Source organism: Prinia subflava, chromosome 8 (assembly GCF_021018805.1).
Source record: "Prinia subflava isolate CZ2003 ecotype Zambia chromosome 8, Cam_Psub_1.2, whole genome shotgun sequence".
Lineage (NCBI taxonomy): Eukaryota > Metazoa > Chordata > Aves > Passeriformes > Cisticolidae > Prinia > Prinia subflava.
In genome coordinates, this window is record NC_086254.1 from 23,925,474 (window position 1) to 23,996,732 (window position 71,259).

At 46.3% G+C, this 71,259-nt stretch overlaps 2 protein-coding genes across 9 annotated transcripts in view; one reads left to right on the forward strand and one right to left on the reverse strand.

Moving 5' to 3' along the window:
* Positions 1-10,845, forward strand: part of TSHZ2 (teashirt zinc finger homeobox 2) — a 214,502-nt gene extending 203,657 nt beyond the window's left edge. For 2 of the 6 annotated variants that reach the window (XM_063404190.1, XM_063404191.1), the window contains exon 3: positions 1,490-4,741. Coding sequence is in view for 1 of the 6 variants with exons in the window: in XM_063404191.1 (XP_063260261.1) it covers positions 1,490-1,491 (2 nt within the window). In the remaining 5 variants the exon portion in view is untranslated. Of the gene's footprint in view, positions 1-1,489; positions 4,742-10,016; positions 10,495-10,555 lie in introns of those variants that run through there. The other 4 variants (XR_010081182.1, XR_010081180.1, XR_010081181.1 and 1 more) reach the window with 4 other exon arrangements.
* Positions 10,846-19,119: 8,274 nt separating this feature from the next.
* ZNF217 (zinc finger protein 217) lies at positions 19,120-47,573 on the reverse strand. Of its 3 annotated transcripts, none has more exons than XM_063404194.1 (6): positions 47,479-47,573; positions 30,550-32,359; positions 28,072-28,197; positions 25,675-27,249; positions 22,317-22,440; positions 19,120-21,171 (listed from the first exon to the last, which is right to left on the reverse strand). In XM_063404194.1, exons 2-5 carry the CDS (start codon positions 31,946-31,948, stop codon positions 22,331-22,333), a joined length of 3,210 nt encoding a protein of 1,069 aa, XP_063260264.1. In that variant the 5' UTR covers positions 31,949-32,359; positions 47,479-47,573; the 3' UTR covers positions 19,120-21,171; positions 22,317-22,330. The 3 variants fall into 3 exon arrangements, with proteins under 3 accessions (XP_063260264.1, XP_063260263.1, XP_063260262.1); XM_063404193.1 differs by lacking the exon at positions 47,479-47,573 and adding an exon at positions 46,082-46,286; XM_063404192.1 differs by lacking the exon at positions 47,479-47,573 and adding an exon at positions 45,418-46,042.
* Between the last annotated feature and the right edge of the window lie 23,686 nt (positions 47,574-71,259).

Sequence of the window (71,259 nt, forward strand, 5' to 3'; positions counted from 1 at the left end):
GCGTTGCTGTGTGTCAGCTCCAGGCCCTACAACAGCAATGCTTCTGCATTTCTTTAAGATTTGAGCCGGGGATAAACTGGCACAGCTCTGCCCTTTTGCAGTGAAAAATAATAGCTTTGCAAAGTGAGAATTGCTCTGGAGTGTTACCTCTGAAACCTAAAGGCAACATCTTAAAGTGTCAACATGCATTGCTTTTAATATCTTTTAAGTGGGAATCACGATCCAAGGTATTCACCACAGTTTCAAACTGCCTTCCCTGCACCCTCAGTTGCCAAAAGCTGTTACGTTCCGCTGCCAAAACCTCCTCTCCCCTTCCAACAGTTTCTCCACAGCAGGTCTGGGTTGCCAATGCAAAACTCAGCATCACTGTGAAAACTGAAAAGGTGAAGATATTGTAAACCAAACCAAATTATAAACTGAGTAGCATGAAGTCAATGGACTTTTTTGTTTTCATATGGAATTTTTTGAAAAGCTGAGTTTATTTTACTTTAAATAAAGCTGCTACTGAATTTCCAGTTGATTTAGCCAGAACACAGAGAACACACTGCAGGATTTGAGTTGTGTTTGCTGAAATATCCATGGCCTTGAACAGATAATATATTTTTCGGTAACATATTTCTCTTTGCCCACTGCAGCTCTTTTTTTCCTCTGTGCTCTCTCCAGATTGACTTTCACTCTCCTTATTGCCTGCCTCATTTCTCACCCCATTTTTCCAGTTGTTTTTTTCCTACTGCTTTCCTCAGTATCTTTCTCCCTGGTTATAAGCAAAGCAGAACCCGACTTTGGGCTGAACTTTTAAACCCACATCTTGACATTAAATAAAACAAGCCCCTTCTGTCTCTGTGCAGCAGTAGCTTCACAACTTGAGTCACTTAGCACTTTTAGCAGCTGCAGGATGGAAAAAGTCCATTGGAAGATGGTTTTTAATGCTGGGGAGGTGCCAAGAGAAGCAGGAATAACACAGGAATAACACAGGAATAACACAGGAATAACACAGGAATAACACAGGAATAACACAGGAATAACACAGGAATAACACAGGAATAACACAGGAATAACACAGGAATAACACAGGAATAACACAGGAATAACACAGGAATAACACAGGAATAACACAGGAATAACACAGGAACTGTGGGGTAATTGGACATTGTGTAGGTACCGAGATGACCAACTCTCCGTGAGGATTTTAGAGCATGTTCTTGGCTGGCTGTAGGAAGGAATTCCACCTTTAATGAACATGGGGAGAAGACTGTAAGGGCTCAGTGACCAGGCAGAGCCTCAGCACCGGCTGGAGTTCACCCCCTGCTCCGTGCGTGGCTGTGGAACCAGGATTCCACCCACGCTTGTGTGTCCTTGCTGGCTGTGCGCCCGCGGCTGCAGGAGATAAAGCAGGGATCATTTTCAGGGGTCTCCACGGCTGGAGTTCCCGGTGAGGCCGTGCTCAGCCCGTGTAACCGTGGCTGTGTTGTTGTTGTTGTGCTTGCAGGACGAATGCCTTAGCGCAGCTCTCCAGCCCGGCCCCGCGCCCGGCCCCGCGCGCCACCGCCGCCCCGACATTGAACTCACTGCAACCCGGACCGAGGAGGCTGCCAAAAAACTCCTGCTATCCTTCTTCATCCTCACTAACAATTTGGTAATGAAGTATTGATTTCCGCTCCCCTGCTTATGGACGATATTAGATTTTCATTGATAAACTGCACTGGGGCTGTCTGGTCTCCACTGTCCCTTTTTGCTGTCACTAAAACAAAGTGCCACTGAAGTAAGATAATGACTGAGAACATTGATGTACTTATTTCGTCAATTTGTAACACTTGACAGGAAAAAAAAAAATTCTTCATAGTTTAATGTCCAAGTGTGCTACACAAGATGCAGTCACGTTGGAAGCTTTACTTTTCATGGTAATGTCCATTTCCTATTTATAACCCCTTTGGGATAGTTTGTCTAAAGGAAATGTTTCTATTCTGTGCAGCTATTACTGTTGCACCTGGGTTGCCCAATCCAGTCATTGCACTAGGGATCAATACATCACAGTAAGTACAAGAATTATTAAGTTAAAACAGATTCTGAGCCAAAAAACCTCTGAACAATGTTAATCTTCTGTGCAAGTTGTTCAAATAGTTATGCTTAACCATGTTGCTGCCAAAGATTTGTTTGAAATGGATTATTTTCAGTTTGTTTTATTCCTCAGATATATATATATATTTAAATCTCCATTATGGTTTATGACGAGACATATGGGATGGAGGGATTTTTAAACAAAAGTACTATTGTTAGATTATTGAACATTATATAAATATAGATATATCTATATATAAATATCACTATATAAATATCTATATATAGATATAAAAGAATAAAAGTAGAATTCCTTTCTCAGTTAGGTGAGTTCAAATCTGAAATTCTGTTGTGGTCAACAACAGGAGAACTTTGGATTTGTGCCACCAAAACTGGGATCAGAATCTGGAGTGTGAGCTGTGTCCGGCCCGGCGAGCGCCCACCCCGACCTGGGAGAAGGGGGCTACAAAAATGGCAACTTCAAATTTGTGCTTGTGACTTTTTTCATTAAAACTTCGAGGGCCCAGTTTTAATTTGTGGAATATTCACGTTAATAATGAGATCTAATTAAGACATCCATTAAAAGCCCGTTAAAGTTAATTTAACGTAAAAATTCCAATAGAACTGTATTAGATTTTCTCCATTAAATTAACGTTATGGATTTTTAACGGATGTCTTAATTATACATTATTATTAACGGGAATACTGTATTACACAGATTAAAATCGGGTCCCAAGTCAACTCCCAGAATCTTCCAGGCTATGGCAATGTCACGAGTCCCTCTGTTCCTAGTGCACTGCCTGGAAATCCAGGCGCAGCCCTGTTTGCTCTGGCTCAGAGAAAACAACCTCCAGCAGACAAATCCATCTCTGCATTTAACGATGAACTTCCCCTATTCTCCAAGGAAAAATAAGTCTGGATCCAGTTGTAAATCGCTATTCCGTGGCAAATGAAATATTCAAAGTATGCGAGGCACAAGTGGAGAAGAGGCTCTTTCTCAAATCTGAAAGGGCTTTGGAGTGTCTTTTCCTGTTGTTTTGTTTGCGATGCTCAAGGATGGAATTGAAGTGCTGCAGTCACAAAATCAGACTAAATGTGCGTTCCCTGTGGCCTGTGCAGGAGGGCTGGTTCTGGCACTGCTCGGGAAATTTTGACATGATCCCTAAACTCAACATGGAGGAGGAAAAAAAGGCCCTTCTTATTTACCTCCTAGGGAAAGTGTTGCCCTTATGCCACATATAATAGCAAATTGCTTTTTTTATGGCATGCATAACCTAGATGGGAAAAAATATGGCGCTTGAGGGAAGGAGGGAAAAAGTAAATGAAGTTCCAGGAATGTCATTCTGAAGTAATGAGGCATGGACAGAAAATATACCCCTCACATCATCGGATTGAGATGGCAGTCGAAATAGCTTCATTGAAGTGTCAGCACTCATCCATCAATCAATCATCCACAAGGAAAAATAGCGACAGTACAACGGGGCGGCTTTTATGGGATTTACTCATGGGCATAGGGAATAGCAGCTCAAATGTAGTTCTGACATGAAAAGCAAGGTGCTGATATTATTTTTTATGATGGGAGGATCATAAAGTGAATTGAGAACAGTGAGGTCTGTCTTTGCTTAACCTATTCAACTGGAAATGAACGGAGCTCAACTGGAAACGAGCAGAGCCTTCAGATGGGTTAAGATTGAAGCCTGCACCGTGCTGAGCACCGGCCATCGACAACAAAATTCTATTAAAGCAAAATCAATGCATTAGCATCGAGCCCCTCAGAAGCTGTTAAATTGCACAGCCCAGGCCGGAGTTATGAGGTGAAGCTGCACAAGGTGGGGCCTGTGGTGCCGACCCAAAGGCCACGAGCACCGAGAAAATCGCCCCCGGGAGAACCTGCACGTGTGGCTCCTGTCCCTGAGCTTTTGGGTGCAGGGACAGAATCCCGGGCTGCTCGCAGCACCTGGCAGGTGAAGCTCCCAGCCCTGATGCTGTCGTGGCCGGGAGTTTGGCTGTTCTTTAATAGGATTCTCCACGCGGGGGTTGCACCTGAGGCAAGGCAGAGCTGCAGGAATTCCCACACGGGGAGCACTCGGGAGCCTCTTCCCACAAAAAGGAGGCCTGGGGTCCCCATCCAGCCCACAGTATCCAGAGCTGGGGCTATCGGGGGCACCAGCTGCTCAATTTTGGCAGGAAAGAGGCTTTGCTGGTGCCCCGTGAGCTCAGGGTGACCATGGGACACACGGCCCCACCCCAGAGCTTTGGGGAGGTTTTGGAAAGGCCAAACCCCCTGAGGGAGGTCAGGTTTTGCTCAGGAGTCTTCACTGTGTGGCAGCAGCCACTCTGTTTTAAAAATCTGCCCACAAACCTTCATCACACGGTGCTAAAGCTCGATCATTTCGCCTGCATCGCTGTCCTCGGGGAACGTTTTAGGTACACATTTGAATTAAGTGATTTTTATTTTTTTTTTTACAATACGATATAAAAAAAGGAAAATGTATGTCTCTCCTCTCTTTTCTCTGTACGAAACTGGATGAGTTGATAGTTTTTCTGTCATATAAATCAGGTAACACAAAAAATCATTGCATCTTTTCTCTGTCGCCGCTACTCAGTATCTATCGTTCTGACTTTTATTCTTATTGGAGATCATCAAAACATTAATTAAAAGCCTGGTGATCAAACAGCCGAATATTTATGATTCACGTCCTTGCTTATTAACAAGTGGCATATTGATACACCACATATCCAAGCTGTTTATGCTCTTGTGCTGAAATAAAGCAGGGAGAATTGTTACCCTCACACGCTGCTTTGAAAGATGTATTCAGAAGGCAGAGCTCCCTTCCCGCCACCATCCATGTCAAAATAAGCCATATCACCTGAAAAAAACCCTGTTCTATTTTAAAACAGGGAGATGTAATTAGCATCCCTCTGGGGCCCAAGATATAAGAATTTCAGTGGATCAGTCTCAGGTGTTTTTTCCAGGTTTTTGTTACTTAAGCTGAGAGGAAGAAGGACATTTAACTTTAAAAATGGCTGTCATTAGTACAATAATAATTGTTGGGTTAAAAAAAAAATCTTTGAGAATCTGCTAACAAACCTGCCCAGTAATTACTTGTCAATGCAAGTTATCATGGGTTTTATTACCTACTTGTAAAAGTATTTACAAGACTGACCTCCCTAGCTTTTTTAGAGATCAGGGAGGATATAAAAAGTCATTTTAAAAATCAATAATTATATACTAGCACGATAGGGGGTGAAGCCTTCCAAGCCAGCTTTACAGGCTATTGAGTCAACTCCCATACATTCAAATGGCAGGGATTGTTTCCCTAATTTTTGGCCTCTTTTTCTTTCCTTAATCATGTTTTGACAAAGTGCCATATTAATTGATTACTTCATACCCACAGTGCAGCTTCTAAACCAGAGGGGGATATTCCCACTGGGAAGGCCCCGTGCAGGATTTGCAGCAAAAGGAGCTGCCCTTGGTGAGCAGGAAAAAGGGAAAAGGAATGTTGGGGTTTGGGGTGGGAATGCTGAGGGGACACTGGCTCTGTGCTGGTCCCCACTGCCTGATCCAGACACCCAGGGTCATGCTGTGGGTGCTATTTTGGGATGAAACCTGCTGAAAACACAAGGGAACGGGAAAGGCAGCCTGAATTTTGGCAGAGATTGAAGAGGTGGCTCTGGCTGGGCTGTCCCCTGTCCCCTCTCCGTATTCCATCATCGCTCCAGGGCTGGCAGAGGGGGATCTCCATCACACAGGGCTTTTGTCCTCACCAACAGATATACGACGCAATTTATATTTAAAATTCTCTCTATAAAGACAGTATTGATCACAGATTCCAGATCAATACATTGCAATTACAGCAGGCTTTAAAGGCCATCTGTCCCCGAGCAGGAGCACTGATAGAGCCACCTCCATAGATCGTGAGCAAGTGCTACTGGTACTGCCCATCTCCTCCCAGCACAGCCTGACATGTCACTGCTGCTCCCGGGAAGTTGGGTTTGGAATTATGGAGCTGGGATTCCCCCAGATTGACACCCAGAGCCCCCAGACCAGCTCCTCGTTGGGTTTCACAGCGGGGTCAGTGACACCGGGGTTTTCCTCACCTGGGTTTGCTGCTCCTCATCACAATTTGTCCCCCGGGTCACAGCTTCCCTTGTCCTCAGCTGGAAAAGGTCAGCGAGAAATTCTTGAATTTCACTAGAGCTAAGAACATTTCCATAACAGGGCTGAAGAGTTTGAGTTGAACATTGTGGGTGCAAACAGAGCCTTTTTCATGTCACAGGATCATTTAGATTGGGGAAAGATCTCCAGCATGGAGTCCAACATTTGATCTTTGTGTCAGGTTGGACCTCAGCAAGTGTAATACTTTTAACCATAACAAAAGAATAAAGGACATGCATCTAAAGGCAGATTTCAATCACATTTCATCAATGAGGTCTCGATTGTCAGCCCCTGAACTCCAGATCAGCCTGTTGGTTGATGGCCCTGGGTGAGGCACTGGGTTGTTATTCCAGAAATGCTTCCTGGGTTTTCTTTCTGTTCTTCATTATTTCCTGCAGTGGAAAGCACACAGAAATTAGCATTCTTGTTCTGCAGTTGTCTTCTGACAGAAAGTGAAAGAATAAAATAATAAAAATAATGGGTTTGCAGTGGGACTGGAAGCTGACTGACCCCACACGTGCTGTGCCACATCCCCTCCGGATCCTCCTTGCAAACACCTCCCTCCCATTCCAGTCCAATGTCTGAAAAACAGAAGGCAGATTCTGGATGCATTTATTCCTGAGTAAATCCAGAACCACCCTCTCAAACACAGCAGATTTTCCCTCTGTTTTCACCCAGCTCCAAACGCCATCCTCCTGGTCCCAGCCTCAGATTCTGAACGAATTTAGGCATTTTTGAAAACAAGTCCAGCAAACTTCAGTCTCTAGCTCCAGGCAAATTAAATCCCCTGCAATTCAGAAGGGTTTTAGTTATGGCAAGGAGGTGATTGCAGAACTTTGATATCAAAGTGACTATGCTTGTAAAAGTAACCCCAGTTGTATCACTATAAAGCACTTTCTACTGGTACAGCTCCTTTTGCTCTGCTGGACCAGTTTTACAGAAGTGCAAGCACTTTTATCCCAGTATCCTTCAGTCCAGTGCTGGTTTTTGCTTTGATTATGCCAGAAGAGATGTGAAGAGTAGATGAAGTTTCAGATGACGCTTATTTATTGTACCAAAATGTCTGCACGATTTTTTCTTGGAGAGTATTTTTAAAAGTGAACTTGCTGTACCACTGGACTTAACTGCAGAGTAATAAACTTCCAGTTCATCATCCCTCTCAGCTCATGAAATGTCTTTAGGCCTTTGTAGAAAGCCCTGTTTGAGACAACAGATTAAACACTAATCCTGGCGGATCGCACAGCTCCACTTCAGTTCACACCATCGAGCTGAGCAAACTTTTTTTTCCTTTCCTTTCCTTTTTTGATCTAAGTAAAGGCAACAAATTCTTTCATTAGACTCCTTAGATGAGATAGCAGGGGGAAAAAACGATCAGTATTTCATGAAGAAAATAACATCTTGCAAAAATGCAGCTACGTTAAAGGCAGGGAACGCTTTCCCCATCCCCACCCAGCATCCACATCCTCACAGCAAACTGAAATGTGGGAGATTTCTGTGGGCAGTATTTTCACTTAGAAATGGTGCAGGTAACATTTAAGAATGGGGTATCTGTGTGTATCCAGGAGCACCTGCAGGTGCACACAGACATTTCTTACAGCCCCCAGCAGACACAGCACACAGGGGGTGTGTGTGTGCATCCCTTCAGCAGCAGGGATGGCTCTGCTGGCAGCAGGAGCCTGCAGGATGCGCGGGGCAGGCCTGGCTTCACCCCGCAGCAGGCTGGAATGTGCAATACAGGCTGCACAAGCTGACAGCCCAACAGCTCTCATTTGGCTCAGGGTATCCTCTGTCCCATGTCTCCGGTACAATGCGCCCTTTTGTCTCGTGCTCAGCCACCTCTTTTAATCCTTTGTTGGTCTTTTACTCCGTGTGTTTGTTTTGGGTTTTGTTACCTGGAACGTGTCAGCACGAAGCAGGAGGGAGCCACCCCCGTGTCAGTCACGGAGCACCCTTGGCCACGCTGGTAAATTCGGATGGGTTTGCTCTGCCCCGGCTTTGGTTCCTCGCACGTTTGTTGTTGGCAGCATCCTCAGGTTCCACCTGTGACCCGCGGTGTGCGGATTCTGTTTCAAAAACAATAACGAAAATAAGAATCAAAATCTCATTTCTCTTTAAAAAACCCCAATGTATATACTCCAAACGGCAAAAAGGCAAGATTAAACCCATTTTTTATACGAACAACGCAAACGGGACTCCCTCGCGAGAGGCCTCGTGGTGACTTTCCCTGGCGAATGTCTCGGTGCTCTGCACTCATTTTGTAACCAGTGCATGCTGTACAGAACACATTGCCTGAAACTCAGAGAGGAGGGGGCCAGGCTGCTCCTCCTCGGGCACTGCAGCTTGTTTGGATGAAAAGTTGCGCCTTTGATGCATTTTTATACTGTACATATTTGTATATATTAACTATATTGCCATGTTCTGAACACAGATTTTGTTATATTTGCTTGTTTCGGTTTCCTACAAAAAAAAAAAAAAAAGGTCCATAACGGGGGATATTATTTTCTTTTTCCATGGAAAACACGCTTGTAATTTTTGTTTGTTTGTTTTCTTGCTCATCATCTTTGAATGGCTCATAAAGGAATTAGAGAGGAGTTTTTGGAGAAGCAAATCTGTGTTTGCATGAGACCTGCCCGATTGCTGGCTGGAAAGGGGGGCGGGGGGAAGAGGGGAAACCTAAGTCAAGTTTTGCTTTTAAAGCATGCTTAGTCCCATGGGAAACTCATACATGTACAATTATTCTCTTTGTATTTTATCTAATAGTGCCTGAATTTTTTTTTTTTAATGTCTTCTTGGAGGAACAATTCATATTTGTCAAAATTTGAAACATTAGCTTAATTTTGTTTTCATGACCTCTCATTTCTTCTCCTTATTTATTTTGTTGCTGTTTATAATGGGCCCCAAGGCCATCTCTGACATTGCAGTGTTCTTCTTCCACATTAAGGATGTTTTTAAAATTACCGAGATTATTGAGCCAACAGGCTGCTTTAATCAAAACCATGTTTCACTTGGTTTGGATGGTTATGAACGGTCCTGGCAGGGAAAAAGCCCTTTCTGCCGGGAGGACCCTACCATCTAGTGGCCCCAGAGCTTCATCACACACAGGCTCCTTCCCAATCCTCACTTTCTCCAAGCCTGCCTGGCAATTTGGCTTCCAATTATTTGCTTATTACAACTAACTTCAACTAAACAAATTGATAATGTTAATGGCTTTCTTCCCCCCCACCTCCCTTCGGTTGATTGCTAAATAAATTCGTATAATTTATACTAGAGGAGATTATTGCTTTTATTGTTTTGGGTTCCCCCAAACCAATTATTAACAATCAGGACTATGTATCTCATTAAATTTAAATCAGGTCAAACCTATTTATCTAAGGCCTTTTCTGATTTACAGGAAGATGACTGCATTCCAGAGCATTTAAGATGTATTTCTGTGTATGATTTTGTAGCATTGAAATCTATTAACGGTGATTTTTTTTGTTCTGTATTTTCACCAGGGTAAATACAATGTATTAAAAAAAATCCCTCAACTTTCCCACAGAAAACATTACTTTTTATGCCCAGGGATTTTTAATTTTTTTTTTATAAAATCACTGCAGTTTTAGAACTGTAATTAAAGCCCTGAATAATAGATCACACATCTTTATCTGTTATGTTTAAAAGGAAAAAAAATAGCCCAAACTGTTCACATAATCCTGAATGCCTCATTTCCATAAAAAAGGTTTCTATACATATATTATTTACATTTTTAAACATGGTAATTCTTCCCTTTGTGGCATAAAATGTCTCTTTTCCACTGCAGCTACTGGAAAGCGACTGCTCACATCTGAAATGTTATCGTAATTTGCATCAGGAAACCCAACTGCAGACATTAAGGACTTGGGTGTGTTCAATTATGATTTTGCTGGAGGCTGTCCCTCATTTTAATGCTGCACTCATTGAACCACCTTTCTGAAATCTGCTCACCACAGACACGCTTCACAACATCATTAGCTTTGCAAATGGCTTCATTTCAGTCAACGCAGACTTCGGGTTTTTTTGGCCAATTGTAAAATGGAAATTTGAAAAGGGAAAAAAAGAAGAAAAAAAAAAAAAACAAGAAAAAAAAACAGATGCACTTAAAACATGAAAAGAATTATTTATATGATAAAAATATATTTAGATTTTCAAAGCACAAGACTGAACAGAAGTGCTCTTTTTATGCTTTCTGAAGATGTTACTGTTAAAAGTCTTTCTACATCAGGCTTAATAAATCTGTAATGACATTTGATGGATTGATTTTTGTGTGGGTTTTTCTTTTCTTTAGTTCTTTTTCTTTTCTTTTCTTTTCTCTCTCTGCAGAGAAAGAAAAAGACTGACCTGGAGAGGCTGTGGGAGTAAAAAAACCACAGGAATGTGCCTGTTTCAGTAAAACTCACGCAGGATTTCTCGCAGGCTCCTTTCCCTTCAATAATAATCACTTAAAGTAAGAAAAAGAGGGGGGGAAAGCAACACCACCACCCTGTGCTGGTTTCTCTCAGTGTTTCCCTCTCCCTCCCCTGGCTCTGGGGTTATTTATGGGGTGGGGGGACACCCCCATCGATCTCCCCACAGTGCCTCCGGTCCTGCAACACCGACCTCTTCCCTTTTTTTTTTAAGTGATTAAAAAAAGAAAAAAAAAAAAAAAAAGGACTATATTACACACATTTCAAGAGACCCCTCTAGGGTAAAATAAAAAGTATATATAGATGGCTAAAATAACAAATGAATCATAAAGGCCCGAGATGGAGAAGGCCTATTAGATCATCCCCTCTGTCTCGCTGTCTGCTCCCCGCGGGCTCCCCGGGCCGGCCCCGCGGGGGGTTCGAGGGGACGGGGACAGACCCTGCCCGGGGAGGGGACGAGCCTGACCCCAAACCCTCCAGAGCCCCACGGGGCCGGGGTGAGCCGGGCTGGGAGGGGAATCACCCGCCTGGGGCTGGGACTGGGATCAGCAGGGATCTACAGGGACCCACTGGGATCAGCAGGGATCCACAGGGATCAGCAGGGACCCACTGGGATCAGCAGGGATCCACTGGGATCCTCAGGAGCCACTGAGATCAGCAGGGATTCACAAGGACCCAATGAGATCAGCAGGGATCCACAGGGATCCACAGAGGTCGGCAGGGATCCACTGGGATCAGCAGGGATCCTCGGGGATCCATAAGGATCTACTGAGATCAACGGGGATCCACAGAGACCCACTGAGAGCCACAAGGATCCACAGAGATCCACCAAGATCAGCAGGGATCCACCGATTTCCACAGGGATACACAGGAATCCACTGAGATCAGCAGGGACCCACAGGGATCCACAGGGATCTACCAGGGATCCCCAGAGATCCCCAGGGATCATCAGGAATTCTGAGACATCCCCAAAGATCCCCAGAGATCCCCAGAGATCCTCGTCCCCCCCGTGCCAGAGCCCTGGCGCCCCCAGCCCAGCATTCCCAGCCTCTGGACACCCCAGAGCAGCTCCCACAGCCTGAAGAGACGGCTCTGATTTATTCCAAGGGTTTGAACTCCCTGTCTCCATTTTTGTTGTTTTTTTAATTATTGGTGATGCACTCCAGCAGAAGAACAAACAAACAAACAAATAAAATCAACCCTTCAGCTTCTCAGATGGATGTTTTGGCTACAGGGCAACTTTGAAAGCTGGTTCAGTTGCTTTTTTGCTTTCATTTTTTTTTTTTCTTTTGCTCCTTAAAACTGTCTTGATTTAATAAAAGTTAAATGTTTTCATAGGAAAATCAGGCTGGGTGGTTTGTGATTCTTTTATGTACAACACGAATATTACATTATTCAACAATTCAGGAATAAATTTAATTCTGCCTACCTTTGCTGAGTGTGTTCCAACTGGAATGGGCTGACAGAGGGGCCGGGTCTGAGGAGGGACCTGTTGGCTCCAGGAGGGCGATGCCTGCAGTTTTCCCTTTTTCCAGCCCCTGCTCTGCCCAGGGTGAGCTCTGAGCTCACAGCCAGGGGCACTCAGCTCTGCACACAGCACGGACACAAAACAAATCCTTCTCCTGCTGCACACCAAGGACAACTTTCAGCCCCAAAGCACAAACAAGGGGGGCTGCAGGGAGGAATGAGAAGGATGGGACCTCACAGCCTGGAGCTGGAACTGGACAATTCAACCCCAATGTGAAAATGGACCAAAACTTAGAAAAATGTGAGACTACTTGACCAGTCAGCCATTTTGTGCCCATTTTGGGTCTATTTTGTGTCTATTTTGTGACCATTTTGGGTCCATTTTGTGCCCATTTTGGGTCTATTTTGGGTCCATTTTGTGATCATTTTATGACCATTTTGGGTCCACCTTGGGTGCAGCCCTGGCCAGGCTCTTGTCCTGCCCAAGGTGCACCCTAAAGGCCTTTCAATAAATCTCTGCTTTATTCTCCAGCTCTGCCCACTCTGTTCCAGCTCAGCCTTCCCAAGGTATCCAGGGCACCGGGGACACACCACGAGGGCTCAGAGGGGACAGCCCCGGGCACGGGGCAGGCAGGGAGCAGAGCCTGGCACAGGGCTGGCACAGGGGTGATGTGACACCCTCCTGAGGCCCCCAGAACGGGCAGAGAGGAGACCCCATCAACCACAGAAATATCTCCAAGGAGAGGCAGGAGGCGGTGCCAGGCTCTCCCAGGGCCAGGATGAGGAGCAATGAACACGAACTGAACACAAACTGAACACCAGCCCCACCCCAAACGGGACAGACTTTCCGTGGAGGGTGGCAGAGCTCGGGAACAGCCCCAGGGAGGGCGTGGGTCTCTCTCTCTGCCATCCCCAGCCCCCCTGGATGGCTCCTGTGTCACCTGCTGCAGGTGGCAGTGTGATCCCCTCCAGTCCGTCCTGGGTGACCCTGGGGGGCTCTGCAACCCCAGCACAGCAGTGCCACCCGAGCTGGTGGCCCTCACACACAGCCCCATCCCTGCCTGTCCCCTGCCTGTCCCCTCCCTGGTCCAGGACAGTGCCAGGCAGGGCTGTAGCTGCTGCCAGGACCTGGCTGAGCAGTCCTGGAAGCTGCAGCCCCACACTCCAGAGCCAGGCTGGGACACCACACCCGGCACAGGGGCTCTGGCACTCAGGGAAGGTTTCTAGGAAGATTTCTGCCTGGGAAGATGAATGTTTAGAGGAACAACCCCCTCAGCATCTGCTCCCTGCTCACAGAGACTCCTCAGCCTCCCTCAGAGGCAGTTCTGGAGCAAACCAAGCTGTTCACTGGGCTCCAGACCTCAGGCTGCCCTCAGGGAAAGAGCAGCAACAAACACCACAGAAAAACAATCCAGAGTTCAGCACTGAACATCAGGCTGCATCCAGCTTGTCCCTACTGCTGGGAAGATCTTAGTTCAGGGAAGGAGTCGAGTCCTGAGGATGGTGATGAGGGGGATTGTCCTGGGTACAGCACACGCAGAGGGCTGGGACTCGTCCCCCTCCGTCCACAGATCCAGGGGTCTGTCCCAGCAGGGACACACAGCCAAACAGGAACGTCCCAAATTCCCCTGCAGGCACACAGCAGGCCCTGTCTGCTCGTGTCCCCGGTCCTGGAGCACACCTGGCCCCACAGGTGGGTACAAACAGGGATGTGCTCCCATGGGATTCCACCCTTATGGGGATAAAAAGCTCTTGGGGGGTCCCCACCTCCCCTCAGCCCTGTGCCCCAGAGCAGCTTTAACCCAGCTGTGCTCGGGGCAAGCACCCCTCAAATCCTCCTTTATTTCCTCTCAGCACTTCAGACCACGCCGGGCTCATGGAGCAAGGTCCAGACCCTGTAATTTTGTAAAATTTAGGATTTTGGCAGAGCTTTCTGCAACCTGAGCAGTAACCTGGGCTCAGGCCTGTGCCACCTCCTCTGGCTGTCCTACAAAACACACCTGAAACCCTGAAATGTGAATTCTGCTGCCTGTCTGGAGGCCTTGGGCCCCTGGATGCTCTGCAGTGACCATTGGGGTTGGACATTTCAGGTGGCACTGCACCAAGGAAGCATTAAATTGCATAAAAGACAGATTTCCCAGAGAAATCCACCTTAAATACATTTCTTTTTTTAGAGATGGATGCCAGCTTTAGGTTAATACCCAGCTTTAGTTTATGATAATGCAGGTACAGCTATGGTTCCTGGTTACCAGTCATGGCCCTCCACCTAAAAGTGCATTTTACTGTCCCACTGTCACTTATTTCTACTTTTAAAGCATTCACAACTAAATTAACTCAATCTGGCTTTCTGAGTGCCCAGTGGTGTGGGGCAGCTCAGGTGGGGTTAAGGTGTCCTGAGTTCTATAAATCCAGTCCCAAAAATCATTAACAAATCTTTAAAAAAATAAAAATCCAGAACCACACCCAAATCCAAAGCATTTTGTGCATCAGTGTATTCAATATTCCCCTTTAACTGACAAAAGCATTAAAGAATTTTGTTTGCTTGTTTCTCCAAACTAATAAAACACCAATAGCTCTGGCTAAACTCATCCAGAACATATTGAGGTTAAATTAACAAAAGGAGAAGCCCCTGAGCTCAGGAAAACAGCAACAGTGCCTGGTTGGAGAAGGGGAAATCACATTTTTATATGAAAAGTCCATCTGTAAGCAATTGTGCTAATGCTTTAAAGATGATCAGCTCAGGCTTTTGGAGTCAAACAGGAAAACAACCCCAAATCTTATCAGAAAAGAGATTTTTCAACCCAAAAACAGATTCTGTCAAAATGTCAAAGGCCCAGATTTAGGTTCTGCCAAAAGAGGCTTTAACACGACCCAGTCTGGAGAGAAAGGCTGAGTTCAATTCCCTTTGAGCTGCCGTGACAGCTGCAGGGAGAGCAAAAATCCAACCCCAAACACAGCCCTGGGGGAACCCAAAGGAAACCGAGGTGAAACAATGCCAGGGGTCCCCTCAGCCCCTCTGTGAACCACGGAGTGAACCCAACACCGGCACGGGGCAGGTGAACCACCAAAGGTGGGAAAACCCAAACCTGAGCCTGCAAACGTTCCTGGACAATCCCGAGCCATCAGCTGAGAGCAGGAACCAGCCCAGAGGTGGGAATATCCTGGAAGGCTGGGAGGTTTCAGGAGGTTTCAGGAGGTTTTGGTGGGAGGGAGCGCTAAAGAAACAGAAGGAAAAAAAAAAAAAAAAAAAAAAAAAAGAAAAAAAAATCAAGTTTAGTGAAAATGTATTTCAGCATTAATTATCATTTCACTCAGTTCTGATCTCCTCTTTTCCCAAACTATTTATGCTCAACTTTGACATTAAAATTTCATTGGGTTTGCTCAGATCTACTTTATTTAACAATGTTTAATTAGACTTTTGAGAGCATACATATATATATTAAAAATTCAAAACTACCCTAAACTGAAATAATATTTAATGACAAAATGTGATTTTTTAAATTTATTTTTTTTACTTTAAGTGCAAGCTCTTCCCTGATTTTCCAGAATTATCAGTAAATCAAGAAGCCTGTGGTTTCCTTGGCTCACATGGATAACTCAGGCTCTGCCCCCTCGCTCTTTCCCACTTGTTCCACTGAAGGGATGAAATCACAGGAAAGTTCTTTGCAATTATTCAACAAGACAAAAAATCAGTAATTAGGTCATGCCTTTCAGAGAGGATTAATGAAAACATTTTACATGTGCAAAATGAGTTTTAAATGCCAGTGTGCTCCATAATTATTTATCCGACTGGACTTGCTCATGCCAAGGTTCTGTCCTGGCGATGTGTCCCAGGCCACAGCCACGTCCTTCACTCCCGCAGTCACAAATGATGTTTGCCAGCGCTGAATCCTCTCGGCGGGAACGCAATTGAGGAAATATCGATGGGGAGAGGAGGGAAAATCAGGGATAACCTTTGGGGATGGGGATTTGCTCCCGCTGCTCTCCCTGCCCGGGGATTCCCGGTTATTGTCGCGGTCAGCGCCGTTCCCGGGCGGGGCCGCCCCGGGTCCAGCGGCGGCTTTTGGGTTTTTTGGGATAATCGGGGAATTTTCACCGACCCGGGCCGGGGACGCGGCTGCGGCTCCGCTGCTGGGCCGACACCGCCACCTAACGCTGGGCTGCTCCTGCTGAATATCGGGAATGCCGAATATCGGGAATGCTGAATATCGGGAATGCTGAATGTCGGGAATGCTGAATGTCGGGAATGCTGAATATCGGGAATGCCGAATGTCGGGAATAGCGAATATCGGGAATGCCGAATGTTGGGAATGCCGAATGTCGGGAATGCTGAATATCGGGAATGCCGAGCGTCGGGAATGCTGAATGTCGGGAATGCCGAATGTCGGGAATGCCGAATGTCGGGAATGCCGAGCGTCGGGAATGCTGAATGTCGGCAATCCCGAATGTCGAGAATCCCGAATGTCGGGAATGCTGAATATCGGGAATGCTGTCCCCAGAGCCCTGGCACAGGAATGCTGTCCCCAGAGCCCTGCCCGCAGCATCCCCTGGCACCAGGAATGATGTTCCCAGAGCCTGGCATCGAGAATGCTGCTCCAGAGTCCCTCCCTGGCACAGGAATGGTGTCCCCAGAGCCCTGCCCTTGCATAGGGAATGGTGTCCCTGCCCTGGCACAGGGAATGTGTCCCCAGAGCCCTCCCCGGCCCTGGAGCACTCGGGGCCCCGGGAGCGATGGGATTCCCTCGGGATGCAGCACACACGGGAACCTGTCCCCCTCTCCCTGGGTTCAGACACTTGAGAGGTGTCAGAACCACCCAGGGGAGCTGCTGGAGGCTGCGGGATGGGAAAAAGCATAAACGGAGGGGAAGCAAACGGGGAAAACTGCTGGAGAGGGAATATTGTTCCCCAAATCCAGATTTCCCGTCCTGCAGAAAGGGCTGGGGTGGATGGGGGAGCTTTGATTTCACACACACAGAGGAGGATAAAAAGCTGCCCAGACAGAAGTGACCACACGGTGAGGGATGGTCCGGGAGCTCACCTCACCTTTCCCTTCGGAGCTCTCAGGAGAAGCCTGGAACCAGAGCACTCCGTGCTTTGCAATGCCTCGCTCATCCCAGCAGCCTCTTCCAGGGAATTCTGCTCCAGCTGCTCCCCTAAATCCTGATTTTTGCCCTATTTCACATCTGACCCAATCCTGGGCTCTGTGTCCACCAAGAGAGAACCCCAAACTGAACAAACCCTATCACACTCCTGCCCCTGGTTCAGGTAACACACGTGTCAAAATGGGCATCCCTGCAATTAGCACGTGATTACTCCATCTGCATAATTACACGTGGTAATCATGCTGCAGCATGTTTGGAACTGCCAGATCTCATTTTCCCCAGTAATCCTGGATCGTATGAATGTCTTCAGTAGGAACTACTACTTTAGATGTTATGAATTAATATCAAGATGAAATTGAATTAAATGTACTGATTTTAATGTCATGAATGCACTCATAACTATTTTTTTCCCCTGAGAACCATCTGCAATTTAGAGACTTGCTAATCCTAATTAAATGCACTTTTCTCAAGTGTGTGCAAATGAAGAGAGAAATCTGCTCGGGAAAGCACTTGCATATTTTCCTCTTTCACTAAGGGGGAGAAGAAACTGGTGGTTTAATATTAGCTCTTCCTCCTAAGAGAGAACGAGTGGCATCCTTGCACTCTCAGGACACAGAGCAGCCAGAGATGGATCCAAAGGGGTGATTTCTAAAAGCAGAGGAGGAAGAGCCCTCACACGAGTGTCGGTGGTGCTGCTCTGGAGTTCAGCTGTGCCTTCCATCGTTTGGGGAAGGTTTGAAATCCCAACACTCAGCTTGGAGCAGCAGAGCCCGGCACTGCCGGGTACCACACACAGAACGCTCTGTGCTGGTTCTTCCCTTCAGCAGCTGCTCCTCAGCCAGCCCTGGGCGCTGCCCGGCGAGATTCAACCGCGGGCAGAGCTCAGAGGGGCAGCAGCAGCTCCGTCCCTGGAACGGGCAGGACAAATCTGAACCCAGCCCCAGCCTGGGCACCGGGCAAGGCAGGGCTCAGAAGGGCAGCAGAGCTCACACCCCTCCTGCTGTCCCCTCCAGCCAGGGCCACCCAGCACCTCCCAGGAGCCCCCAGCACCTCCCAGGAGCCCCCAGCACCTCCCAGGAGCCCCCAGCACCTCCCAGGAGCCCCCAGCCCAGCCCTGTGACACCCCCAGACCCCCCCGTGCCCCACGGGCACAGTCAGGACTCACCAGTCACTGCCACAGCACTTTGGCCCACGGCTCCCACCTTTGGGAGGTTTCACCCTCCCCAGCTTTTATCCAGGCAAGAACCTGGCCCAGCCTGTTCCTACAGAGCAGCCCGGCCTGGGCAGCCAAGAGTGCCCCTCGTTAATACCCCCTCGTTAATACCCCCTCATTAGTGCCCCCTCGTTAATACCCCCTCATTAGTGCCCTTAAACGGGGCTGGCACAGTGGGGCTTTCACCAGGTGAATTCCCTTTCTCCCAAGGAGGAGTTGCCTTGGACCAGTCTCCCCAGACGCCTTCCAAGGTGAAAATTTCACTTTCGAGACGTGGTCAGAGGTGCTGGTGAGGTCTGGCACCTCAGGAGAGTTCCAAGAACACAACAGACCTAGGAAATGTGGCAGAACATACTTGGTTTAAAAAACTTGATAATAATTTAATACAAATTATGAAGTCTCACCAAAAAAATACAATTAATGCTCCTCTCAATGTTATTAACACAAAAAATGCATTTAATAACTGAGTTTCCTTTCTTGAAGGAAAATAACTGCAAGAGAAGAAAGCAAAAGTTTCTTCCTCATTTCAAGACAGATTTTCTGAGGAGTGACTCAGTATTTTCATGTAACTGAACACAAATTTGGATTTGGTTATTGGCAGCTTCTCCCTCTCCCCCTGCAATGCGAGGATGGTGAAAGGTCAAGTGAACATGAAATTCCAGGCAACTCCTTTTAAGCTTTAAAAGCAAGACACAGAAACCAGTTTTGCAAAACACCAAGTCTATATTTACATCCACATGTAATAATATACTCAACTAAAGTGAAATACATCATAAATTAAATGAGTAATGTGTGCCTGCTGCTTGCCGACTTCCGGTCCCAACAATTAAAATAGAACAAAATGGAATGAAATAAATACATTTAAAAAAGAAAAAAAAAGGGAAAAAAAATCGACAATTTGTACCTCTATATATGCACTGTTATTTCCAAAGGAACATACAAAACCAGTAGTATCCCAATAGTTAATACTGACAGGCAAAGTGTGGTGGTGCTGCCATGGAATGGAGGCTTCAGGTCCATTTTTCCATTCCAACCCCCAAAAAAAAAAGCCTTGAGGGAAACTGTACCAGCATGAAGGGAGAATAAAAACAAACAAGCCTCAGGTCTGTTTGCTGCAACACGTTAAAAATGAGCCCTGCCCCGTGTGGCACAGAGCAGCTCCAGCCAGAGAGAGAGAGATCACACACAAAAATAGATTAACCCTTTTCCAAGTGAATTCATCTTCAAAAAATAGGCTATAAAAGTGCAAAACTAGGGAAACAAAAATCTAGGTTATGTACATATGGCTCAGCTTATGAACAGGAAAACAGGTCAATAGTGTACAATTTCCTGATACACAGCACTTCATTCCACTGCCAGCTTACAGAGACATTAAAAACCAGTCCCATTCACAGGAACTGAGACAACTGGAACATCTCAAGTTGCATAATGAAAAAACAAAGAGTTTCTAGGGTTTTGCTATTTTACATTTGCTGTAGGAGGGGAGAGAGAAAAACGAACAGTGCAAAATATTTAATTGTTTTGTTTTACTAAAAATATATGGAAGTCAAAGCCAGGTACAGAAGGAATTAACTCTTAACTACAACTTCATGAGAAGAAACGAGGAAGGCAAGGCAAAATATGCAACAGTTCTGCTTTACTGGCTGGTAACTGGCCATCTTCCCTTTACAAAAATTAAACTGCATGTGCATTAGAAAAAACTCTTGTTGTCGTCACAAAAAAATAAAAGGAGATATTCTCCCATTTACAGGATATTTCTCACTCATTTTAAACACCCAGTAGATGCTAAAACTTGACATCAAGAAGCTTCCAAGCACAGTCAGGCAGGCTCCATCACAGCCACATCCCTTTTGAAGTCTGGAGAACCCAAATTTGTATTTCAAGGCTGTTGTTTGAGACTTTACAGCTTTGGACAAAGGTGCAAAGGAGTTTTTTTTCTCTAAATGTGGCTGTGTGGAGCTCAGTACAGAACAAACATTTGAAACGTGGAGGTTATTATTGTTTCTCAAGCAAGTCCCAGGGATTTTCTGTTTGGATGGTGGCAGAGGTGTTCGCTCTTGAGCAGCTCCTCTGAAGAACAGCAACCAGTGCCGAGAGAAGAATCCAGCCACATTTCAGGAAATCCAAAATGTCAAGTATTGCCTCATGCTTGCATTTCAATCCGTGCTGGAAGCAGAGCCCTCCAGCACGTCCTGGTCCTCACCCAGCCAAGGCAGAGCAGTGTCAGCACCGTCGCTTCAACGCTCACAACATCTGAACCCGACACTTGCAGACAGTTTATTTGGAACTTGGTTTAAAAAACTAACATAGTTCAACAGGAAAAAAAAACCAACGTGAGAAACTTTCACTTTTATGAAAAAGGAGCATTACGCCAACAGGATTTTCAACTTCAATATTTACAGTTTACCTGAGGTGCAACGATATATAATCTTTCCAAGAGAAACTCTTCAGCAGCGCTCAAGTATGTAAAAATAGAACTCCTACCTAATATTTGGTCAATTAATTCTAATGAAAAATACTCAAAAGTCAAGGTCAAGATATACATTCTCCACACACCTTCATAACCCAACTGTTTAGACTACTTTGTATGGCTATTTGGTACAAAATGTTAAAAGAACCAATATTATAAAACTGTAGTGTTTCTATATACAGTACAATCACAGCTTAGTTCAGTAGCTTTCACCATCTTCTCTTCCTCAGGGGATGAACTGCAGGTGTAATTCCATGGAATATGCACTGGTGTCCTCAGACCTGGGGAGAAAAAAGAGGAATAGAGATCAAGTTTGTGGTGCACGGCTCTAAAATGGTACAGCACAGTTTTTGTTGTGAGGAGTGTCCCTGTAACAAAGGGAATTCCAATCCTTGCTAAAGAATGATTCTGCCATGGAGGCTGAGCTGCCAGCTTTATCTAGCAAATAAAGTCTGCTTTGGAAGATGCTCAGCACCAAGAAGAATTTCAGACATGAAATCAAGTTAACAACACAACCAGACACATCCGTGCTTAGCAGGGGGACAATGAGAGCAGTAAGATTAGAATACCATGAAATAAAAGTGTTTTAAAAGCTGTCGACTCAATGTCAGAGAGCTCTGCTCCCAAAATCTTTCCATAAAATTTTGTGTGCTGGCCCAGGGTGCTACAGCATTCCAGAAATACTCCTTAAGTATTTCTCTTAAGAGGGAAATTATCTGTGGCTCTGGGTTAGAGAAAGGCCATCAGGTTATTAATTTCCAGTCCTGCAGAGCTCTCCTGGGCTGAGCTGTGAAGGGTGCTCAGGTCTCAGACACAGCTGCAGCACTGAGGAGATGAACCCACAGCACCAGGCACAGCTTTCAGTCCCTCCCCGGGTTAAACAGAGGGAAAACCCCCTGGAATCACCTCTGGATCACAACCAGCAGCTGCCCAGGAGCTGCCAGGAAGCCCTCCTGGACCCACCCACCCCGGAGCTGTGGTCTGAGCAGTCCTGAGTGCCCAGCAGGGGCAGCCTGAGCAGGGTCTGCACCTTCAGGGGGCCCAAAACACAACCCCAGGAGCCAGGACTGTGCCACAGGCACCTCCTCACTGCCTCCCCACACCTCAGGGACTGACTGAACTCCGACTTCCTGACTGCACTTTGACTTCCACTGAACACTGCCCACTGGAATTATAACTAATTAATGTATTTACCTAGTGCCACCCTCCCATTTCTCTTCAAAAAGGCACATCCTGTACCTCTCAAACAAACCATTCCCACCCCACCAAACAATCAGTGCTGCCACCCAGCACTCGGTGATTTTACAAGAGGGAGGAAATTTTTATCTTTCTGGGCTCAGACTTTCACGAGCTCCCTTCACGCTGTGCAGGAACCTTCGATGCCACCAGCACCTCGTGCAACATTAGCTCAGAAGGGTTTATTTACCTTTGTGGAGTGATTCAGTTCTTCTTGTCCCCGGGTCTGAAGGGCGTGTTCCCCACGAAGGGCTCGTAACTCCTCTTCTGCAGCAGGCTGCTGGGTAAGTGTTGGTACGACACCGATCTCTTTCCTGGGAAAAGAGTCACCAAAGGGAGTCAGCATTTATTTCCTGCTCCTCTCAGGGCCACGTCAGCATCCAGCATCCAAAACACCCTGACAAAGCAGCTCACAATCAGGCCTCAAAAATACACATTCCTTGATAGTCTTATTATATGAAATTCAGGATCCAGAATAAATACCAAGAGAATGAAAAGATAATTTAACAGCTTTGTGGTAAGTTTTATCCAAGTGATGTCCAGCTCCAAATTTTACTCTTTTTATTTTGCAAGAAAAAAATGTCTTTGCTTAACTCATCCCACAGCAGAGGCCTCACCTAAAGAGGTGTAAGTGCTGCACCCTTAATGCCTAATTCACTTCCTGCATTGGTTTGAAAACTGAATTTTTCAGTGAGTATTTGAGAGGGAAACTGGGGATATTTCATTGCTGCCATCATGGATTACATGGAACCCATGACACTTTAAAGAGTGTTAGTACACATTTACTTGCAGATCTTTGTTAAGCAATGTTCAGTCTAGCATACAGGTAGTTTCATGTTTATCTGAGACCATTAATTCAGATTTATATATGTGAAATCAATGCCTGTTCCATATTAAGTCTTACTAGCTTAGGCAAGCAGTCAAAAACACTTCATAAAATTAAGGCAAAAAGTCCAGAATCATTACTCCCACAGGATCCAAAAAGCCCAACTGCCATCCATATTCCATGAAAGCCTCCAGTGCAGCATTGAAAAAAAAACCCTAGCGAGCTTTAATTAAATTAAAATGGCAACAGCTAAATTAATATTTCAACAGGATCCACGGAACCATTGGAGTGTGTCACGAGCAATTGTCTTTAATTTGCAGCCTCTGCCAAATCAATCAGCCAACAGGTTATCCTTGATAACACGTTGCCATTGCAAAGGCAACTAATTTGAGAATAACACAAACTGAGTGGTTTCAGAATGTTTCTGTCTCTTCAGGGCAACACGGGATGGCAAAGCTTACAAGCAATAAGGGAAGGCATCATGCTTTAATCAAGTTTGCCAAGTGGAACATATTCTCCTGACAACTTGATCCAGCATTTAACATGCGACAGAACATGTTGGGGGCACCTCGAGGATGCTGCCACAAGGCCTTAGGAAAAGGTTTTGACATCGTGGTTTAGAAAATCAGCAGGGTTCAAGAGGAGGAGAGGGCACAGAGCTGCACCTGCACAGCTCTGCAGATGGGATCGCACTACACAGCTCCGAGGAGATGAGGTCTGGAGAAACTGTTGTGTTTCAGATTTATGATGAAAAGAAAAAGAATTTAAAGAAACTTTTATCTTTGCTCTCCACCCACAATAAAATTCTAACACTGGGAGGTTGCTTGGCTGTTACCCTGTACCCTTCTCAAGAACTAGAAAGGTTTGAGTTGGGTACTTCTAAGCAAATTGGCTGAAAAATTCAAGAAATTAACCTTACAAAGGTACATCTTCCTGCCCGGGGCTTTTACAGAAGTTGCTACGAAGTCTTTCCAGTGGAGGTAACAGCCATAAAAAGTTGCTTTTCTCACCCTGAGCCAGCACTGGGTAATGAACAATGAAATCCTCATTTCCATGCCAACAATGCTGTCAAATTAGCTGCAGCCACAGTTCTGAGAGCTCTAAATCACAAAAACCATGACAAGTTCTTGGTTTCGGGCAGTGTCTCCAGGCTGGCACCGAGGAAGAGGAAGCCAAGCCCAGCACGGAGATTTCTCTGGCTCAGGTGGAGCTTCCAAAGGAGGAACCAGGGGGATTCTGTGGGGTCACTGTTTAAAACCAGAGCTGCTCCTTCAGCCTGCCCTGGCTCACTCTGCTGCCACCTCTCACCCCTGCCCACCCTCACTGCTCCCTGCAGCTCATCCTCTCACAGCACCAGCAATCCAACACTCCTGTTCCTGGCCAGCCCTGTGCAGAACCAGTGCCCATTTTGCATTTCTCACAGAAATTCAGGGATCCAGGAACGAAACCAGGAATGAAACCAGGACCAAGCCCCATTTCCACACCCCTCCAGTGACTCAGCTGTGCTGCTTTTCCTTCTCCCCTCCCTGCCCAGCCTGGACACAGAACCGTGACACTTTCCCTCACCTTTCCCTATAACCCACTAGCCTGCATATTTATATATAAATTCCTTATATATGATATATTTTTGAAGCCAACAACCTTAAAACAAGCAAACAAAAACCAGAACAGAGTGAGCAAATACTTTTTTTTTTTTTGCCTCATAACTAAACTCAGCGTTTGCAGTTTGCTCTGACCTGAGGGAACACACCCCTGCTTGTCACCATCCCAGACAACTTCAGAGGAGCAACTTTACTGCTTCCAGAGAATGGGAGCATTCAGAGTTCAGGAACTTCACAGACTTTAAGACTACACAGCCCACACAGGCTATTCATTTTTATAATGGGATCTTCGTCCCAAAATTCAAAGTCCTGTATTTGTAGCTAAGTCCATGCTGACCTCAGCTTCAAGTCATAAATATCACCTTCTACAAATAGACAACTGCTTAAATATCACCTAGCACCTTTTAATCCTGGCCTCCTGCTGACTTTTTGAAAATGATGATCAAGGACAAAACACAAAAAGCATGTATTTTGTATAAGTAACAGAGTATTTCCAATACATCACAAATCATTTATCTCTGCTAGGCCCAGAACTTTCCACAGAGCATTACTACACCATAATTAGAATAGCAGAGATCTGTTGTCTTGATTTAACAAAGTGTTCTGTTCCTACTAAAAGTTAAACATTAAAAAAAATCATTGAAGAGCAGAAGTCTAGGATTTAAATCAGTTTTATGATCTGCAATACATCCTTTTCTGCTCTTAAAGGGAACAATTGTCCATAGTAGCTTTTTTTTTTTTTTTGTAAAAAGTTTTATTAATATTCCAGATGGTCCAAGACTTCTGGCACATTAAGCAGAAAGGCTCATTCCATATCCTGGATTAGTCAACATGTCTGGAGCGGTCTGATGAGCAAACAATACATGTTTGCCATCAGAAACCCACAGGAGAGGGGAAGGGGGACCTTGAGGAACTTCAGATCCCTCTTTAAAATTCAGCCCTTCCACATCTAATTCCCCAAGCCAGGAGTCTGCTGAACCTGGATTTTAAGTCTAAAACCACTGCCCAGCCCTGGTGAAATGCTAAGTACAGCTGCATTTCAGTGTTTCAGGGTGGGCACACACTCATTCCTGTCCCATCCCCTCCCCATGCAGAGGTGTCAGAGGAAGCAGGGACTGTACCTTCTCCTGTGGAGCTGCTGACTTGGCCATTGCTAGATCCACAAGAACCATAGAGGGATCCAGAGCTGTAGGGCTCGTAAGGTTTGAGGGCAGTCAATGCACTGGGAGGATCAGCATCGTCTGCACTGAGGAGCCCCTGTTTGGCTGGCAGGACAGACGGGGCGGGTTTGGTGCGAGGGAATTCCTGAGGTAGCAGATTTGCATATCTGTTTGCAACACGGAATCTGCTCATTTCGTATCTCCTGTAATTAGCCAGCGGAGAGTCCTGGTGCTCCACAGCTACCACGGAGGGTTTCATCCGTTTGGAAGAGGTTTCTCCATAGTCCAGAGCTGCGTTGCTCCCAGGTTTACCACAGAGATAGTCCCTGCCTCGGTGGCAAGCCCAGCCAGGGTCACTGAGGTGAGACTCCAGAACCCCATTCATGCTGCTGCTGATCAGACCAGACTGAGTCACCGGGGCACCCAGAGCTCTCATTTTCGATTCAGGTCTTTTTACTCTGTCCAGTACTGGAGAGATACTGGAACTGGAGTGCACTTCTTGCTGAGGTTGTCTGTAGTTGTTTGCCTGAGCTCCAATGTTACTTTGCTGTTTATGAAACTTGAGGTTACTGGGGGCTGTGCTGCCCGACTCGCTCGCGGAGAAGAGAGGGGCTTTGTTCTGTGGAGGGGCACATTGCTTGGCTTTCCCTGCCTGCAGTGGTTTTTGCTGTGGATTAGTGGAGGCCTTGTTTTTATTGGGATGCAGAGGCAGAGGAGGCACATCCTTGCCCAGCAGGGCCGGGGGGCAGCCCGTGCGCCGGGCCTTGGCCACGGCCTTGCTCCTGTAGCCGTTCTTGTTCACCGTGTCGGGGTTGTACTTGTGCATCAGCCTCTGGTGCATCATGAGCACCTCGGGGTAAAATGTCCTGTAGGTGCAGAAGGGGCAGGTGCTGGGGGCCAGCAGGCCTCTGCTCGCAACCACGGAGCATTCCTGGGAATTCTTACTGGATAAGTCCAAGGGCTGCTCGTGACAGTCCACCACAGGCCTGCGTTTGTAGTTCTCAGTGCATTCTTGCATATTGTTCACATTTTGCCCACCAATAAAAGCACAGATATACTGGACATCATCTTCCTCTGATGCCACAGAAGCCTTTCTCTCTCTTTTAGGCTGAGCTTCCTTGGTTTCCCTCTCAGCCTTTAGTTTTTCCGGGTAAGGAGCAGGCACGTTCTCAGGTATTTGATTCATACAAACAGAACCTTTGTTCGATTCCCTGGAATTGTTCTTGACTTTTAAAAACACTGTGCTGCCTATTGCATTGCTCAAGGACAGAACTTCCTTTTGCTGCTTGGCGGGTGGGCAGCTCTCAGCATCTTTGGCACCATCCAAAAGCCTCTTGAGGTTTTTGGTTTCTGGAGCAGCGTCGGCAGCCAGCGCCAGCGCCGCCTCCTGAGCCCGCAGGGAGCCTTTGCTGTCCCCCTTCCCCTCGGCCGCACCGTCGCCGTGCCTGTCCTTGTGGTGTCTCTCTAAATGGTACCTCAGGGAAGTCTTCTGGGCTGCTGCATACTCACAGAATTCACATTTGTACGGCTTTTCACCTGCAACACAGTTCGCAGTAAGTCAGTCTGAGATTTGAAGGCTTGGTCACAAACGCAAGGCAATACCGTGGACTCTAAAACATTAAAACTGATTTTTCTCTCCATTCCACACACTCCCAAGTCCCAAACTCATCTCAAACATTTAAACAACAGTATCTTGAAGGTTTTACTAACTGCAGTGACACCTTCTGGCGGCGCTGGGATGTTTCCACACGCTGGCCATGGATGGAGATGGGAGCTGACAACGCGTTTGGCAGAGATGAGCAAGGAGGGGAACTCTGGGTCAACCCCAACAAGCTGCAGCCCTTGATCATCCCACACGTGTCCTGTTCCCAACCCAAACAGGACAGCCCAGCTGCAAACAGAGCTCTTCCCCAGAACACACAGGCAGCAGCACGAAGGGTTTGTCTGGCTGTGCAAAACAAGGAGCTGAGTAGAAAATGAGACTCAGCTTTTCCCCAGGTAGCAGCAGCTGGCAGACAACCAATGTAACACTTGAGAAATTGGCTGGTTTTTAAATTAAAACCAATCCCTAAACTATTGTTACACTGCTAAAAGTAGAAAAAACCAAAACTTTAAAATATATGGTTTTAACAATACTTAATGTAATTAGCATTATTCAAAACCATTTATACTTACATAAACAATTCAAATAAATTTTAATTGCAATTATTTAATTTTGTTTTGAGCTAGAGAAAACTTTGTTCTTAACATCAGTAATTTTGAAGGCAGATTCTGTTTTTCATAAGCAAAATCAAGCATTGTAACCAAGTGTATTCAGCAGATTTCCCTCCCACCCCAAAAGGTGCAGCCCCCATTTACCTGTATGAGTTCTGAGATGAATATTGAGGTAATAATTGGAGCGAAAATACTTTCCACAGTAGCTGCATTCTCTGGAGGTTCCAAGGGTTTTAACTTTTGTTCTTTCCAAACTGTCTTCATTTTTATCTTTGGGAGAAAACACAGGCGTATTATGAAGAGAAAATGCTAATTTGCAGTCTTGTTTTAAACAGTAACTGTCTTTTTTAATGATAAACATCAAATTATGAACTGCTGTCAAATTCTACACTCTGCAAGTGACTTTTGCTCTGTTTTGCTGCACTGAGTAACAAGAGCACAAGAGTTAAAAAGGTTTCTGTCCAGAACACTGTGGATTGTGACAGTGACCAAGGAGCCCAGAGAACAAACAAGATGCAAAACAAGATTCAAAGAGGAAGGAAAAAAGAGTTCTCTTTATTGACCTACAGGACCTTGATGGAGAATGGCCCATCTCAAATACTCACACAGGTTATAAATTGCATTATTTTATTAAAGGGGATGTTTGAATTAGTGTGAGTGGGATGAATCAGACTAAAAATGTGCTCTGTGCATGACAACCAAACACAGAGAGGTGGGCAAGGAAGGCAAATATGCCTTTTCTTTTAAATTAATTCTAATAATGGTATTATTTACATGCTAATCAATGGCATGTCTGCAGAGAGACACTCTTTAGATCTGATGAGGAGTATTTCCTATGAGCTCCTCAGATTTGATGAGGAGTATTAACACGGAGTGAGGAGTTGCCAGGGTGTCCCAAGGGTGCCCTGGGTATCCCAGGAACAAATGCAGGGATGTCCAAGCAGTTTCACTGCGGTGCAGAGGGGCAGGAGGTGCCAGGGTGTCCCCAAGGGTGTCCCCAAGGGTGTCCCCAAGGGTGTCCCCAAGGGTGCCCCCAAGGGTGCCCCCAAGGGTGCCCCAGGAACAAACGCAGGGATGTCTGAGCAGGGATGTCCGAGCGGTTGCACCGCGGTGCAGAGGCAGGAGGTGCCAGGGTGTCCCCAAGGGTGTCCCCAAGGGTGCCCCAAGGGTGCCCCGGGTATCCCAGGAACAAACACAGGGATGTCCAAGAGGTTCCACTGCGGTGCAGAGGCAGGAGGAGCCGCAGGAGGGCGGCAGGGACAGAGGAATGAATGGGAGAGGAATCCCCCAACACCAGCAGAGCCACAGCGACTGCGCCGCAGCTCCCACTGAAAATCCACACCAGCCCTCTCAACAGCCAAGGCTGACGGGACAGCAGGAGGAGGAAGGAGACCTCTGGCGGGATAAGAAGTCGGATATGTAAGAGACTAAAAGAGTTCTTTGAGGCTGCAGCCTGTTGGAAGTGCCTCTCCTGGAAGTGCTCACATGGCTCAGCCCTGGCGAGTTAAACAAACAGCTCGTGTCTCCAGAGGTGTGACTCAGCAGCTCACACCGAAATCTGCTCTGCTCTAGGATAAGGCGCTGAGAAACAAAATAAGCAACTTCACATTAGGTCATCACTTCATTCCTTTGTTCCTGCAGGCAAAATAAAGGGCTGCACATTACCAGAAATGGCCAAGTCAGCCCTGTGTGGGTGCCAGGACATTCTGTACGTCGTGTCTTGCCCTGAGATTATGCAAGTGTCTGTTCTTTAAAGACGGCTGGGAGCATGTCACACAGGGAACGGGAGATTAGCTGCGAGACTTTCTGCCAGCCTTTTGTCCCCTGACATGCAATCTTTTTCAATTAAGGAATCATTCAGTATCACTCGCTTTTCTAAGACACTGTGACATGCAGGATTAATCCTGGGTAATGTACAGATGGAGCCCATCCACGCTGTCAGCAATCCTTCCAGGCAGAGCAGTTAAATATACACCTCTCTTACAGGTCCACATATTAACAGCCTGTGCTCTTACACAAATGATTGAAACACGCTGGTTCTGACTTTTAGGCTTTCAAATTACTGTGCAAAATAAGCACTGAACTTGCAGTCAAACAGAAAAAAAGTTTTAAATTATTCTTTACTTCTCAGGGCCTTAAGAACTGCTGGTGTCAAGCACTAAGCATCTTTTGCCCTTACAAGATAAAGGGGAGAAGAAAGTGAAACTGCAATTATTTCCTATAAAATACTCATTGTAAAAATATGCATTGGATGAGAAGGGATATGGAACACATCAAAGCACCCACTTAAGTTAGAGATAAGGGGTGAGTAAATAGTGATTTTTTCTGATTGTTATGTCAAACTCATTGTCATAAAATCTACCTCAGTGAGCTCCAGTAACTGCAAGAAGCCCCAACACAACTTCAAAGACCTCAAAATGGCAGCATCCAAACCCTCCTTACCCTCTCATTTTCTCTGTTCCCTTTCCCCCACCATAACATTACCTATCTAGTTTTTTAACATTTCCTATCACATTCTGAAAAGATAACAGAAAAGCACGACGCGTTCCTTGGCTCCAAGGAGTTCCCAAACAACTCCCAGTAACAGCCACTTCAAACTGAGGCGCTCCCAGTGCTCCTCACCTAAATGAATTGTTTCTGGAAGCCCATCTTCAGAGCCATCCTCAGAGCCCCCTTCCATCCTCTCTGCTGCCCCGTTCTCCTCCAGGTTGGCGATGATATCGGCACAGTAGGTCCTGGCAGCAGTGGAGGTCTCTCCATCACCCCGCCGGTCCCTCTTGTGCACTCTGGAGTGAAGGACCAGCTGGTGGTATGTCCTGAAGGCCTTCCCACACTCAGAGCAGTGGGTTGGCTTCTCTTTGTTCTGGGATGATTTAGAATCCATCTCCATAGAAGGCACTTCACCAGTGGGATGTTTCAGTTTGTCCTGGGTTAAGTTACCATTCCCTGCGAAACTGCTGTTTTTATTTACCTTTGACTTCCCTGTAGTTTCAGCCTGGCTACCTTTATTTGCATTCCAAATTTCACAGAGTTCTTCTTTATCTGAAGATGACTCATCGTTGTCTGTACTTCCTTCTTGCCCTGGCTCTTTAATCTGCCCGTGGCCAACTGCAATTTTACCTTTGGTAGCCAGCTGCCATGCTTGGTACGTGGTGAAAGGATCCAGCTCCGCGATCCACTTTGCAAGTTTCTGCAGTTTGTCCTTTTCTGGAACTGAATTCGGTCTTAAGTTCAAGAACTGGAAAAATTCCTGGTTTTGATTCGTTTCTTCTGCATTGACTTCAGCAGTCACTTGGGGGCTTTCACCGTTGGGAACTGATTCTTTGGTGTGCACTTTACTGTGCTCAATTAGAGTCTCTTTATTGTGAAATAGGAAACCACAAACCATACAAATTTTGTAAGGTGACGTTACGTTTTCAGTTACATGCTCCTGCACCACCTCATTTATTGTTACGGGGCCTTCAGCACCCTGTTGGTGCTTGTTTCTAGAGCCAGGTTTTCCAGTGTGCGTTCTCATGTGATTTTTGAGGAACCACGGCTCTTTAAATCTTCTCCCACAAACATTACACCAATAAGTAAAGGAATCTTTATGTTTCTTCATGTGCGCCTCGATGTCAAAAGCCTTATCAAACGTCTGCCCGCAAACCTTGCAGCTGAGCTCCTCGCTGTCCTGCTCGTTGCTGGGTGAGGGTGAGCTGCTTCTCACCTGACATTTGTCCAGAGGACTGAGGTACTCTGCCTCCACCCTGAGCACGGCCGGCTCGCACAGCGTGGGCCTGTGCTGAGTCAACACGTGCTTGCCCAGCTCCTCGGGGTGCTTGAAGCTCTCGTCACAGAACATGCAGTCCAGCGGCGCGCAGCCCTCGGCCTGCAGCAGGAACTTCTCCTGCAGGCTCTTGTAGGAGATGGTGTTTGTCCCTTTTATCGTCATGGAGGCGTCGCTGGTCTCCATCTGGGCGCCCACGGCGCTGGCTATCCCCTCGGGGCCGTCCATGTATGCCAGGAGAGGCTGCGTGGGCATCTTTCCTTCCTCCCTGCTGCTCCCTTTTACATCCCTCCAAGGCAGCCTGCACCTCTCTGGGGGTGCCCCCCGGCCGCAGTAAGGACACTTGTGGAGTTCTCCAACATGTGCTCACCAGCCCGCTCAGCTGGAAAACCTCTGCCAGGAAAACGATTTTTTAATTTAGGTTTTTTTCTACCAGCAAAAAAATTATTTCTTCTTCAGCTTTATGTGCTTTCACAAATCCCAGCAAATGTATCCAAAGGCTCGTTCAGTGATGGGATGAGGTTTTATTTTGAATTGTTTCTTCAGGTTTTTCAAGTCTACAGATACAGTCAGTTGCACTTAGTTCTGTTGCACAAACGTTTCAAATAGTTGCATTGGGTAAAATACACTCAAGGCCAAGTTCAGTGCCACAAAGAACTCCAGCACCTGGGGAAGAGAGAAAAGAGTTAGTCAGACCTTTCAAATGAGAACTATTGTCTCCCAAATAATGAAAATATTAGGGCTGGGAACCATCAAGTGTTTTAGAACAAAGTGTATTTTTAACAGCCAGTGAGGGATAGGTAGAAGGTACCTGGGTCACTTTTCTACCTGCCACAGTTGAAATAAGTTTGGTTTTAAACATCCCTCTGTTTACAACTGTTATTTCTTTGCAAGACCTTTTCTGTCCCTTCAAAACCTGCTCTTACCCAGTTACATAAATCTGCTGAAACCGTATTTCAGTGCACTCCTGAATTCATAGCAAACGAGTCGCCCAAGTAACCTTTCCTTGAACCTGTAAAACCACAGCAGACTCACTTGTTTGTCCTCCAAAGGCTGTTCAGCAAAATGGCTTTTTTTTTTTTTTTTTTTTTTTAAAGAACAAAACCCAGACAGCTTGAAATCAGCTTTTCTAGTTCTGGTACACAGGGAGTGTCAGCACAAATCTCTGTATTAATAACATTCACCAGTCCCACTACTCAAAGCTTTCCTTATCACCCACAAATTTACTGTATCTGTGACAATCCTGGGCTTGTACAATAGAAACATCTCAAATTTTTGTATGAATTAATGATACTGTTTCTTGAACAATGGTTTAGCATTTAAATCATCTAAGAGGCCAACTATTACATTATAAAAACAAAATTCTACTTTCAAAGTGGCACAAAAAACGATTTTTGATTATACTCACGAAGGAAAGTTTAATAGTCCACAGGATTAAAAAGGATTATTAATATAGTGAATCACAACTTCAATTTAAATCTCTGAGTCTACTGAGCTATATTGCCTGCTAGCAGCAACTCATGGGCCATCACTTTGGGCTGAAAAATTATAGTTTTATGGAGTTCAGGGCTCCAGCTGATGAAATTTTTGGGTAAAGGAGAAGTCCAGCAACCTAATACAAGACTAATATAAACTGCAGAAGAATAATTCTGAGACATTTCCAAATAAAGTAATAACTAATGAAAAGAATTCATTCAAAATCTGACTCAAACTTTGGCAAATTATTTCCTAAGAGTCTGCTGGCCAGTGACCACATGACTTGAATTAATATGTCCCCAAACACATTATGCTCTATAACTCTTAGAGCAGAAAACAGCATGGACACAGTTGGGCTTTAAAATTCACCTCAATTTCCACCTCTGCCTTGCTTTTCTATGGAAAAAAAATAAACATTTTGTTTTATTTGACCCAAAGAAAGGACAACAGTTCAACCCCAGTCTGCAATAGATCGGGCTGTCGGGTTTCCACGATAAAAATGCAATTATCAGTTGGCTTTCAGTTATTTCTGGTCAGAGTTGGCTCTGGACAGAAGAAGTGGTCTTGAGCCATTAAATCTTAAACATTTCAGCAGAAATCAGGCAAGAGAAGCAGCAGAGGAAGGAAACAGCACACACTGGCAGGAGTCATGGATCCAGCATCTCAAACACTTCATCCACTTCCTGCAGCCTTGCCCTGAGAACACTCCTTGCTTTTCATTTGAAAAGTCAGCACCTCCTTTCCCATCATGCAGACCACAAGATCCTGGGGCCTAATGAACATGGGTAAAAATAGAAAATAAAATAGGAAATAAAACACCACCACACCAGAATGCCAGGAACAGAAGAAAATTATTGTTACCAGCTGTTTGTTTTTCATTTTTTTTTTCTGTTTCTCCAAAGCTTGAAGTCTCTTCACTGCCCAGTCCTGTAACCCAGGTTTACATAATCAGCACAATTAATAGCAAGAATTTTCTGGGGGTTTTTATCCCAAGTTGTTTCAGGCCTGGGCCAAAGACTTATCTCAAGTTAAACACAAATGCAGGATCTTGCAAGGTAAGGTGGAGTGTAAGAGGGAACAAATTACTGCTGATGGCGACAGAACCTGCATTTTCTGCAGCCAAAGTCTCTTTTCTAACTACGCCCTTTATCCCCATTTTCAGTTTTATCACTGCCATGATTAACACTTCCTCTCTGCAGAATGAATCAAAACTCTCCTGTAGCAGGCAGGTTCGGGCTGTGGGGTGACACTTCTGCTTCTCCTGCAGCCTTTGCCTTTCTCCTTCCCCACTCAGCTCAGACCTTCCCTCACTCCCACGGGCAGGTGAAGGAGCCAGAACCAAAGTTTGAAGCTCAAGCATTCAAAAAACTTTTTCCCTTTTGTAAAACATCAGGAAACAACATATCAAAGGCTGCTGGTTAGCATGTTTTATACTTCATGTTTCAACTTGCCTTTTTGTTCTATTTCTACTGGAGTTTTAAGAGGTATTTTTTACCCAACATGCTACAGCAGAGCTCAGTGAGTATCTGTCTGCAAATAACTAGAGTTTCAAATGTAAAAAAAAATTAAAAAAAAAAATCCAGGCAAGATTAAAAAAGTGGAACAAACTGAAGGGTTGAGTGCATTTGCTTTCAGAGCCATAGGGAAGTGCTCTGCAGGAAGAAGTGTAAAAATCATGGTACAGAGAGGCCAGAGGCTTTTCTGGGGCAAGAAGGCAGATCCAAAGGGCAGTGCCTGAAGTCCCAGTGAGCTGCTGGGACTCTTCAGCCACCACTTCCTCACTCATGTCTACAAACAGAAAAAGCCAATTAAGGTTTGTTACGCTCCCACTTTGTGGCACTACAACAAATACACAGCAGAGCAACAAGAATGAAGTCACTGGAGAAAGGAAACAAGATGAGAAGCAGCAAAATCCACCCTCAGTGCCCCGTCCTTGGTGGCATTCCGGGGTGAGGGAGAAGGAAGCTCCTTCTAGCATGGGCCACCACACATGGCCCTACCCAAACCCAGCCTAGGATAAAACCAACACTGACACAGCCACAGCTCCAGAATTGTTCAGAATTCAAACACCAGGCAAAGATCACATCTAGGGAAGGGCCCAGGCTGGTCATTGATGGGTGAAAAATCCACCTCAATCAACCAATCAATCACATTTTCTCTGATAAGCCTTTGGAAACAGGGCTGCTTCAATCCCATCTCATCTCCCTGCAAACAAAACCTGTCCTCACAACCACACAAATACAGTGTACAACCAACAGCTGAGCCATGAGGGGAGTTCAGCAGGAGCCTGCAGCCAATTGTGGTGGCTATCAAAAGGTTTGAAACCCTTTGGAGACTCCATCAGAGCACTCTGCACCCTCCACTGAGCTGTGCTGTGCTCAGTACTCTCCCTGCTTTTCAGAGAGGCTCTGAAGAGTTCTGAGAACCAGCCACAGCTCATCCTCTAGGCAGCACTGCAGACAGAGCAAGATATTCCTGTTCCAGGAATCTGAAATGCCTCTCTGCTGCTCCTGCTCTTGGATACACAGGAGAGAGCACCTACAGACCGGGGAAAAAACTGCAGGTAGCATTTCTGAAGGAAAGTGCAGATGCAAGTAGACAGGAATGTATTACAGCTGAGAAAAAGAAAGAACACAAGCACTGGAGTCAGGAGGTGAGTTAGAAAGCTCTGGTCTTATTCTGTATCTGGTGATTACACACTTCACTCTGATTAGACCCGTGGCTTTTACAAGTAGGCAGGATTTCATGCTCTCGCTGCTCAGACAAGCCAACACATGCCAGAACTACAGCCCAAATATCCCCACCAGGATTTTATCCATTAGCAGCAAACCTTTCTTCCTACCGTAGATAATATGCCTTGGATTTGAGGACCAAAAATGCTGATTAATTACATTCCTGTTATTCCAAACCTTGTAGGCAGCAGGAAAACTGTGCAGGGTTGTCTCAATTCTGTTGCTTCCTTGGAAAAGTGGACAACCTGCAACACTGTGGCTATGGCTGAAGGCCTGTGCAGGAACTCAATAAATAAAACACAGTACCTGCACTGCTGCCTTCTTTCATTTTCAGAAGACAAAGGAGTATCAGAGATACTGAGTAAAGGAGCAGAACAAAACAGGAAATCCTTCCTTCCAACAGCTGAACAGCGATAAACTGGCTACAGATGAACTCAAGGTTGAAAATAAAGAATGACTTATCCCCCTCAGAATGCAAACCAAGAATTGCCACTTGTGACTTCCCTGCCCATCTGGAAATGCCCCCTGTCCCTCCTGCCCAGCCCAGGGTGCCACCTACTGCAACCAGAAATATATTTCAGCTGAGAAGAAAGAATAAAACTACTGGAGAAGTTTTAGGCTGAGCATTTAGCAAACTTCAGCTCACGAGTGAGCCATCCCTGGTTGAGCATTTCAGCAGGTTCACAGTGTTATCATTATATTTACAAACACCACAAAACACCCATGAAGATTCCACTGGACAGATGAGAACATCTTGTTTTCATTGCACTTGCCACACAACCTGAGAACCACACCAAAACCCTCCTGCATATAAATGCACTATTAAACCAGAGGAAAGTTTAATTAAGTGCCTGTAGAGGAATTTAATTTATTTTTATTAAATTACACAACCCAAGACAACATATTACAGTCCTGAAGATTTCTTTGGGAAATGACCTATCAGGAGTAATTTTATTGCATTTCTACTTCCTGCATTTCAAAATTTCCACGAATATGTAATAAAAACTCTAGACACACCTTTTCAGAGAATAGTAAAGTCTAACCATTGAATTTCCCATTTTAAACCCATTACACTGGGAATAACAGTAGCATGGCAAGTCTTAGGATAAACAACTATTCTGTGCTAATTCTGTGCTGCAAAACTATTGTTAAACTGTTAAAAGCAACCTGGAACAATTACAGAAGTTAAAAAGCAGTTGCTGCAACACTTTCTGAAAAAGAGAAGTGAGAAAACTTGAAGAGTTACAGCTAATTCCAGAACACTTAAGTTACTTTTCTTCTCTGGCAGACAAAAATTCAGACACAACTACCTCACCAAACTCAGACTCTCAAATTCAAGGCCAGCAGCAAAATTATCACTGTTTAGCTGACCAGCTTCTTCCAGCTGCTGCAAATCAACCACCTTAATTTTTACTGAGTCCACTGGACTTGGGAAATGTATAAGCAACTCTCATTTCCACTTAAAAAAAAAAAACCCTACCGTTTTCCTCATGTTTCAAGAAGTTTCAGGATATTAAGAGTCATTTTACATGAACTGTTCTTTCCTCTTGGTGTGTTTATGCCCCAGAACAGATTGCTGGTAAATAGATTTTACACTGCTGATTGCTTATTGGAAATTCCAAGTTTAACACCCTTTTTTAATTCCAATTTCCAAGATTTACTATAGTTGTTCCAGTCCTACCAAAGGACCATAGATAAAACAAACCAGTTAACATCACTTTTAACAACACCTCGCTGGGACCACAAATAAAACCTTATGGATGTTATCTGTTTTATCTGGGCACAGCTGTATTCAGGTGTTAACACTGATCACAGGCAGAGCAGCTCACACATAAATAAATACAGCTTCAAACCCTGAAATAAAACCTGAGCTCAGGCTGAACTTCAAACTTACCTAGAACATTTTTTAATATACATATACATCACTGCATAAAGCTAAGGCAGCTGCACCACACCTATGAAGTTGAGCACAAATAGCAACCTTAAATAGATCCTAACAAATTTAGGAGCTCCAGATTTTGGGGTGCCCCTGGAGTGTCCTGGCTGAGCGTGGTGTCTGCACAAGCCACCAGTGACCCCAGCTCCGTGCTGGGAGCAGCTCTGGTGTGCCCTGGCAGTGCTAAGCTCCCACACTCAGCCAGAAAGTGAAGCCAAGGGTCACTGTGAGGTTCTCACTCACCAGCTGTCCCAAAAGGTGAGTCAGATTTCCAAAATCCACGGCGTGGAATTTGGGGTTTGTCTGCAGGTAGCAGGGGTTTGTGGAACCGCGGCACTTCCTCCCTGCGCTTCGGCAGAATCGCGTGTGTCACACCTCGGCAGGAGGGGGTTTCCTCCGGGAGCAGAAATGTCCCTGCCACCCCAACCTGAGCAAGGGACAATCCCCCATTTTAGGGAAGATGATGCAGTATTTGCTCCACAGACCATGACCTTGTTTCCCAAAGAATACAAGTGTCCATTGCCTGCGCCTCAAGTGAAAACACTGGAAAATTAACAAAGCCAGCTCAGATAAAACCTGATTTTGCAGCCCAGCACAGGAGCCAAGAATTATTCCTCATTACTGGACATTCTGCTGCTTTCTAGGGAGGGAGAGAGCTACTCCCATCTGGAACAGGAGATCATTCCACACAACTTCCCAGAGTATTCTGTTAGTGGAGGAGCACGAGAGCAATCCCACCGCTGCTCCTCAGCCACACCGAGCCTTTTATACCAACTGTGCAAGCACAAAAGTGTTTTTAATACTTTGTTAACAGTTCAGCCTGATAAAGAACTAACACGAGCACTTGTAAAGGAAATGGAGATTCAGGGGGAGGAAGGGGAGGAAGAGAGTTGTTTGTTTCAGTTGCAGGAAAGATCAAAACGAAGATGTTCAGGTTGAAAAGAGAACATAAAAGATGACCCTAAACTGGAATTTCCACTCCCTCCATCTGCAAATTTAAGTCCTGCTCGTTAGTCTTCATCCTTCAGGCCTGAAGATTTCAAAGTTATCCTAAACTTCAACTCTTAGAAGGGTTTTCATGGCTTATCCTTTTTATCCTAAGAGACACTCAGTTACAGTCCTTTCTAACAACACAACAAATATTTCCAACACAAAGATCCTAAAACCATTCACAAAAACACAACCAGAGTGAGACATACACACAATTCCAGACTGTTATTATCCAGGCTTTTCTGCACACACACTTCAGAAAGATTTTGTGTTGAAAGCCCTTTTGTAGTCAGATAAAACAGACACACATGCGAGTCATTTTCCCCCTGAAGTCTCGCAAACAGGATTTTAATCACCAGTGGAAAATAACTCATGGTTAATAATGAACAATATTAGGAAAACTCCCTCCCCCCATCTCAGACATCTATACTAATAAAAACAAAGGATATCCTCTTTCTCTATAAAACCTTTTCCTGTGGAGTCCCTTTTTCTTGAAGGCTATATGTCTACCAGGGTTTTGGCAGAGGATGGATGAGCTGAGTGTGTCTCCTCAGAGAACTGAATGCCTCTTCTATCAAAAGATGTAATTAGGCCTTTTAAAGCAGGGAACGTATAAGCTTGCAGCATTTTGCACATGTTTTTCCTCCACTGAGCAAGAGCAAATATAAAAGAGACTAATTCTTGGCATTAAAGGAGGAAGCACTACAAGTATTGACTTTTAAAGTTCAGAAGGACTGCTAAAACTGCCAGATTTTTTTCTTTTCCCTCTGATTAGGAGAGAATTTCTCAGGAACCACAAAACCAAAGTGTACTTTAGACAACAGAATTGGTCAATACCTGTTGTAGAAAAGCTGAAAGACACAAGAATAATCCTATTTTAAATAAGTCTGGGACACATTTCACCACTGCTGCAGGATGATGCAACTTCATTAAATCAAGAAGTTACATGCACTTAAACTGGCAATGACCCCTTACCTTACAAAACAGTTTATTGTTCTCTCCACAGCAGGTAAAGGCTCTCGGTGGAATGAGTGATACATTTTTATTGTTGAGTCAGTCTCACCTTACACAGACTGCCTTGTATGTTTAGTCTTGGTTTTCATTTAAAAGAAGGTATTTTCAGAGACCTTAAAAGCAAATTTGACTTCTTTACTTCTTTGGCAGGGGGATGTAAGGTCTCTCCAATAGCCACAACTACAAAGAAGTGGTAAATTCACTTTACCAAATTAGATTTAATTCCTTATTACTCAAGAGCCAAGAGTTCCTCTGTAGCAATTACAGGCAAGTTGCATCCCTTTGGGCAGCACAGGTAAAATAACAGGAAAAGAGATTATTTTATCTCCCTGAATGTGAGAGAAGTGGTCACTTCCAAGGAGTTCCCTTTGTTAATGTGCCCTAGTGCCCTCACCTGGCTTCAAGTCTGAATCCAGCTCTCACCCAGCACAGCTCAAACTGCTGCCCCTTGGAAGGAACAGAGGAATTTCTGATCCCTGTCCTCTGCAGGGCACTTGGAAGTGTCTCTCTCAAACACAACCACAATTAAGAGCTTGCAGAAATCAGTCTTGAAAGATGGGAGAAGATACTGAGTCTAGGGAAAAGACAATTACTTGTAGTTCAGTCATCCCCTGGAGCAGCATCTGAAGGGACTAAAACAGAAAAGTGACAGGAACAGACACTTCCAAAAGCTGCCTCCTTTCTCCCATGCAGGTGGGAGATCTTCCAGAGGCTGATGGAGACTTTTTAATTCCCCAGCCTCACATCATCCCTCCCCAGAGGGCTGCAGGGATGTGAGGATGTATCCTGGGCTGCACAGGGCCAAGCTGGCCTGTAAAGCAGAGGCAGCATCTGCAAGAAACTGAGCTTCCTAAAAGGCAATTTCAGGCCCCAATTTTACCAGCAAAAGAACAAAAAACAAGTTAGAAACAAACAGGAAAGGTGAACAGAACTGAGGCTTCTCCGGGCCACCTTTCCATCCATTTTTCCTTACATCCATTTTTCCTTACACTGTAGCAGACATCAGTCCTTGGTGTCAATCTGAGCAATTCTAATTTGCTTCTTCCTGAGTACCACAGGAGAGGCTGAGAGAAGCCCAGGATTGCACCCACCCAGCTCTCTGCTATCACAATAAAGTGTGAGCACACACAAAGGCCTCAGCTTCCCTGATGCAGCTCAGAGGCAAACTACACTCCCTTTATTACAGTGAGAAATGCAAGTGTACCTATTGCGCATAAACAAACTCAGACTTTGATACTTTTAGTTACATAAAATCTGCAGCACATAGAAAAGCACCATCCAGTCAATTATTCACTTCTGCTTGGATGGTTTTCTGCTCCAATCTTGAAGTCACCCTGATCTACATAGACTTCCCTGCATATTCTAACCACATTTCCTCTTGTACTTACTTTTGAAATCCTCAAGGCAGCCTGATAAGCAATTCCACCTCATTGTGTTTCCAGACATGTATGTCACCTATATTTTTAATTTCAAACTCATTTTTCCCAGCATGTACACCGTTTTACTTTGAAACTGCAAAGTCTGCTCTTATCACGCTGTTTAAAAAAATAAGGAGGAAGAATCAAGAGTGCTAGATTTATGATAAGCTATAAACTATGCTCTGACCAAAGTCATATGATTATAACAGTAGAAGTTTTAATATAATTTTCCCATTGACATACACCCACGTTTGGCATAAACAAGCTTCATCAGCAACAAAAGGAGATTATTTGGCAATTTCACTTAAGAAAAAAAAACCAACGTTGATTTCTAAAAGAAAATTATTTCAAGAGAGCAACTTTCTGTTTGGAAGCACACAAAAACCTAGGTAAGTTTAGGCTGAACAAGGCTTTTTTAATCCTAAAATACAACATGTGTTGAGAATCTTACATAGCTTGGTCATATCCTTTTCCTTACTTTTGTATTCAGTTGCAAATCTCTTGTGGAATGAGTCACATCTCTCTCAAAGCACGCATACAGTAGTCAGCAGAATCCCCTCAGCGCATTCATGCACCAGGAAGAAAAACTTTTTTGTTCCTAAAGTCACCTTAAGGAAGGCGGGGGGGTCACCAGAAATGCCCCCAAGTGGGTTCAAAGTTAAAAGCAAATTGCCAATAAGGCAGATAGGAGATGTGGGCAGGCTCCGAGGGGGGCTGGAAGCGCAGACTGGCCCCAGCCAGAGCTGAGCTGGCACATGGCGAGCCCAAGGCTCCCTCCTGCTATATTTAAAGACAATACCTCAACAGTTAAGTATTACAACATTTGAAGTGAGATAAATAAGCATAAGACACAGGCAAATATCCTCGGTTATTTAATCATCCTGAAAGCAGCGTGGAAGTGTGAGGCTGAGTTCAAAGGTCAAACTCTTCTTTCAGCTTCTTGCAAAGAAAAGAAAGCTCAGCCCATTTTACCTTGGGGAAAGGGGGGCTGCTCCTTCCATATGCCAGCATTTCATAACACAGGAAAGAGGGAGGGTATTTACATATACACTGCATGCAATCTTTTCCTGGGACAATGCATTCCAAACCAAGATTCAGGTTAGAAAGAGCTGGGACAACAAAAAGTCCCAAAGAACAAAGGGAAGTTAAAATTTACTTCACGTTTCCCCAGAGCTTCTTAATTGCAAACTCTCCGATTTTTTTTTTTTTTGTAACTAAAAGTTTACTGTAATCACTGTTTTGAAAGTCTAAGCGAAAGCCACAGCTCCCTTTTAAAACAATTTCCCCCCGATCACAGTAATAACTTAGCACTTTGTATAAAATATGGTATTAATCTATCAGCATAGTTCTAAATGAAAATACAGTGGTAAGAGGAGATATTTCTGAAGGTTAGAAATAAGTGCTCAAAAAGGAATTTTTGGAGTGTGATCTAATGAAAGGGGAAGCCAGAATCAAGAAGCCTTTTGTGTAAGACAGTCTGATAAAAAGGTGCTAAAGTTTATTATCTTCCTCTCTTTCTAGCTAGCCCCTACCCTAAATCTTGCTCTCCCCACTCCTCCACCAAAACAAAGCAAAACCAAAAAACATTATTCACTCAAAGAGGAAAAGAAAGAAATCCTCTAATGCAAAGCCTGGAAGCCATTCTCTAAAGACTACTTAATATGAAACTTTGTTTACAAGATACCAATATAGCCTCCTTACCACACTCAAAACCAGAAAACATCCACTTATTTAAAGAAATGCTTTTTCTATTTTGATCAACAAGGACGTCGGCATTCGTTTTAATTTTAAATTCGGCCCCAACAGTGCCATAAGAATGTTTTAAACTCATCTATGATATGCACTGTTTGAAAATGTTTAAACAAAGGAAGTAGGAAAAGCCTTAAAATACACAGCAAAAGTTAATGGCTTCAATTTTTAAATATATCCTGATTGCAGCATGGCAAAATTATTCTCTTATGCTCACACTCAGCCTTCAGAAAGAATAAGTGCAGTCAGTGGAGTAATTTGTCCCACTGGAAATTCTGTATAAAACACTACCTAAAATAAACAAGGCTTCGCAGCAAGAATCGTCAGTTGCCATTAAGGACACACCTTAAAGTTCTTACCACACAGTAACTAAACAAGTACAAACTAGTGGGGACTGTTTGCTACTTTTGTCTTAAAAGTTAATGAGATCAATTCACTGCTCAGTATCACATCCTCAGATCATTTTCTGCAAAATGGAGCAGACAAACAACCCCCAAATCACGAACATCCAGCCTTTGAGTGGCTGATGTGTTATCAGCGAGCCTGAGCCTCTTGCAAAGGGGGATAGAAATATTCACATTTAAACCTGACACCACGTAACAGTAAAAGGTAAAACGCTGAAGTGCTCAGAATCTGGAGCTCTGGTACTGGAAGGCAGCTGTTGTTCCCCTGCCTTTTCTTTTGTTGTGCTTAATCTCATGTCAAGTCATTCAACCAGCTCCAAAGCGATGAAGACATAATTGAACAACCTTAACTAAAAACTGATCTACTGTTCCTCAACTGCCATACATGTTGTTTAAAGATTAAAAAAGGCTAACTTAGGAAAAAGAATCCACAGAATTTAAATCAGCAACTCTGGTGCATGCAGAAGAGTTGCTTGGCTGAAGGCCAAGCCAATCAATAAGCACTGTAATAACCATGGTTCTAAAGTTATTTGTTTTTCATATTCACCACCCTGAAAAACTTAAAAGGCAAAACTTGAAAACTCAGATGCTGATTTCAGGAAGGAGCTGTGAGATCGAAAAATCCAAGTGTTTCACTTAGCATGACGAGATTGCTCATTAAAAAAACCACGTTGCAGAAAGATCAGTGATCACAAAGCCACATTCCTGCTACAGATCTTAAAATATTGACTCAGTTACAGAACTAGTAAAGGGGAAGAAAAAAAAAACCCTCCTCCACCCTCTCCCTCTTCCCTCCCCCTCTGCCAAAGAATGCAGTTTATCCTACTTATTTGCAACTGTCCTTTTCCATTATCCGAGGGAAGGCTGAAAGCTCAGTGTGGACATCCCAAATTAAAGTCTCAGTCGTATTCCCAAACCCCCAGTTAATAAGAGCTCCTAAGAGCAATAAAACATGGCGTTAAAGCATTTGCAAGCCATTGTCACAGCCCTGTGCTCTGCTACCTTTGCAGCCACAGAACCAGCCCCCACCGAGCATGGAAGCGCTGGTCAGCAAGTCAATGCCTGCTATTCAACTTGTAGTTAGGCGTTTTATTTCTGTGTCTTCCAGATCATATCACTCCTGCATTTCACGGCCTAATAAAATGTGAAGAATGATATGCTCCCTTCTCTCCCCCCCTCCCTGCATCTGAAACTGCGTTATTTCCCTCTCTTCTTTTTCACACATTCTTACAAAAACTTCCCTTTTCACATACTTCTATAAGAAAATATTTCACTGCAGCTATACTTCAGTTCCTATTTCTATTTTCGATTTTCACTAGATTCTTCTGCTCCTGCCTCCCCCTCAAACCCACTGGTAGAAACTGATGTAGTTTTAAAGCTCTCAAGGTCATTTCAAAAATGAAAAAAAAAAAAAAGTTGCCTTAAAAAAAACCCCTTTAAACACACAACCCCCCTAAACTAAACCCTTTTCACATTCAAACGCCTTTCATCAGCAGATCAATAACCCAACAGAAAGATTTTTGTTCCCCACCACTTCAAAACTATTACACTTCAATTCAAATACTTACTGGGAGTCACACAGCACATTTTATGGGATGGCTCATTAGAGAACATACAGACCTTACTTTGGGTGCAGGTTTTCTGTGTGGGAGACAAACAAACAAAAAAAAGCCTCACACCCCAACACAGAAAGTCCAGGGGGCATCACGGAACAGGAATGAAATGCAATCTCTGGATATACTAGAATTTTATTGTCCTCGCCTGGCAACCTCTTTTGTTGCTGAAGAAGTCAGTTGAGGCTTATTTATTTATTTTCTAAACTTCCTATTCCTTTAAAAAAAAAAAAAAAAAGAAAGAAAAAAAAGAAGAAACACGATGCTAAAGAAATGATCGGGAAGGCTTTGGTCTTTGAAAGACAAAGATAAATGAAACAAAAACTGGCAAAACGGATCAATAAACTTTTCATTAACAACCCCCCCCCCCCTCCGCCCCATGAGCCACTTACTACAAATCCTTCTTCCAGGAACATCTTTGACTCACAAAGAAATAGTCTCTTGTCGCTGCACACCCCCACCCCGGCCCAGCACGGCCCCCGGGCCCGGCCCGGCGCCTCGGCGAGGCCCAGCGACCCCCCAGGTGCTGCCGGCAGCGCGGCCCCGTCCGGGGGCGGCAGGGGAGGGGGCGGCGGCGGCGGCAGCGCGGGGCCAGCGCCAACTTTGCGGTGGGAGGGAGCTGGGGAAGGGCTCCGGGCTCCGGCCGCCGCTCCGCCCGCCCCGCGCTGGGGAGGGGGCGGCGGGAGGGGCCGCTACCTGCGGCCGCGGGCGGGGCCGGCGCGGACACACACACACCTGGACCTTCCTCCGCCCCCCCGGCCCGCGCTGCCCTTCCTCCTCCTCCTCCTGTCCCCCACGGCCGCCGGGACAGCGCGGGGACACGGGGGCTCTAAGCCCCGCTTCGAACCGGGGCGGGGGCTGCGCCCCGAACCCTTCAGACATCCCGGCGGCAGCGGCCCCCCCGCGCTCACTCGCACACAACCGGCCCCTCACGGCAGAGGCCGCCCGAGGGACGGGGCTGCGCCTGCCGCAGGTGCCCCGGGGGGGCGGGGGAAGGTGAGGAGGAGGAGAAGGGGGCCCGGAGCCCCCGGCAGGTGCCCCCCAGCCCTGCCTCACCTGAGCCGAGGCGCCGCGGGGGAGCGGCCGCGCCGCGCTCGGGGCACTGTTTGTAAACGGCTCCGCGGCAGCTGTTGCTCGGGCAGCCCCGGGCCACGCCCCCGCCCTGGCCACGCCCCTCGAGTGGGACACGCCCACAGAGGGGCGTGGCCTTCATTGGCCACGCGCCCGGCCCGTTTCAATCAATGCTGGCCACGCCCCCAGGGCCACGCCCAGCGGTGGCCACGCCCCGTCCCCTCAGAGGGGACAGGGAGCGATGGACACCAAGCAAAGCACAGCGGCTTCCACCCAACGTGAGGAGAAACTCCTGCCCATGGAGCCTGGCACAGCCCTGGGACTGCCCCGGGGAGCGCCTGGAGCCTCCCTCTCTGGAGACATCCCAAACCCCCCTGGATGAGTTCCTGTGCCCCCCCCTCCAGGTGGGCTGGGTGACCTCCAGAGGCTCCTTCACAATCCCAATAATTCTGTGATTCTCTGGGTGCCGCTCCCTCTGTGCCATCTCTCCCTGTGCCATCATGGGCCAGGCTCAGCCCTTCATGCAGGATTTCGGCGATGGGCATCGCCTGAATGACAAACCACAGAACCGGTGTCACCCAGACACAAATATGATTATAGCCAATACACCTGATAAGCATTGACCTCTGGCACCCTTGGGTGGCTCACTGGGGACAGGATGCCCCCAGCTCTTTCTGTGGTGTGGCTGGAGCCCCGATGATCCCGAGGGCTCCGTGATGGGCCTGGCACACCAGGGCTGCCCAAGGAGGAGGGGGACAGAATACACACATTTACTGTGGAAATTGCCCCAAAAATGCCAAGGGTTTATCTATTTTTCATTTTTTTGAGCACCCAGCTGCTCTCTCTGCTCCAGTGGGATGAACACTACAGAAAAATTCAGTGCAGCAGGCCAAGACTCAAAATATATTTCCGAGTGTCCCACTTGGCACTGAGGAGGTTTTTAGGAGTTAAATGCAATCTGTAATGCTGTTAGCAAAGTGCTTAATCTCCGCCAGACTCTGAGGTTAGCGCCTCCCTCAAGTAAATGGGATAAGAAGGAGGTGAGTTTCCATGTGCTCTCTGCATTTTCCCCAAAGACACACCGAGACCTGCTAAAGTCAGTTTAGTTTACATCACTACATTTACATCACACCCAGGGGCTTGTTTCCTTCGATAGAAAAATCATCCTGCCTGAATGGAGGACATTTCTAAAATAATTGCAGCTAAAATCATGTGTTTGGGGGTTTTTTTTATGTGTTTTTTTTAAAGTTCTTCTCAAAATGTTCTCCCAGTCTAAAATGAGCAACCCTACCCAGGCTGAAATTTAGGTCGTTTTATGTGGCAAATAAAGATTAATCAAAAACAAAACAGAATGTGTAATATATACAAGGTAATATACTTACCAGGTAATTCTGGAAGGGGAAATACCTTCATTGACAAATCTGAATGTTGCCTCACACTGACTTGAAACAGATTTATCTTCATGAAGTCGTCAAACCTGATAATGCAAATGAAAATTTTAAAATACAGATATTTAGGTCCTGTCCCTTCAGTGGGTTGATGGGGCAGCCTCATTAATTTCCTGAAGGCTGAAAATCTCTGTCCATCAGCTGTGCGAACCACGAGGAAAAGGGATTTACCTTGTGCTCCTTCACAGAGTTCCAGGTGTTAAATCCTGGCCTCCCCACTGCCCTGGATGGAGTTTGAATTGATACAGGAGGGATTATTGCACAATCCCTGCTAGTTTAATGTGATTTTTTTGCAGTAGGATGTGTCGGAGCCGGGTGTTTATCCGTGCATGCAAAATATTCCTTTGTCTCGCAAGAGCTCCGCATTTCTCGGAACTCTCTGCACAGCACCTTGCACTATGTGACCGAACCTGATCCCACGAACACTCCCAGGTCTGCAGCGCAGTTTAAGTATTTAAGTATTGATTATCTCCAAATGGCAGCGAGGCCGGGAGAACAAAGCAGAGTTCTGCTGGAAATGGGTGTGGGAGTCACCAGTTGGCGATACACAAAATGACTCTTAACAGTCTGTTAAAAATGTATTCTTTTTGTTATGCTCTGATGTCAGAGAGACCTTGAAAGAATTTCTATTGAAGAGTTCAAAACAAATTCAAGGCACAAACTTATAAAAGTAATAAATTTGTATTTTTGCTCTTAACTCGATGTTCCTAAAGACTCCCCGAGTCAGGTGTTGCGGTATTTGTTGTTCTCATGACACACCAAAACCCATTATTTGCCCCCTTCCCCTTTAATGTTTTAAAAATGTTACTTTTCCATGTGAAATCTACTGACCTCCTTGATCACAAGGGCTCCGGATAACTGTAAACATGACTTAGCAGAGAACACAGGAGCCGCATGGGTTTTATCCACTGAGATATGGGACTTCTGTGGAAAACATAAAAAAAATTAAAAAGACTGCTTCAGGAAAAAAGGAGAGGCTCAGAATATCTTTAAACTTTTTGTCTTTTGCTCAAAATGCATCGTATAATATCACATTACAGGAGTGAAATGAAAACATCCAATTTATTTTTTACAGATTAGCCACGGTGACCTCTGTGATCTATGCTCATGGCACTGGAAATGTTTGATATGAGGCAAGGGCCAACTTTGAAAAATAAATCCTAGATTTTCTTCTCCCTTCATTTCACCCCTTGTTGAGGGCACTTTCTGCCTTTCTGGAGAGGCTTCTCCAGTCGATATTTTATGTATGAGGCAAAAAACTTCTGCACCAACCCCCCTGGCAGACCTGTGTTTACTGCTCTGCACTATATGTTACTCCACAGTCCTGCAATATTCAACCTAGCCCCAAAGTAGACTTTGGAACCAGGCAGCACGCCCAAAATGGTGATAATCTCCTCCAGAACAACAGAAAGAAATAAAATAACACCGCTGAAAGCTGAAGAGTTTCATCTCAGCCCCCAACTCCTAACATGCGTAAATGTCTGCGTTCTTTTAAATTACATTAAGCACAATCACATTATGCAAAAATCCAGGCTGGAAGTTCTGTGATCTGGCTCAAGTCCTGCTCTTCTCGGAGCACACAGAGGGAAAGCCTCGCTGTCAGGGAGAATGAAAACAGAGCTGAGCAGGCAGCAGGAAGCCTTCACCTAAATTTAAAATCTATTGAGGTTTGCTGGGGGTGTTTGTCTCAAACAGCTGACCTGAGCAGCGAAACACCTGTGCTGTCCCTGGCAGGAGATCAGCCACGTTTCCTTCTTCTGCACAGGGACTCGCTCATTTTACATTCATTTTTAGGCAGCTATTCAATCTGGCCCGTCGTGTGGTGAAGGCACAAATGGGATTTAGGGGAGCTGGGCTCAGTCCCAGCTCTGCCACAGACTTCCTGCGTGATCCTGGGCAAACCTTCTGCCAGGGCTCCCAAAATTTGTTCCTTTTGGGGGGCTTTTTAAAGCCCCTGCTCTAGCAGTCATCACATGAAATTCTGTTTGCTGGCATGAATAGATAAATAAAGTAAATACGCAGTGTTTAGGCTTTTAAGGAGATAAGCTTGAAACCACGATCAGAGTGTGGCCTAATGGCTCCAGAAGCCCTTTTTAGAACTGTTTGGGCTGTCGGGCCACGAGCTGGAATATAAAATTCTACACCCTCCATTTCTGCACAAAAACATCTCTTTTCAAAATCAGGATCATGTTGCTCCTTCGCTTACAAAACAAATTGTTTATGCAACGCTGGGACGAGAGCGAGGCCAGAAAATGGAATCGCTTGTGAGCGGCTTTATCGGTGTTCTGTGGCTGGGTTTGTTGTCGCGTTCCTTTGCACAAATCGCCTCTTTCAGCGCGATCTGAGAGCAGATCCCGCGCCCGGATCGCGCTGTCGGGGCGGCTGCGGCAGCCCGTGTTTACAGGAAACGCCGTGCAGGGGCTGCCCCGGCTGGCTCCGCTCGGGGCTGGGCACCGCGGGGCTCCCGGGCCGCCTGGGGCACGGCTGAGCCCGGGGTGGCACGGCTGAGCCCGAGGGTGGCACGGCTGAGCCCGGGGGTGGCACGGCTGAGCCCGAGGTGGCACGGCTGAGCCCGGGAATGGCACAGCTGAGCCCGAGGGTGGCACGGCTGAGCCCGGGAATGGCACAGCTGAGCCCGAGAGTGGCACGGCTGAGCCCCGGGTTGGCACAGCTGAGCCCCGGGGCTGGCACGGCTGAGCCCGGGAATGGCACGGCTGAGCCCGAGGGTGGCACGGCTGAGCCCGGGAATGGCACGGCTGAGCCCGGGGTGGCACGGCTGAGCCCGGGGTGGCACGGCTGAGCCCGAAGGGTGGCACGGCTGAGCCCAAGGGTGGCACGGCTGAGCCCGGGTTGGCACGGCTGAGCCCGGGGTGGCACGGCTGAGCCCCGGGGATGGCACGGCTGAGCCCGGGGTGGCACGGCTGAGCCCGGGGTGGCACGGCTGAGCCCCGGGGATGGCACGGCTGAGCCCGGGTTGGCACGGCTGAGCCCGAGGGTGGCACGGCTGAGCCCGAAGGGTGGCACGGCTGAGCTCCAGGGGTGGCACGGCTGAGCCCCGAGGGTGGCACGGCTGAGCCCCGCCGCGGCACCGCGCCCGGGGATGCGCACAGGGAGCGCGGCGGGGTGGCCTCCCCCGGGAGCGCGCCCGGCTCTGTCCCCTGCCCACGCTCGGTCCGGCTCCCTCGGCAGCCGCGGCGCTGCCCCCGCTGCCCTCCAGCCCAACCTGCCGCCTTCTCTCGTGACGCCCCCCGCGGTCCTTGGGTGCTGCTTGGAGGTGTTTTGATGCCCCGCTAAAATTTGCTGTCTGAAGGTGGAACAGTTTGTTTGTGTAGCGATAAAGGAGTGGCAGCAGGGTTCTGTCCCTGTTTTATACGTCCTGTCTGTGTAAACTCAGAGATTTCAAATCCTGCGAGGTGCATGGACAGGCCAGCTATGAAGGATTTTCTGTCTGACCTTGATTTTGTTTTGTTTTCGCCACATATGAACTTTACAGACTTTGAGCATGACGTCCTCTTTTTCCTTATCACGGCGCACTAGCGTAGGAAAATACAAGTAAACAGAAGCTTCTTCAACAGCACACAGATTTCTCAAAGAAAACATCTCACTTTTTTCCTCTTTTTACTCAACCTGCAGTTCTGTTCCTGTACTTTGTTCTGCAAATGGATCCTTTTCAAAATGATAGCACAGCACCATGTGAATGTTCTCTTTTCTTGTAACTCGTGGGGTGAAAGGTCTCTGGGATCTTCCTGGTATTTATCCAAGCCCAGGTTTGCTGTGTCTATCACAGCACAGTAACAGCAGCATTGTTGCTACTCCGTGATAGAGAGAGAATAAAGATTTGCATGGAGAGGTAAAATCTTTTCTGAGAAGTGGCAGGAGGAGAGGGAAGAGCTCGTCAGCATGCAACCCTTCTTGTGAAGGGGCTGAGAACAGAAATAAACTTCACATGCATCTGTGCAGGGCAGTGCGGGAAGAGAAATGCACGGTGAAACACAAATTCTGTGAAAAAGGCTGCTCAGGAAGATAAACAGCCCTGGATGATGAATTCAGCCCCTCTGCCCAGAGCAGCTCAGTTATCAGCACCAGAGGCCTTAAACTTTTGTTGTAACTTTCCAAATTGTCCTTCCCAGTATCACATGGCTTTTACTCTGAATATCAAGAGCTGGATCTAGAGACTGGCTGTTAATCCTCTCCCTTCCTTGATTAGTTTGAATTTCCAGCCTTCTCACCCTCAGTTTATAAACTGCTTCTTTCTATGGCTTGGATATGGCAAAATAAAAGCACATTCACTCATGCTAATTAGCACCTGACAGCATTCTTCAATTAAAACCAAGTCTAATATTAAAAGCCCAACCCTGTGCTGACTACTCACATACAGAGGTAGGTGTGCACTGAACTGGTTCTAAAATTGAAACCTAAATATATTGTTTGGATAGGATGACATGCTTAAATTCTCTATTTGTTAATATAATTTTCCTCACTCCATTAGAGAGCTCAGTGCAAGCTTGTTACAAAATCAGTTGCAAAACTTTGTTTTACAGACTTGTGAGCTCTGTGTGGATTCTTGGTATAGATAAAGCAGAATTTTACAGCCATTTTCCAGTTCTGACACTTGTGCTGTATGAGTAATTCAAATGTCACTTTTTTTCCACTTCTCCTTTTTGGGGCCATTTTCTATTCTGCCTTCAATTATAGAAATTTTTCTCCTCTTTGTCTTGATCTTAAATCAAAATTTCAAGCACACCAATTGTTTTTGTTACAGGGTCTGTCATCAAAATAATGGAATTATATTATAATAGATTCTAATAATGGAAATAGAGTCTCACAAAATGTTTCCTAACTGAGGAAGGCGTTTCAAGATTAATTCCTTTACTTCCTGTGGCATATTCCAAGTGTATTCAGAGACCAAAACTGCCTTTAAGGGTGGCAGCTACTGCTCCTTGTAATTGTGATGTGGAGGCAGATCCTTAAGGAGCAAGGAAGCAAAATTATCTGCCTTGAGATAACAGAGAGACTGAGGCATCCCTGCACATTAATTCAGAGTTAAGGAAGTGTTCATTTTGTGAAGGTTTCGCTGTGAGATTGCCCAGACTCTGTCAGGTGTAACCCCTCAGAAAAACGTGGCAGTTCAGTTCATTTTGAGCTATACTTTTGCAAAATATTTACCTCAGAGTGTGTCCTCACTGGGCTATGGTTCCACTACAGCATTTAATTCCCCAAATTATAGAGAAGAGGATACAAAAAGTGGGCTTGTGATTCTTTTCACGACTTTCATGCTGTTAAAAAATGATAATTACCTCTCATAAACTGAAAGTGCTGATAACATTAATAATGGATGGTGGGATTCTTGCACATGTGTTTATTAATTTATAAACACCACAGAGCCTCAGAATGAAAGGTGTTCTATAAATAGAAAGCTAATATTGATCAATCCTGACATGGAATTACCATTCTTGGAGGGCTGCAACAGTTTTGGGGTTTTTTCCCCTTCATCCTGATCTGCTACCAGAAAGAATTCCCTGAGCTTGGGCCTTTGTTATCATCATTTGTTTCTTCCTATTGTGCTGGCAGCAGCACTTCCTCCTCGTACCAGAAATGCAGGAAGAAAAACCTGAGTGGGTTCTGAATGCAGCGGAGCTGCTGCCGCACAGAATGTGCATTTGAAAGGTGCTCAGAGAGAGCAGGAATTGTTGAATTGTTTCCAGGCAGGAATTAGCATGACAGTGGGCAAAGGCCGGGTGTGCCAGAGCTCCCTGGCGGCCCTGCCAGTGGGGGTGGGTATTCCAGTGGGGATGGGTATTCCTGAGGATGGATATTCCAGTGAGGATGGGCATTCCTGAGGATGGGTATTCCAGTGGGGATGGGCATTCCAGTGAGGATGGGTATTCCAGTGGGGATGGGCATTCCAGTGAGGATGGGTATTCCTGAGGATGGATATTCCAGTGGGGATGGGCATTCCAGTGGGAATGGGCATTCCCTGAGGATGGATATTCCAGTGGGGATGGGCATTCCAGTGAGGATGGGTATTCCTGAGGATGGATATTCCAGTGGGGATGGGCATTCCAGTGGGGATGGGCATTCCTGAGGATGGGTATTCCAGTGGGGATGGGCATTCCCTGAGGATGGGCATTCCTGAGGATGGGCATTCCAGTGGGGATGGGTATTCCAGTGGGGATGGGCATTCCCTGAGGATGGGCATTCCTGAGGATGGGCATTCCAGTGGGGATGGGTATTCCAGTGGGGATGGGCATTCCAGTGGGGATGGGTATTCCAGTGGGGATGGGCATTCCCTGAGGATGGGTATTCCAGTGGGGATGGGCATTCCAGTGGGGATGGGTATTCCAGTGGGGATGGGCATTCCCTGAGGATGGGTATTCCAGTGGGGATGGGCATTCCCTGAGGATGGATATTCCAGTGGGGATGGGCATTCCCTGAGGATGGGTATTCCAGTGGGGATGGGCATTCCCTGAGGATGGGCATTCCCTGGGGATGGATATTCCAGTGGGGATGGGCATTCCAGTGGGGATGGGCATTCCCTGAGGGTGGGTATTCCAGTGGGGATTGGTATTCCAGTGCTTTGGGCATTCCAGTGGGGATGGGTATTCCAGTGGGGATGGGTATTCCTGAGGATGGGTATTCCAGTGGGGATGGATATTCCAGTGGGGATGGGCATTCCAGTGGGGATGGGCATTCCAGTGGGGATGGGCATTCCTGAGGATGGATATTCCAGTGGGGATGGATATTCCAGTGGGGATGGGTATTCCTGAGGATGGGCATTCCAGTGGGGATGGATATTCCAGTGCTTTGGGCATTCCCTGAGCTGCCACATAGAGCTGCCTCCTGTTCCCACACAGAGGATTGGGAATTGCTCTTCAGCACCAGAAGAAGATATCATTTACTTCCAAACGCATTCTCCTTTTCACCTTTCACCACTGACAAGTAACCTGACCCCTGTGCTTGCATTTCTTGCGTTTATTTGATTTATATTTTTCTGGTTCCCTCTTCTCACCAAAATGAGATTTTACAACTGCAGGAGGGTGCTGGGGCAGACAGGTGAGGAACATTTGCCATCTCTGGGTTGAGGGGATCAGGAGGGGAACACAAACCCCCCCAGTTCCCAGATCTAAGAAGCTTTCAAGTGACTTTCAGTGCAGCCTCTTTGTACCACTTGTGCCAAAACTCCCCAAACAATCCCACCGGGGGATTTTGTTCAATACACTGCCCATATCACACACAGCAACTCCTGAGAGGCAGAAAACACCAGCAAACCTGCCAGATTATAATTCATGGATGAAATGCTGAGCTCCTGCTTCCCCTGTGGGCCTTCCCTCCCAGCCCTGGCACTGCTGGGATGCAGGAGGATGAGGGTTAGGGTTAGGGTGAGGATGAGGATGAGGATGAGGATGAGGATGAGGATGAGGATGAGGATGAGGGTTAGGGTGAGGATGAGGATGAGGATGAGGGTTAGGGTGAGGATGAGGATGAGGATGAGGATGAGGATGAGGATGAGGATGAGGATGAGGGTGAGGATGAGGATGAGGATGAGGGTTAGGGTGAAGATGAGGATGAGGATGAGGATGAGGATGAGGAGGGGAAGGCTGGGGCTAGAGCTGAGCTTCAGCTGGTGCATATCAATATCACTCTCCTGCCTTTAATGGAGCCACAAAAATTTCCAGCAGCTGGGGTTTCAGCCCAGCATTTTTGTGGCTTAAGGGGAGTTTTGACTCTCAAAGCTCCCGTTCTGCTGGGATGATGGGCACGGAGCTGCAGGGACATTGCAGCCCCCCAAAACCTGTCCATCAGCAAGCCAGAGTTCCACTCACACGTGGAAATTCAGAATATGCCATTGGTGCTTTGCACAGTGCAAGCATTGTGTATGGGACACAAGAATATCTTCCTGCAGGCTGCTTGGGTCAGGATATTATTCAAAGTAAAGAATCAGATTTTGCCTTGTTTTTGCCATTGTTACATTATTTCCTGTATGAATTATTTTTTCTCCTCTAAAGAAATTAGCTCTTACTTCATAATGAAGTTTCTGAGAGCATTTCTTTTTATATTAATATAATGAATTTTTTGCCCAGTTAAAAAACATGTTTTCAAACAAGACAGTAACACACCCAACCGAGGACACTCTAAGCTTAAACTACTGACAAGAGACAAAGAGGAAGGTGATTTGTTCTGTGGGAGCAAAAGCAGAAATTAAACAAACAAATATGAAATGACAAATGTAAAACACTTTCAGTTTATCCATCTGAGATGGTGTCACTGCAGGTCAAATAGGAGAAAGTTTAATATGGGGCTTTTTAATAGAAAGTGTTCTCCCAGAATTATAGGATATCTTAGTGTTATAATAATGAAGTTTCTGTGACAATTTGGGTGAGGACAGCTGGTTCCTGTGGGTAGGAAAGGGGAATGTTTGGGGCACACACGGGCACTGGGGAGCTGTGGGATTGTCCACCTCTCTCCCAGGACTCCCACAACAGCTTTTGGTGCTGACAAAATCCTTGCCCAACAGATGCAACCGTGGCTTTATCAAGGACTTCTGGTGACACTACAAACCCTGTAGTGAAAAAAGCCCTTCCTGCTGCACACTTCCTGCTGCTGCCGGGGCACTTTGCTCAGGGCTCGTATCTTTGTCAGGCTGAGAGGTGAATTAAAGCCCTTAACGAGTCCAGAAGAATGCGTAACCTGCTAGTGCTGTGTGTGTAGGTTTAGATAAACACCTCCAGCAGACACTGAAAGGTGACAGTGAATGTGATTGTTTCATATAGAAAAGCTCTGTAATTATGCTGGTGTAGAGACCAAGAGGTGGATTTTCAGGAGAAATTAAAACTCAAGGAGTATTGCAAATGTGTGTGGAGCTGGATGGCTGCTTTAGGCATGTAATTATTCTAATTCGGGTATGTAAACCAGATAATTGTACGTGGAAGCAGCTAATTGAGCAAATTTTAATTTGCTTTTACCTGTGCAGACACTCAGGAGAGATGGGAAGAGCTCATCAGGAGTATGTGCCTTTTGCATTTCTACTGCAGGCAGATCTTCTGTCTCCTGCTGTGGATCCCACCCAGAACTGCCCCTGGATCCCACCCAGAACTGCCCTGGATCCCACCCAGAGCTGCCCCTGGATCCCACCCAGAACTGCCCTGGATCCCACACAGAGCTGCCCCTGAAGGGAGGAGATCTCAGTTTCAGTGCCCCAGGCCATGCCAGCCTGCTGAGCCTCCCTTCCCTTCCCTTCCCTTCCCTTCCCTTCCCTTCCCTTCCCTTCCCTTCCCTTCCCTTCCCTTCCCTTCCCTTCCCTTCCCTTCCCTTCCCTTCCCTTCCCTTCCCTTCCCTTCCCTTCCCTTCCCTTCCCTTCCCTTCCCTTCCCTTCCCTTCCCTTCCCTTCCCTTCCCTTCCCTTCCCTTCCCTTCCCTTCCCTTCCCTTCCCTTCCCTTCCCTTCCCTTCCCTTCCCTTCCCTTCCCTTCCCTTCCCTTCCCTTCCCTTCCCTTCCCTTCCCTTCCCTTCCCTTCCCTTCCCTTCCCTTCCCTTTTCCCAGGAATGAGGCTCTGCTGTGCTCTTCTCTCCCATTCCCACTTTCCCAAACTCATTTTCGGTGCTGCCCCTCGCTCTGGCAGTTTTTATCCCGGTGCACAAAGGCACAAAGAAGAAGGGAAGGGCAGGATGTGCTTTCTGCCTTCATCAGGAGGATTTGTTTTCCTTCCTGGAAGTTGCAGCCAATGTGGAGGGGAGGGATGGAGCGAGCACCGGGAGATCCCAGAATATCTCAGCGTTTTACTCCTCTCCCAGATTCCCGTCCCATAGCAACATGCTGACAAATCAAGAGCTGCCATCCTCTCTCCAGTGCTCCAGCTGTCAGCCTGGAGCAGTGCAGCTCCTTGCTGGAGCACAGCCCTCCCTTTGTTTCAGCTTCGGAAATAAAACCGTACATTTGTAAAATAAAGGGGGAAGGATCCTTTTCTAGGGCAGTAAAATCACTAATCCTTTTTACAGGTTCGTAACTGCATTAAGTGCTTTGAACAAGGAGGCGCACAGTGAATGTTAATGGATTTTTAGTAACAGTACACCTTGTACTTAATATAATAACCAGTTATATTAAGTCAGCAGGCTCACTAAACTCACCTATACTTAATTTTATAAATATTTTCATTGATTTAAATTACTCTCAGTAGGAAATATTTGCCACCTGAGCAGCCCTTGTTTCTACTTGACCATTTTTCAAGGGAGGAAAAAGGCTTTTTTTGAAGACAGCTCTGAATATATCCCGTTTTTGATGCTGGCTCAGAGAGGGTGGGGCACTGTGTTAATGTCCTCAACTTTCATGTCTGACACAGGAATAGGTCCAAGGTAATGTGAGTTTGTGGGGCTTTTAAAAACCACATTTTGTAGGAATGAGTGTTTTACAGAGTCTCACTGAAAGCTGTTCATAATTTAATTAAAAGTCAGAGATATTGACAGGAACAAAAGAAACATTGATGTGTTCACAATTCTGTCATTGTTTGCAAGCCAAAGGTGCTCAAGGAAATTCCATTATTTAAAAAAAAAATCTTTGAACTGTTACTTAAGTTTGCAGGAGGTGCTCATTTACAACACAACAAAAATTGTCTGTAGCATGCCCAAAGTCCACTCTAAGGATGTGTCTTGAACTGAAATATTTCTTAATACGAGACCTCAGCCAGTCTTCACACGAAATGCATCCCAGTGAAAATGTAAACCCAAGTATAATTGATAGAACATCATGCACAGCAATAGGAAATAGTGCAGAAAAACAAGAAATCACTGAGGAAAAGATCTGTTGTTTCGAGACTGAAGTTGTAATGAATTCCTGGAATCTTAAACTCTATCTGGTCAAGGGACAGGGGGTAAGCAGCACTGGAGCAGGTGTTAAAAGCAGTCACAGGAATGAAGGGCGGGTCACTCCAGGCTGAGAAGAATTCAGAGTACTTTGTATTCTTCTGGCTCACTTGGGCTCACTTGGAGAATTTTCTTCCCCTGTACCTTTTAATTTGCTAAATGATTCGAGAGAACCCAATGCACCTACGTTTAATTAATTTATAAATCAAAGGTGACAATTCTTTAGTAACCTATATTATTTCCCGGCGTGGCAAGCTAGAGAAATGCTGACAAACTTATTTATTGACCTGTTGTGCTCTGCAAGGACAGCCGATGCCGTATTGATCCAGCCATCCCAAATCCTGTACCAGGGGCAATCACATCCCGGGTCTCCTCATCATCGCTGCTCTGTGCTCTCCCTGCACCAGTGAGATCCCAGTGAAAATGCAAATACTCCCATCCCCCTCCGCTGGTTTGGGGAAGGATCTTTATTGTTGGGAATTAAAGGAGAGGAGAGCAGGAACATCCACATTTCCTTGGCGGAGTTTGCCTCTTTCTCTTGCAACTTTAATTATTTCCTCACCGAGTTCCCCCACCCCCAGCACTGCCCAAATTCCCTTTGTGTCACCCAGGATCCTGCAAAACCCTCCATGGGAAAACCTCCTCTGGGCCAGCGGGCTGAGCTTCGCAATCCCTCGGGTCTCCCCCCTGTAACACGTGGATTTAAGGCAGATTTAAAACAATCTTAAAGGTCTGAAGGCACAAAAGTCTTTGGGAGATCAGCGTTTCCATTTCTAGTCCATGGCAAAATGAAACAAATAAATGAAGACTTCAGCATTTGACCTGCTGGGATCCCTCACTTGACAATCACTCATGAGTCAGGGTGACAAGGTCACGTTCCTGATTCTTGATTCATTTAACCGCTTGATAATTATAAGTAGCAATGGAAAGCAAAGCAATCCTCGCAGTTAATAATCTTCCCAGACCCCAGGGTACGGGGCTGGAAAATGGAGGAAACAATGGGGAAAAGTTAAAAATTGTTTCCATTATCTGTTACCATCAGGTACAGGGGAAAAGAGCGGACCTTTGGAAATACTGGTTCATTTACATTTCTAGCAAAACCCGCCCTGAACGTAGCAGCCAGCTAAAAAAATAGGGAACACACTGAAAATAGTTTGGAATATTATTACGACCTAGCTGATGTTCTCATTTCCCCATGTGCATTTTTATGCAAATGCTGTTGGTTTCACCACCTCCAACCATCCTGAATTCCCACTGAACCTTGGCAGAGCTGAAGATCTTCATCAGCACACAATTTTATTGATATATACACAATTATTTTAGATATTAAGCACCCAGGCCAGGAGGTTTGGGTTCCAATGACAAAGGCCACGAGTCAGAAATCACTTTCCCTCCCCAAGACCAAATTTAAGTGTGTGACCAACTTGAAGCATTGCCTAGGTGTGGGCTCCACCAGGGATGCATTCCTGAATCCAAATCAATCTCCCCAAAATAGCTGCAGGTGAAAAATTCTTCATCCGTGCTTGCTGTGCACACAGGGAAAAATGCCTGGTCATACAAGCACAGGCCTGTGCTGCCGTTTATTTCAGGCCAAAAATGGAAGTATTTCGGGTTTTTGAATGTGTTCTGCAGTTTGAAAGCTGCCTCTGGAAAAGGAGGATATTCTCCTGACTGTTATATGGGCTGGATATGTAATGCTCAGAAAGGCAGCAATTAAAAAAAAAATAAAAACAACCCAACAACAAAGAAACCAAACCACCATTTCAAAACTAAATATAATTTCTGTCTTTTAGACTGATATTTTTTCTAAGCCATTTCCTCATGCAGCCTGTCTCAGAGTAATATGTAAATTTTCAAAAAGAAGAATGTTTGGATAACCTCATGGTTTGAAAACAAGCAAAGCGAGGCGAGATCCACACTGGGCACCCACAGATGGATAATATTTTGTTTTTCTTTGTGAACGTCTTTTGTCTCGAAGCTGGTGTGAAAATCTAGACGAGGGCCCCACATGATTGATCACCACAAGCATCAGAAGGAAATGATTCACCACAACACTGTAACTGAAACTGCCTCGACACCTGATTGCAAACTTCACACTGGGGGACTAATTAACTGCTGTACCTGCTCGGGACTGCAGCAGCCCCACGACCCCTCAGCCAGCAGAACTCCAGCTGTGAATACCCACTGCTCTGCCACAACTGAATAAAGAAGTTAAAAATACTGATTTTTTTTTTAATGATGATATAAAATTATAATATCATTAAGATCCTCTTTAAAAAATGCATAACTTCAATATCTACCAAAAGTAAATGTACACATTTTTTTTCTTTCTATTTTCAGCTTTAGGGGTTTTCCTACTTCTTGCCATGAACTTCATTTCAGGTGCGCTGTGAACATTTGTGAAGCATTTTCAATATTAGGAACATAAGGGTCATATTGTCTGAGTTTAGATATGAACCAGTACACGGAATTTCATCCAGCTCCTCGTGCATCGTGCTCAGCCAACGTCTCAGCAGATTTATCAGCAGAAATACAGTCTGCAAACAGAGCGATGTGTTCCCAGCAAAGCACTTGGAGGGTGATGAGAAAGAAGGGAAGGATAGCTGGCTGTGAGGGTTTTTAGGGAAAACAAATCCATTAAATAATTGTTTTAACCTTACAGCAGTGATATGGCTGCAAATGAATCGACTGAAATACGGGGTTGATAACCAGTGTCCAGCAATGTGGGGTTGTTTTCTGCTACATTTGACAAATAAAAGATTTCTTCCCTTTCGCCTCCTGTTTCCACCACTCAGTGTAAATTGAAAACTATTTCTGAGTACACTCCCAAGCATTAAAAAATAGAAGTCTCACAGTTTGGCAAGAGTGTGGAATGGTTTGGCAATAGCCAAGAGCCTCCTTTGTTCTCATTTTCTAAAGGATCCTGAGTTGGCCCTGATGAGATGGAGAAGTTGGTGAATCCTTGAGGAAAAGGAACATAAAACCCCACAAATGCAGCGTCACACTGACGTCACTTTGGGGCTGTCAAAATAACCCCGCACCCATCTGCAGTCTCAGCAGGGCAAAGCTCTTGCAGCACCCGGAATAATTCACAATTTTATAATGCTCATCCCTGTTATTTTCCCTGCTAATCCTGTTTATCCAGAGAGATCCATCCCTTGGGATCCTCCAGGGAAGATTTGGGTGTTTTTGGAGCTGCACAGTGAAGGATCATGGCTGGAAATGGAGGTTTAAACACCGATGGCCACTGCTCTCCCAACCCCTCAGGATAAATTGCAGCTTGCATTGCAAATTTGCCCTGAACTGCTGAAATCTGGAGATGTTTCCCAACAGGCATTCGGCTGCATATTTTCCATGCAAATGAGGCTTGGACTACACCAGATTTTCTGTATTTTACCTTCTGAATTCGCAGCCACCCCAGCTCAACAGCAACTGCTCATTTCCTAGTGGGGAACTCGTGTTACGTGTGCAGGCAGTTGGTAATTTCATCTCTCTGTTCCCAGTATTAATCAGGAATTCTCTCCCTATTCCCAGTGCTTCCTCAAGATTGAAAAAAAAAAGTGCACATCTGAGGCAGGACTCCTCCAGAGTGCTCTGCTCTCACTATTTTGGGTCACACTTCCCAGCTATCTGTAATCAGATATTAAATTTCTGCTTCATCCTCTGGGAAGAAAAGCAAAAAAAAAAAAAAAAAAAAAAAAAAAAAAAAATCTAATACTTATTAAAACATCACAACCCTAAGAAATAAAGTTCTTCTCTAAAAATAGAGCAGAGAGGAAATGCCTCCTAAAGCTGAACACTTTCAGCTTTGACCTGCAAACAGCAGCTCTGGAGAGGTCAAACCCTGGGGGTTTTTTCTGGATCTCCTCTCCCAGGTTCTAGCAAAGTTCTGGCCACACTGATGCCTTCCAGGGACAGCAACTCCTGCAGCCACAAATTAAGAGACCAATTCCATCAATAGATGACAATTTTCAATCTGAATTCCTGTGGGTTAGAGTCACAGGCAGTGCTTTTTCCCCAGTAGGATCTGCTGCTGTTGTTGGTAAATGTTAAATGACTCAGATGAAATGAAAAATCAAATCAATCAAACATGAAGCCAATAGCTTAACAGTCAATAAAAGTAAGGGGGAAAAAAGATGCTTAGACAAAAGTTTTCTGAAAAAAATAATTTCTCAGGATGTGTTTTTAGTTTGTTTTTTATTTTAATCTCCACTATTTTTAATAGCTGTGCATCTACTGAAAGAAAAACGAGTGAAGATACCCACAAAATTGCTAAGTATTACTCTTCCTTTGGGTGGAGAAATACAGAAAACTTCTCCCTGCCCTGCTCTGACCCACGGAGATCAAAGGACACAGGTTAAACACAGTGTCAATATTAGGAGGAGTTCCAGGGAACACGGGCAGGTTCAATGAGTTATTTTATTTTAAAAGTCTCCCGATCAGTGTATGGAACCCCTGGCTCCTGATGGCAGAGGAACACAAATACAGGGTTCCTGTGTGGAGAACAGGGAGTGTCTGAGCTGGGAAGCAGAGGGAGAAACTCAGGAGCTGTCAGAGGAGCAGCTCCATAAAGCAGAGCTGCTCTGAGCCCCGGGCTCCTCCTGGGAGGGGACAGGGCAGCGCAGACCCGGGCAGGGCTCCAGGCTGCAGCTGGAGCCAGCAGAGCATCGGTGCCACACCAAAATTCACTCCTGGGGCGGGGCACACCTGCCTGCACACGGAGAGGGGTGGAGGGAGAGTGGCACCTGGCTCTTGGTCCCTGCAGGGATGCCACTGGCCTCCTCCTGCCCTCCACTCTGCTCTTTGTCCCTGCAGGGATGCCACCAGCCTCCTCCTGCCCTCCCAATCTTTGTCCCTGCAGGGATGCCACCAGCCTCCTCCTGCCCTCCACTTTTCTCTCCATCCCTGCAGCGATGCCACCGGCCATCTCCTGCCTGTCACCAGCCTCCTCCTGCCCTCCACTCCTCTCTCCATCCCTGCAGCGATGCCACCGGCCATCTCCTGCCTGTTACCAGCTTCCTCCTGCAGCTGCCTCTGCCCTGTCTCCCCCTTCACAGCAGCACCCACCAGCCCTGGGCATTGCTCAGCCCATCAGACCATTCCTGTCCCCTGTCCCCAGCCCCTGCTCTCTGTCCCCCCAGCCCCTGCACTCTGTGTCCCCAGCCTCTGCACTCTGTGTCCCCAGCCCTGCACTCTGTGTCCCCAGCCCCTGCACTCTGTGTCCCCAGCCCCTGCTCTCTGTGTCCCCAGCCCTGCTCTCTGTGTCCCCAGCCCTGCTCTCTGTGTCCCCCAGCCCCTCTGCAGGACGTGGGTTTTGTGCTGACCCCACAAGGAGCCCCTGCCCTCTCTGCCCGAGCACCTTTCACCCTCTGCAGACCCCGGGCCAACCCCAACTCCTCCCTCCAACCCCAACCCCAACCCCAACCCTGCTTTACACCCACTCCAACCCCCAGCAAAGACCAAATGAGAGGGAGCCTGCTTAATGAGCTTTTCCAAACTGTGCAGTGAATTCCTCACGGAGGGAAGTGCAGCCACTGCTGGAGTCGAATGCAACAGCTCATAAATAACAGGCAAAAATTCAGTGCAACAGCAGAGGAAATTCTGGGTGACTGCAATGTGATTTGTCACTCGTGGGCTAATGGAGATGGGGTGGTGACACACTCCTGCTTTTCTGTGTCTGAATGAGCATCTTTGTTTTCCGTGAATCCTCTCCTCTAAAATTGGTGTTCTCTGTAACAGAGGGTGACCACAGGAAAATACAAAAGATAAAATATTCAAAACAATACCACAAAAGGACACTGCTGCATCTCGAAATGTCATTCTAAATATACACAGGCAAAGTGCAGAAAAAATCAAAGAAAATTGCAAAGAGCAGCTGGAGCAATGTCAAATTGTTTGTGCTGCTCAGCTGATAGGTGTGCCAGGGTCAATAATTTATGAATAAGGGAATAAAGAATTATTTTATCTGTCCATTGCTCATATGAGCATTTTCTTGCTACTAATGTTTAACTGTGGCTATTGGGACTTAAACACTCAATATTTCCCAAAATCAGAAGAAAAACATTTCCAGAAAGGAGAGGAGGAATTGGATATTTTCTGTATATTCTCACTGCAGAACTCTTTGTACATCTCTTTATTTTATAAATAATATTTCAAAGGCAACAGAAGTGATGTTTTGCACAGTGTGTCAACTCCAGGAATTTCACCAAGCCTGATAATATTGGGGATTTTTTAAGATTCAGTTCTGGGAGGCAGAAATGTTCTCATGTGTTTCCATGAGAACTGCAAGTACTTTCTGGAAGTTAATTCTTTATTTCTCTTGGTCTTTCTGAATGAAAACAAAAGCTTGAAAATATGAACCAAGAACACCCAAAGTCTCAAAAATCCCAAACAAATAAGGTGGAGGCAGTATTTTTAAACCCCAAGGCTTTGGAAAGTCACTCCCGTGACTATTTCTACCTCCGTTGTCTGGCAACACAGCCCTGGTGGTGTGACACAAATAATGCAGAGAGGCAGCAGCATTTTCAAACCTCTCCACGTGTGCTCCGGCGGCTGCAGGTGGGGATTGAGCAGAGGAGAAACTCCTCTCCTTGAAACTCATCTTTGCAGGAGATTAGGGTGGGTAATCAAAGGCAGAGCCCTTTCCTCAGCACAGGCACACTCACAATTGCAGGGGGCTTTGATTTCAGATAGCAAGGTGCTTTATATATATGTATATCTTTTTTTTTTTACTCTCCAAATATAATTATTCACTGGAAAATGGAATGCAACAAAACAGCTTATACAGACAGGCTTGCAGTGCATCTGCTCTTTTTTTTTTTTTTTTTTTTTTTTTAATCTAAATAAAACAGAGCAAAAATCTCACTCAGTATCTTGACAAAACACATTTCATCTTTGCGTGTGTGAGATCTTTCCTCCTATACAGAAACCTCTTCCTGCCTCCTTCTTTCTCTCTGGTATCATCTACACATCAGCATATTCGCATTACCTACTTTTGAATCTCCTTTCCCCCTCTGCAATGGATTTTCTTCTCCCCTCTGCAATGGATTTTCTTGTTCCCCTTTGCAAAATGCTCTGCTGACATCACATCAAAAGGAACTAAAATCTTTTAAGGTGACAGAGGAGTGGCAACTGAGGCTGTCTTAGATTATCCACACCAACAGTTTTTGTGGAGCTGTGTAGGTGAGGGGATAGGGGTGTATTTGTGGATGTATTCTGCAATTTGATTTAACAAAATCGTGATTGATCAAGGCCTACGAGTCAATTATAAAATCCCAGTTGATTCAGTGGGGCTGTATCCATAATAATCAAGTTATGAAACAGCCCAGGAGCGAGGCCAAAGCCGAAAGCTGCTGCCCACCCTCAGTGCAGGAAGGATGAAGGCACCAGGAGGACATTCCAGTGTGCAGGAGCTTCCCTCAGCACAGAGCCCTTGTGAGGGCTGCTGGAGATGGGAATGGTGTGATGGGGACAGCTCAGGAGAAATACAGAGGTTTGGAGCTGTGAGGACCAATGGAAGACCCTGTGAGGGAAGCTCTGAGGGGGCTTCACCCCAGATGGTGCCTGGGAGTGGTCACAGTGCCCTGCTGCTGTCCCCATCCCATCCCATCCCCAATCCCATCCCATATCCCAGTTCCAATCCCATCCCATCCTGCTGGGACCAGCCTGGCCCTGTATTCCTGTCCAAGGCAAACCCAACCTTGTCCCACATGATCCCAGCACTTCTGCAGCCTTGGCATGAAGCCCTGACTGGCAGGGTCTTTCACAGCCTGACGTATCCAAGCTCACAGGAGGTGGGATATTTAGGTGGGATCTTGGGCAGGAATTGTTCCCTGGGAGGGTGGGCAGGCCCTGGCACAGATTCCCAAAGCAGCTGTGGCTGCCCCTGGATCCCTGGCAGTGTCCCAGGCCAGGCTGGATGGGCTTGGAGCAGCCTGGGGACATCGGGAGGTGTCCCTGCCATGGCAGGGGTGGCACTGGGTGGGCTTTAAGGTCCCCCCCAACACAAACCACTCCAGTGTATGGGTCTGCCCTGAGCAGGATGCCCAGACCTGTCCAGGAGCTGCACCCAGGGCTGCCCAGAGCCCTTCCCAGGCTGACCCAGGAGGGATGGACAGACAGAGGGACCAGCACCTCTCTGATGCTGGCCGGGACAGAGGCAAAGGCCCTGCCTGCCCTCAGCTCCCTGCGACTCCACCAGAGACTTCCCCTTCCATCCAGCAGAGCTCCTCTCTTATAGGGAGGTTTCCCTCCACTGTAATTAGATTCCACGGATTTAATCCCCTGGGAATGCAGCAATTACCATATACCTGACAAGTGCTAAATGCTGCATTCCGGGGGGATTATCACCTCCGGCTGAACACAGAGAAAAGGGGAGGGCAGGAGAAATCTCCCCTTCCTCACGGGCTGGGGAGCGGGATGGAAAAGCCTGATTTAGTGCAGCTGCTGGAGAGCGGGACACCGGGGGAAGGCATTCCTGAGAGGGACCAGACAAAATGTTTATCTCTCATAAAAAGAGCGCGGGTAATGCTGCACATCTGGGTCACCCCGCTCAGTTCCTGTGGTGCTCGCTCCAGCTGGTCTGTGTTTACAGAGGGATTTTTATTAATGCTGCTGCTACACGGAGCAAATACACTGCAGAATAAGGGAGATTAAGACAATTGGTTTAATAGACTTCAGAAATAAGTGACATTAAATCGAAATCGTATGCACCGGGAAGAGGCAAAGGAGAGGCGTTTGTGTGGAGTTTATGCACCTTGTGATGCACAATTTGTTACAGCTTGTTTAAAAAGCACAGGGTTGTTAGAAAGCTCTCTCTATTCTTCTGCATTATCTCAGTTATTTACAAGATGCAGTGATGCTGTGAGGGCATCCTGCAGCGCTGATAAACTCCAGATAAAAGGCAGAATTTCCCAGCAGGATAATGGCAGTGTTTGCTCGTGCATCCACTCCCTTGCTATGAAGCGTTTTGCAGGTTTAGCAAATTGGAATTAAGGCAGATTTCTCCGTGGTCCAACCATATACATTTGATTGGAATTGAAGGTTATCCAAGCAAAACCATTTAATTTTGCAGCGAGCACCCTGGTACGGCAAAAATTGGTGGGATCACTTGTGTTCCATGGCAATGACAACATTTTGTCCCCAAGAGCCACAAGCTGGCTCCGTGCACTTGGAGGGAGGAACAAAGTGGAATGGTTTGGGTAAAAAGGGACCTTAAAGCTCACCCAGTGCCACCCCTGCCATGGGCAGGGACCCCTCCCACTGTCCCAGGAGATGTCCCAGGGTGTTCCAGCCTGGCCTGAGCACTGCCAGGGATCCACAGCTCCTCTGGGCACCCTGTGCCAGAGAAGAATATTTTCCTGATATCCAATCTAAACCTTCTGCCTGTCTGTTTGGATCCATTCCTCCTTGTCCTGTCATTTCATGCTCTTAAAAAAAAAGTCTCTTTCCATCTTATTACCCAGCAGTGTCATCAATTCATGTCTGTGGCATCCTCTATAATATTTGTATGTTATGGGGGAGAGAACCCAGCCCTCTATATACAGCTGCTTGGATTCCAAGGGCATGTATGGGTGCCAAAATGGTATTTTTAAGATTTCAGGATATTGGGCCAAGCTTTTTGCTGGTTTTTCCTGAAATCCAAGGTCACAACTACATCCATTTATGGCAGGCTGGATCCATACAGGGTTGGTCATGTGACACCATCTGCATTCTTCATCACATCCCAGCCCATTGTATGACAGAAATAAAGCAGGAGCAGGGTGTGGTGTTTCTGCATTTCCTAACTCATTAGCAACTCCTTTAAGATGACTCCTGTCTCTCGGTAAACCAGTTTCAACAAACAGAAAGAAAATAATTATTAATTGGCTAACAGCAATAATGGGCCGCTCAGATTTTGTTGAAAATCTCACTCCCAGCACAAATCCCTGGACAGCAGCAGCAGCTCCTCTGAAAATGGCATTCAGAGGGGTTAATACGATTGCTGCCCGTGTTCCAGGGACATGTCCCTGTTCCAGCTGCTCTGGACACAGCCTGCTCCTCCTCCCTCTGTGCCCCCAGCTCGCTGTGCTGGCACTGACCCCAGCACGGGGCTGCTGAGGGCAGTGTTGAAGAAGAATTTGGATGCTCCAAGGGACCACGGGCTGGGTGCTGATGTTCCTGCTGGCAGAGCCATCCCCACCCGGGTTAGGCACCGGGAATCACCACCCAGGCACCCTCAGCTCCTCCTGCTCTCCTCGGTCCATCCCCACCCTCACTTGTGACAAACTCAGCCTGGCCTTGGCCAAGCCGTGCTCCTTTATCCCTGCAGCAACCAATTCCAGGGTAGGCCACGCTGGGGAAGAGCTTTGCTGTAATTTGGGGTTTATTTGGGTTACCTGGAGCAGAAGCTGGCAGGGCTGTGGCTCCCTGCTGATGCCATCAGTGCCAGCAGGGCGCTCAGCCCCATCTGTGCTCTGAAACCCCAGCTCTCCCTCTCCCCACATCCACAACTTGTGCCTGCTGAAATCAGTCTGAGCCCTCTCAGGGACTTCACCAAAATGAGGATTCACTTAGGGGCTAAGGAGAGAAATTTAAAATAAAAAGGATAGGAAGAGCCTATTGACAATTTAATCCTCTCAGTGGCTCCGGGCTGACATTAAAACTGTTGCAACCAAACCCAAGTGGTTAATGACACTTAAAAACCTGTTCCTGTCTCTGCAAGCTGTCACAGGGCTTTGTCTTCCAACGGGGGAAGAAACTCAATGCCGGGGCAGTGAATGAGACACATGCATGTGATCAGGGTGATCGGAGCATGCAAAACACATCGGAACAAAACACACACTGAGGTCAAAGCGGCAGGAAAATGAAAGCGTTTTGTGTTCCTCATTTGCCTGACTCACTGAATCCCCGGCCAGGGACGTGCCTGAGCCAGACTTGGCTGCTCTGCTTTACAAACTCCGAGGTTGCATGTTCCACTCGGCACCTGTTCTGCAGTAATTCGGAATTAATGTCCCAGCCAAAGCCTCAAAGACATGAACAAGAATGCGAGCTGAAAACTAGTTTCTTCTAATTGTCATGAAAACAAATGTCAAAAGAACATGTGTTTTTACTTAGCTGACTCTGCTTACTAAGTTTGAAGCTGTTTTGTGTTAGTTTCTACCATTTAAATGAAATGTTTTGTCTCTGACATACTTGATGTGGCTTTAAGAAGCTGTGCTTCCCCCCCATCCCCCTTATGAATCTTAATGTTTGCCTGGATTTGTTTGTAACATCAGACAAAAGACTGGCAGGCTGTGCCAGAGTGACATAGATTTTATGTTGAAACAAAGCAAAGCCAAAAAAAGAGAAAAAAAAATCAATTAGGGGTCATTAAAACCCAAAGTTTTCAATGAAAGAAATACTGTAATGGAATAGTAATACTTTGGGGGTTAGGAGTTCTTTTAATTCCTGAAAGAGCTGTTTTGCACTGCCCCTCCTCCCCCTCATGCCGTGAATCTGCTGTGTTGCAGAATGAGTCAGCTCCGGAGCATCCCAACTGCACAGCTGTGCATGAGCACTGGGGAGAGGATCAGCGAGAGTTCATGGGGACACGGGGAGCTCCTGCAAACCTGAGCTCAGGTGGGACATGTGGGACACGGGGAGCTCCTGCAAACCTGAGCTCAGGTGGGACACGGGGAGCTCCCGCAAACCTGAGCTCAGGTGGGACACGGGGAGCTCCCGCAAACCTGAGCTCAGGTGGGACACGGGGAGCTCCTTCAGACCCGAGCTCAGGTGGGACACGGGGAGCTCCTGCAAACCTGAGCTCAGGTGGGACACGGGGAGCTCCTGCAAACCTGAGCTCAGGTGGGACACGGGGAGCTCCTTCAAATCCCTGTTCATGTGGGACATGGGGAGCACTGAGCTCCTTCAAATCCCAGTTCATACTGGACATGGGGAGCACTGAGCTCCTTTAAACCCCAGTTCATGTGGGACATGGGGAGCTCCTTCAAACCTGAGCTCAGGTGGGACACGGGGAGCTCCTTCAAATCCCAGTTCATACTGGACATGGGGAGCACTGAGCTCCTTCAAATCCCAGTTCATGTGGGACACGGGGAGCTCCTTCAAACCTGAGTTCATGTTGGGTATGGGGAGCACTGAGCTCCTTTAAACCCGAGTTCATGGGGAGCACTGAGCTCCTCCAAACCGTGCTGAGAGAACAGCCCAGGACACAGCCCAGGACACAGCCCAGGACACAGCACGTGTGGGTGCAGCTCCTGCCCTCCAGCAGCTCTCAAGCACCTTCCAGTGGGAGCTTTCCATGGCTTTCCTTGGGGAAACAGCATGACCCATCATGGGGATGGAATAAGCATAGCAGGGGCTGTTAAAAAATTACAATTTAGTGTTTGATGTCATCAAATGGGGATGGCTGCCCTTTTTTATTTTTTTTTCCCCCCCTATTCCTCGCTTTGTGGAATGGAGGCCATCCCACAAAAGGAACACTGCAGCTTTGGAGAACCACGCTCCCACAAAAGGAACACTGCAGCTTTGGAGAACCACGCTCCCACAAAAGGAACACTGCAGCTTTGGAGAACCACGCTGAGCAGATTTTGCCTGTGATGGAGGATCAGTGTGCTCACAGCGTGATTCCCACCAGGCTGCCCAGAATCCCTCATGACACCTGCACCACCCCGCTCAGGTGAGTCAGCTCTGAGGGGAGCCCCTGTGGCAGGGGTCACCTGAAAGGCTCCAGGTGGAAAGGGCAGATCTGGTGGCTGAGGCTGCAGGAAAGGCACCTCCTGTTGAACAGCACAGGTGAGAACAGCGATTTTCTGTGCACCAACACTGCAGTGTCAGGTGAATTTATTGGGATCTGCAGGGGAGGCATTTGTCTCACAAAGACA

Excerpts from the sequence above, each read along its gene's own strand:
- ZNF217 (XM_063404194.1), bottom strand. The coding sequence starts at position 31,948 with ATGCCCACGCAGCCTCTCCTGGCATACATGGACGGCCCCGAGGGGATA. Across the intron at positions 28,198-30,549 it reads TCCAGAAACAATTCATTTAG|ATAAAAATGAAGACAGTTTG; the intron begins GTGAGGAGCACT and ends TTTCTCCCAAAG. Across the intron at positions 27,250-28,071 it reads TCATCTCAGAACTCATACAG|GTGAAAAGCCGTACAAATGT; the intron begins GTAAATGGGGGC and ends ACTGTGTTGCAG.